This window comes from Sarcophilus harrisii, chromosome 2 (assembly GCF_902635505.1).
Source record: "Sarcophilus harrisii chromosome 2, mSarHar1.11, whole genome shotgun sequence".
NCBI lineage: Eukaryota > Metazoa > Chordata > Mammalia > Dasyuromorphia > Dasyuridae > Sarcophilus > Sarcophilus harrisii.
Genome location: NC_045427.1, coordinates 112,448,700 through 112,520,788, shown reverse-complemented (window position 1 = coordinate 112,520,788; position 72,089 = coordinate 112,448,700). Strand labels below are relative to the sequence as shown.

Below are 72,089 nucleotides of genomic sequence, written 5' to 3'. Positions count from 1 at the left end.
TATTGGGTCCAAGGGTGTACGTATGGGTGTGCTTATATGAGTTTCTGCGTGTGATTTCTTCTCATATAAACCCAGACAGGAGTACTGAAGGTGTTTTCCTGCAGAGCTTCTGATAGTTATCTTTTTTCCTTTTCCATCCAGAGGAAAATACATTTAATTTTGTTAATTATCATCATCATTACTATTATTATTACTTGTACTACAATCTTTGTGATATTTCCTCAAATCTACTAGAACCAAAAAATATTTACCCTTTCTAACCTGAATTTCACTAGTTAGAAATTTAGATAGGAGACCTGAGCTAACTCAGATAAAATGGCTGTAGGAAACAATTTATGGTTTACAAAAGTCCCTCTTCCCAACCGTGTAAATAATGCAGTGGAAAGTCACCGCTCTGTATTACAGATAAGGAAATCAGAATTTCAGAGACCCTAAGTTTTACTCTTCCCTTCAATTCAATAAGTGCCCACTGTATGCCAAGGGTCTAACCAAGGAAATTCAAGGAAATTAAGGCTGCCCTCAAAGATTTCTCATTTTCATTGTTGTAAGGATCAAATAAGACATGTAAAGGATATTGTAAACCTTAAATTTTAGCATAGAAATGCTAACTATGAACACAGATAAGTAAATAAAGAATAGAGGGGGAAAGGCAGGGATATTGCTAATAATGGGATAATTAGGAAAGGTCTTATGCAGCAGGTGACCAAAGGCCAAGACAAAGTATAACATACCTCAATAGAGTTCATTCTTTCCCATTTTACCTAGGAAATTTAGAAGTTTAAGGCATTCTCTCCATTAAATATTCCTCACAGAAAGTAAGTGATTTGTCCAAGTTCACTTTGCACGTCAAGGGTGGAACCAGGACTAGAATTGTATTGTTAAAAAATGAAATCAAGGATTCTGGGAAGATGGCAGAATGAGACTGGAAATTATCTGCAACCTTATTCCTCCTAATTCACCCACAAATAATTTAAATTATTTATCTAAATAATTTAAATTATTTTAATATTTAATAAATAAATAAAAACAATAATTTAAAATAATGTTTCAAAGTGAACTTTAGAGTAGCAGAAGTAATTAAAAGTCAGGGCAAAGCAATTGTTTAGCCTGAGACGACTTGGGAAGATGTTAGGAAAGGCTTGACCTCTGGGTGGGGCAGGGGTTTGGCCTGACTGAAGAGGAGCTATCTCTGGGTAGATAACCACTGATTCAACAAACAGTACGCCCTGAGGAAAGCTTCAGCTTCAGGATCTTTCACCCCATAAACACTACAATAGTCAGGCAGCTGATCAGGGAAGATTGCCAGGCCCTCTGCTGACACTGGATTCCGGGTCTAGGTCTGTTAACCAGATGGTCCTAAACTGTGGTGGTGAGTGAGGAGGAATAAGAACATGCTGGTGCGCAATCAAAAAGGGGCAGTGTCCCTACTAGCTGTGGTCACTTGCAAGAGAATACAGTCCCTAATTTTGGTTCCAGGTCAGAAGGGTGAGGAAACTTGCAACTTAGGAGAGACCATAGGATCCTAAGAGAAGAAAAAGAAACTGAAGAAATTAGAATGGGTAATGAGAATCTCTTTTTGCAGTTGATAAAATGATATATTTGGGAAAACCTAGAGATTCAACTAAAAGCTAATTGAACAATGAATAATTTTAGCAAAATAGAAGGATATAAAATAAACCCACATAAATCATCAGCATTTCTACATATCTCCAACAAACCCCAGCAAGAATAGGCAGTAAAAGATACCTTAAAATACTCTGAGAGTGTATCTGTTAAGATAAACACAAGGACCATGTAAACATAATTATAAAACACTTTCCATATACAAATGAAGTCAGATTAAAATAATTGGAGAAATACTAATCGTTCATGGGTGGGCAGAACCAATATAATAAAAATGAAAATTCTACCTAAGCCAATTTACTTATTCAATGTCATCTCAGTTAAATATATAGAGAACTTTGGCAAATTTATAAGAATAGGAGTTATTTCCCAACAAATAAATGGTCAAAGGATATAAACAAGCAGGATTTTTTAGAAGAAAAAATAAAAGCTATATTTAATCATATAAAATGCTTCAAATAATTATTGATTGGAGAAATTCAAATTACAACAGTTTTGATATGCCATTTCATATCTTCCAGATGGCTAAATGCTAGAAGGGGTAAGGGATGTGGAAAAACTGGGGCACTAATACCATTGATGGAACTATGGACTCATCGAATCATTTTGCAGAGTAATTTGGAATTATGTCCAAAGAATTATAAAACTGTATATACCCTTTGACCAACAATTAGGACTATTTCCCAAAGAAAAAGCATCTATATATTAGAAAATATTTCTAGCAGCTCTCTTTGTGATTGCAAACTTGAAACCAAGGGGATGTCAATCAATTGGTGAGTGGCTTGTAGTATATGATTGTTATAAAATGCTATTGAGTATAAGAAATAATTAGCAGGTTAATTTTAGAAAAATATGGAAAGACACATGAATTAATGAAGAGTGAAATGAGCAGAACCAAGAAAACATTGTATATAGTAACAGCAAAATTGTTCTAAGAATAAATGTGAATGACTAAATTATTTTGAGAATTATAAATACTCAAATAAATCACAAAAAATCTGTGAAGAGAAATGCTATCCACTTCCAGAGAAAGAACTGATATATAGAAAGTACATAGTATGATATTTTAAATATATATATATATACATATGCATATATAGTTACATTTATATTTGTGAATATATATGTATATATTGTGTGTGTCAAATGATGGACCTTGTTAAAAAAAAGAAATAAAATTAAATGTTTTTTTTTAAAAGAAGTCAACATGGTTTAGAGGCAGGAGATTGGATTTACTATTAGATGCTGCAAGTTCAGTTTGTATATTCAAAATACAATTGTTATTGTTTGTAATGTTCTTTTCTAAAATATATTGTTCTCTGGGAGCAGGTTTCTTGGGGGGCTTCTGGGAGCAGCCTTCATTTCAGTTCAGAGTAATCACCTCAAATGCAGCCAGGGATTAAAGTCCAAATCCTTTATTGTCTTTAAAGTCTTATCTTCTTCACTTGGAGCTCAGCTAGTTTTTCTTAGAGGCCTTCTGTAGTCTTGGTTCTTCTGTGGCTTGTAAATATCCTGACTGAATCCTGGCTTGTGAATCTCCCAGAATCCATCCTGGTTGAGGCTCTTAGTTTATATATGCTATCTTAAAGATGTGAATTTTGTGGAACTATAGTAAGTACTAAGTACATCTAGAGAATTGTTAAGCACCCTGCTAAACAACCATTGTCTCTATCAATTCCACTGACTTAGCACCTTGTTAGAATTCTAACAATTGTTCAGTTGTTTAGTTGTGTTCAACTTTTTGTAATGCCATAGACCATAGCACATTAGGCTCTTCTATTTTCCATTATCTCCCAAAGTCTATCCAAATTCATGTTCTTTGTTTCTATTATACCATCCATATAATCTTCTGCTATCCCCTTTTCCTTTTGCTTGTCTTTCTTTTCTAATGACTCCCATCTTTTTATTATGTAGCCAAAATATTTAGACTTCAGTTTTAATAGTTGACATTTCAGTGAATAGTTTGAATTAATTTCTTTAAATATTGACTGATTTGATGTCCAAAAGACTCTCCAAAGTCTTTTCCATCACCACAATTCAAAAGCATTAATTCTGCAGTACTCAACTTCCTTTTAGTCCAACAGTTACAGCCATACATTGCTAGTGGAAAAACCTTAGCTTTCACTCTATAGACCTTTGTTGGCTAGGTGATGTCTCTACTTTTCAGTCTGCTGTCCAGATTTGCCATAGTTTCCCTTCCAAGGAACAAACATCTTTTAATTTCATGGTTGTACTCACCATCTGCACTGATCTTTGAGACCAAGAATATAAAATAAGATACTACTTTCATTTGTTTTCCCTCTATTGCTAGGAAATGATGGAACCAGTTGCCAAGATTTCAGTGTTGTTTTTAAAAAACTATATTAAATTTCAAGCTAGCTTTTACATTCTCTTCTTTTATCCTCATCAAGAGACTTTTAAATTCCTCTTTATTTTCTGGCATCAGAATGGTATCATCTGCATATCTTAGATTGTTGGTATTTTTCCTAGCAATCTTAATTCTATCTTTTGTTTCATCCAATCTGACATTTCATATATTGTATTTTGCATATCAATTAAATAAATAAAGTGACAATATTTAGCCTTTTCATATTGTTTTTCAAATCCTAAACCAATCAATTGTTCCATGTTTGTGTCTGCTGCTTATTGGCCCATATACAAGTTTCTCAGGAGATAAGTAAGATGATCTGGTACTCCCATTTTTTGAGAATTTGTCACATTTTGTTGTGATCCACACTGTCAAAAGATTTAGTGTAGTCAATGAAGCAGAAATACTTGTTTTTCTGGAACTCTGGCTTTCTCCATTATCCAGAGAATTCTGGCAATTTGGTTTCTAGTTTCCTTGCCTCCTCAAAAAACCAGTCTGTTCTTCTGGCAGTTCTTGGTTCACATATTGCTGAAACCTAGCTTGCAGAATCTTAAGCATAACCTTACTGAAATATGAATTGAGTACAACTGTTTGGTAATTTGAACATTCCTTACCAGTGTTCTTTAGATTTGGAATAAAACTGATTTTTTTCCAATCCGGTGGCTACTTTTGAATTTTCCAAATTTGCTGGAATATTGGGTGCAGTACTTTAAAAGCTTCATCTTTTAAGTTTCAAATAGCTGAGCTGAAATTTCATCATTAGTCTTATTGTTAGCAAAGATTCTTAAGGTCCATTTGATTTCATTCACCAGGATGTCTGGCTTTAGATCAGCAACCATACCTTCATGGTTTTTGGTGATGTTAGGAGCTTTCTTGTACAGTTCTTTTGCATATTCTTTCCACTTCTTCTTTTTTTTTTTTATTTAATAGCCTTTTATTTACAGGATATATGCATGGGTAACTTTACAGCATTAACAATTGCCAAACCTCTTGTTCCAATTTTTCACCTCTTACCCCCCCCCTCCCCTAGATGGCAGCATGACCAGCAGATGTTAAATACATTAAAATATAAATTAGATACACAATAAGTATACATGACCAAAACGTTATTTTGCTGTACAAAAAGAATCAGACTCTGAAATATTGTACAATTAGCTTGTGAAGGAAATCAAAAATGCATGTGGGCATAAATATAGGGATTGGGAATTCAATGTAATGGTTTTTAGTCATCTCCCAGAGTTCTTTTTCTGGGTATAGCTAGTTCAGTTCATTACTGCTACATTGGAAATGATTTGGTTGATCTCGTTGCTGAGGATGGCCTGGTCCATCAGAACTGGTCATCATATAGTATTGTTGTTGAAGTATATAATGATCTCCTGGTCCTGCTCATTTCACTCAGCATCAGTTCGTGTAAGTCTCTCCAGGCCTTTCTGAAATCATCCTGTTGGTTATTTCTTACAGAACAGTAATATTCCATAATATTCATATACCACAATTTATTCAGCCATTCTCCAACTAATGGACATCCATTCAGTTTCCAGTTTTTAGCCACTTCTTCTTAATCTCTTCTACTTCTGTTAAGTTTCTACCAGTTTTATTTTTTGTCATATTCATTTTTTTGCATGAAACATTCCACTGATAGCTCTAATTTCTTGAAGATATCTCTGTCTTCATCATTCTACTGTTTTCTATTTCTTTGCATTGGTCATTTAAGAAAACCTTATCTTTCTTTGCCATTCTCTGGAATTCTGTGTTAAGTTGGGTACATCTTTCCCTTTCTCTTCTTCCTTTTCCTTTCCTTATTTTCTCTGCTATTTGTAAAGCCTCATCACACAGCCATTTTGCTTTCTTAATCTTTTTCTCTGAAATGGTTTTTGTGGCTGCCTTCTATACAATATTGTGAACTTAATATTCACAGTTCTTCAGTCACTTTATCTTCTAGATTTAATTCCTTAAATTTATTCATCACCTCCACTTTATATTCATAAGAATGTTATTTAGATCATACCATATGGTCGGATGATTTACCTTACTTTCTTCAATTTAAGTCTAAATTTTGCAATAAGAAGCTCACAATTGGAGTCACAATTAGCTCTTTTAACCCTTCAGCATCAGTGGTTGGAGAATAAACTTGTATTACTATGATGTTGAACAGTTTGCCTTGGATTCAAATAGATATTAACAGAGACTAGTCCACTACTGCTTTTCTCACCCCTTTATTGACTATGAGGGCTATTCTACTTCTTCTAAGGGATTCTTGCCTACAGCAGTATGTGCAATGATCATCTGAATTAAATTCACCCATTCCTGTACACTTAAATTCACTGATACCCAAGATGTTGACGTTTAATCTTTCCATCTTCTGTTTGACCACATTAATCTTACCTTAGTTTATAGATCTTATGGTCCATGTTACTATGCAATAATGATCTTTATAGCACTGGACTATGCTTTAATCACCAGACACATCCATAGCTGAGCTTCCTTTGGCCTAGCCATTTCACTAGTTCTGGAATTACTTGCAATTATCCTCCACTCTTTCCCAGTAGTGTGATGGACACCTTTCAAACTGAGAGGCTCATCTTTTGAAGCTATCTCTGTTATCATTTTAGTACTGTCCATGGGGTTTTCTTGGAAAAGATACTGGAGTGGTTTGCCATTTCCTTCTTCAATGGTTCACCTTGTATAAGGACTTTCCAGTATGACTTGCCTGTCTTGAGTGATCCTGCACAGCACAGTTCATAGTTTTAATGAGCTACTCAAGCCTCTCTGACAGGACAAGGCAGTGATCCAAGAGAAGGGGACAAAATACATTACTACTTATAATATATACACATACATATTCGTCACATTTATATATATATATATATATATATATATATACAAATACATGTGTGTGTATATCATACACATATAAATGGAAGGTGGAACATCACCTTATAGATTGTCAGCTACTTGAAGGCAGCCCCTATTTTAGTTGTCTTTGTATTTTCAGCACCTGGCACCTAGGAGAAAAAAACAAAGAGACAGAGAGAGATGAAGAGAACAGACATGCAAACAGACATACAGATAGATAGAGAAAGCTTTTAAATATAGAAAGTGTAGGTATTCTTAAATATATTGCAAAAAGTATTGCCCATTGCTTCAAGAGAACAAATATGCATACAAAATCTATTATTCTGTATGTTTCTCCCTTTTCCCATCACCTTTTTTCATAAACCATGGAAAAAAATTTATTTGTGTAATTGAAGTGCCAACTTAAAGAAATTCCATAATCCTATTTTTCACAGTACTTTCATCATCATTTCAAAGTGGGGATTCAGTTGTCAATAATATCATTATATGACAGTAAAGTTTACAAATTTAAAAGATAACAAAAAGTAAAATTGAATTTAGTCAAAGATAGAATCATTCATCTGGGGCAGCTATGGGGTGCATTGGATGGAGTATTGGACCTGTTAGGAAGATCTGAGTTCAAACTTGTAGCCAAACTTGCTATGTGAGTCTGGGCAAATCACTCAACCCCTATTTCCTTCAATCCCCCAACTGTAAAATGGGGACACAATAGGGAAGGAAATGGCAAACCACTCTAGTATGTTTGCCAAGAAAACCTTGGAGAGATTTGGGTCACATTGAGTCAAATATGAGTGAACAACAACAATGACAACAATGAAGAGGGATGAAAAAGAAGAGCGTTAAAGGGGGTCAAGAGAGAATAAGACAGAGAGAGAAAAACAGAGACAGAGAGAGAGAGAGAGAGTGAGAGAGAGACACAGAGAGAGACACAGAGAGAGAGAGAGACACACACACACACACACACAGAGACAGCGAGAGAGAGAAAGAGAGACAGAGAGAGAGAGAGACAGAGACAGAGACAGACAGAGACAGAGACAGAGAGAGAGACAGAAAGAGAGAGAGAGAGACAGAGAGAGAGAGACAGACAGAGAGAGACAGACAGACAGAGAGAGACAGAGAGAGACAGAGAGAGAGAGAGAGAGAGAGAGAGAGAGAGAGAGAGAGAGATAAGGAGGGAGACAAAAATAGAAAGAGAGAGAGAAATAAAGACATGGAGAGAGATACACACAGAGCTAAAGAGGAGTGGAGGGAATTAAGTTATCCACATGTCTATTGAAGGGTTTTAGAGCTAGAAGCAATGAGGGGAATAAAATCATAAAAGGAAAAGAGAAGGGCAGTGGATGGTGTTCATGTGAATCTTTAGTCATCAGAAGACAGATTTCCTGTAGAGTCCTATTTCTCAGTTTCCCCCAGTGCCATAACAGGTGTTGGAGATAAGCCTTGGGAACAAAATACTCCCAAGAGACTTTGGAGAGCTTGAGGATGTCTGATGCACTATTCTGCTAAGTTCATTTTGGAACCTACTTTTTTTTTTTTTTACTTTTGAAAGCAATTAGAGTATATTTCTTTTGAATATCAACAATTTGATTATTTAAAAAGAAAGATGGGGAGAAACTTTTATTTTCAAATAAAAAATGTGAATAAGAATAATCACCATTAGCAGTGGCAAAAACTGAACAATTAGACTTTTTCAAGATTCTGGGATAGATAAAGCTGCAGGATGTTTTGGTCTCTTACCTCATATGTTTTAAGGCATAAAGACCAAAAACTCATTATAAACTTCATGACTGTTCCTTTTTTTTTTTTTAATAGCCTTTTATTTACAGGTTATATGCATGGGTAACTTTACAGCATTAACAATTGCCAAACCTCTTGTTCCAATTTTTCACCTCTTACCCCCCACCCCCTCCCCCAGATGGCAGGATGACCAGTAGATGTTAACTACATTAAAATATAAATTAGATACACAATAAGTATACATGACCAAACCGTTATTTTGCTGTACAAAAAGAATCAGACTCTGAAATATTGTACAATTAGCTTGTGAAGGAAATAAAAAATGCAGGTGGGCATAAATATAGGGATTGGGAATTCAATGTAATGGTTTTTAGCCATCACCCAGAGTTCTTTCTCTGGGCGTAGCTGGTTCAGTTCATTACTGCTCCATTGGAAATGATTTGGTTGATCTCCTTGCTGAGGATGGCCAGGTCCATCAGAACTGATCATCATATAGTATTGTTGTTGAAGTATATAATGATCTCCTGGTCCTGCTCATTTCACTCAGCATCAGTTCGCGTAAGTCTTTCCAGGCCTTTCTGAAATCATCCTGTTGGTCATTTCTTACAGAACAGTAATATTCCATAATATTCATATACCACAATTTATTCAGCCATTCTCCAACTGATGGGCATCCATTCAGCTTCCAGTTTCTAGCCACTACAAAGAGGGCTGCCACAAACATTCGTGCACATACAGGTCCCTTTCCCTTCTTTATAATCTCTTTGGGATATAATCCCAGTAGTAACACTGCTGGATCAAAGGAAATGCACAGTTTGATAACTTTTTGAGCATAGTTCCAAACCACTCTCCAAAATGGTTGGATTCGTTCACAACTCCACCAACAATGCATCAATGGGGGACCTACTTTCTAGCAAAGGACCTGTAGTGTGGCATCCTGGATAAAGAGTATCAAGAGCCATCCTCCAGAGCAGAGATTTTCTGAGGAAATTAATGACATGTGTACTTGTACACTATGACCTTTGCAACTGGTTGGATTCATTTTAAAAGTGAAGAAGACAAATCCTTCCCCTTTGTCAGCCCTTAAGGATAACCAATGCAGGAAACTGTCAAATGTATATATTCCTATGTGAGGGGTATTAGAAAATTCTTGGCCCCTGAAAACTATCACAAGTGAATAAGAAACAGAATTATAATATGATTGGGTATGAGGTTTTGAAGTGTCCCACAAAGAGATCTTAAAAGTACCATTTCAAAGCTGTCATCTTGAGAGATTAAGATTTGGAAGAGTGTTTCTTTTTTTCCATTTTCTTTTCCCAGGCTCTATCTCAGTCATTCGATCTCTCTTCACACAGTTTACACAGGGAGGTTTGAAATACTCCACATTTAAAGACTTGAGGAAAATTCAGTAAATTCAATATGACTAACTTTATATTCACTGGCCCCACATGGGGAGAAAAAAGCATGTCAGGGAGATATATTGCCACAGGAGGAACATAACAGTCTCAAATATAATTGCTCATTTTTACACATCCCCTGTGTCCTACTGGAGTAGATTACTTAGGGAGCAGCCCATTTAGCACAAACCCACCTCAGACACAGATGGCCTGCATATGCTTCTCCTGGTTAGAACAGGCTTCCTCCAATCCATAATATATATCACACTCCCAATAATGCCAACCCCCTGCAGGCAAATTGGGCTACTGACCCCAGCTGTTTGAGCTGCTCATGATTCTTGGGCTCCTGAACTCTTGGCAACATAAACAAAACAAAAAAGAAATCATTTCTAAGATTGATAGCATGAAGTTCTCTAATAAATGTCAAGAAAAATCCATGTGGTAGGGGGCCAAATTAGTCTATTTTCAATTACCTTAATGTCAGAATATCCAAATCCAATCCCCAGGACTATTTAGTTATAGAAAAAAAATGAGCCTGAATTGTAGAATAGGAAAGGAATGATAGACTCAGTCTCAGAATTGTAATCAGAAATTCTGGAACTCACAGAAAATTTGATGGGAGTGGATGGGAAAAGGAGAAAAAGAGAAGACTATATTTCATTCTGACCATCCAGGAATTCCAGAAGAATGAACATTTTGTCCCCCAGAAATTCTGACCCCAACCTTCAAGGTATAATGCGGGTAACAGGTAGAGTAGAGTCATGACAAGAAAAAGTTATTAGAAAGGTCTGGAACTCTTGGGGAGATGCTTTTTTTTTTTTTTTAAATAAAATCAGTGGAGGACCATGAGGCACGGATTCAATAGGCTGAAGGACCACTATGAAGAAGAAGCATGTTCTTCTAAATATTGGTACCCTAGGGAAAAGCTCCAGCTACCCTACCCTAGTTATGACTCTATTCAATGGACAAGAATAAAAAGGGTTTGGGATCAAAGGCTATCTGGGAACAGAAGGATATAGGAGAGGGGATCTGTGTATTGTTTCCATGGGCAAATAATTTGGAGCATGATTTGAGAGGTATATACCCCCCAAAAAGACTCACTTCCCTTCTTACCACAGGATTTGAAATTCTATCCATTATTTCTCAAGGGCATTCTAAAGATATGAATTTTAGCAGAGCGAAAACAACATGTTGCCTAGGAAGAATAACACATTAGCTGAATAATACATTAACAAAATTTAATTTATTTGATTAATTTTTTCTCTTTTTGTCACCCAATAGATCACAAGGACTTGAAGCAATAGGCCACCTATAGGTAAGCTTATAGAAAAGCTTAAGGGTTAGGGCAAGGCCTAGATCACAGAGAAGAGGAATTATAGGGGATATTTTGCAGCCAGAACTCTGTTAAACCAGGGCTAAGTATGAAGGGATGAATTTGGGAAGTGATAAAAAAAGAAGGGAGATTCAAAATGAAGAGCTAAGGCAGCAGATAATGTCAGAACAGAAAGCGGGGGGGGGGGGTGCGGGTAAATGTTTAACAACTAACTAGCTCTCTGAGAAAATACAGCATATACATGACACAATTTTAAATGTAGTTTGCATTATTAATATTTTCTCCATCACTTCCTCCAGACAATAAACAAAACAAGAAATCAATTCCTGATTTGCAGCATTTGCCAACTTCAGGGGTGTAAATGCTTGGGCTGAAAATTTAACAATCAACTCTCATGAGCTTATTGATGCTGTTTCTAGTACACCTCTTCTTAGAAGGTACTTAGCCATCATATCATCTCCAGGGGTCCTCAAACTACCCGCAGCCAGATGCAGCAGTTGAGGACGATTATCCCCCTCACCCAGGGCTATAAAGTTTCTCTATTTAAAGGCCCACAAAACAAAGTTTTTGTTTTTACTATAGTCCGGCCCTCTAACAGTCTGAGGGACAGTGAACTGGCCCCCTATTTAAAAAGTTTGAGGACCCCTGAAGTTGAACAAGAATCCTCTCTGTAATGTATTAGTTAATCTTTTAAGTGACATCTTGTCTTTGGTTGAAGATCTTTAGTAAAGGAGGTTCCTCTACTTCTCAGGACAACTCTTTCCATCTCATTTTTTAATAGCTCTTAGTGTTCCATCAAGCCTATTTTTTACCATTTTGTAACTTCCAACATTTGTTCCTGATTCTGTTCTCTGGAGTCAAGAGGAATAAATCTATTTGTTCCACCAATACTTGTTCTATCCAAAGTCTTATTAAAGATAAATATCTTGAGTTCTTCCAATTCACCAAATTCTTCATTAAATCCGCATATGGCAGAGTCTTGAGACCCTTTACTATGTTATTTGTTTTCTGCTGGATGTGCTCTGGATTACCGACATTCTTCTTAAAATTTAAACACAATGCTTTACAAAAGAGCTTTTGTATCATAATTTAAGTTTAGTAGATTCCTGAGACATTAGTAAGAACACAAACAAAATCATAATCTAGTTTCTGAGTCACTTAATGTAAATAGACTTAGTGGGATCCCATGTTCTCAGAGTAGATGATGAAAAATACAAATATTATGTGAAAGGTATTGCCTATTTTTGAAGTGAAACTGACCTCCAGGGAAGCAAAACATGGTCTGGATGTTAATAAATCTCACAAGCCTTGGTTTACCATTTGAAAGAGGAGCTATAGCCATAGGAATTCTTTGTGTTTGGGAAGTTATCAACCTACCTTTTCAGTCTGTGATCAAAATGTCAGCTATTAAACAGCTTTACCTCTGAGATGGAATTTACTCTACTGAGATTAGGGACTTGACCTCTGAAGGCTCAGGCATGCAAACATAATTACCATTGCTCCAATCTAATTATAAAGAGTATACATGATATGTACAGCAGAATCTTACAGGGCTAGTAAGTGATGGTAATCAACTGTTTCCTATTTTCACTGAAGATACAATAGGAAAAAATGGCAGTGACCTATAGCAAAAAGCATTAAGTTTAGAAAGAAACATTAATTTCCTGACAGAAAGGGTATTAAATTTTAGAATGGATTTTAAAAGCGGTCATGGAATCAATCTTCTCTGAAAGTCTTTAAAATAAAAGATGCATGGCTTCTTTGGTGGCTTGGTTATGGGCCAGTGAAGGTACGAGAATGACCATAAGGAATGGGAAAGACTAAATGATCCCTCTGAAGTTCCCTTCTAACTGGAAGATTCTATGCTTTAGGGAATCCTTTGAGCTGAGAAAGGAATCCCCATGCAAATCTATAGAAAACTTATTTATATGACTTTATGCAATTCTGGCCTCCATCATATTAAATCATAATTATTCAAAAGACTGGCATGATGAAGCAATTCTAGGAAGTTAGCTTTAGCTTTGTTTTATTTGTTTTTTTTGGGGGGGGGGTTTGGTATCTTACAAAGAATTCCTTCTTGCTCCCTTGCTACTGTACAATTTTACCAGTGATTTGGATAAAGGTATAGCAAAGCATATATAGCATACACTGATGTTCCTGGGCAGTGGACGTCATTTTATTTAGCAAATTAAGGCATATTCCTTCTATGGTATCCTTCCCTTACAATATTCTTTCAACATCTTGGGTTAGTCTTTTCAGAAAGTAAACAATGGCCAATCAATTAATAAATAAGTATTTATTAGCATTTGTTAAGAATTGTGCTAGGTACTGGGTATACACATAAGAAGATGCTCCTTATTTCTGCCTTCATTTATCTTACAATTTGCTAGAATATAAGCTAAATGAGGAATTTATTTCTTTACTCGGAATTTCTGTAAATGAAATCTATAAAACTATAGAATTTAAGGGTCAAGTGAGGAATTTCTTTTTTTCTAAATCTTCCTTCACTCAAATGGATTTTAAAATGGATTTGGGAAATGCCAGGTTACTAAATGTATTTACCTGAAGTATCAAGTACTTATAACACATTGCTGATACCCAGAAAAAAGCAAGTTAAAAGTTTTTTTGTATAATTTATTATCCTAGACAAGACTAGAAGACAGTTATAAAAAAATTATAGTGGTATGCTAATTAGAAGAAATGTAATATTGGATCCATATCAGAACAAACACTCTAACTATTATAGATTGCTTTCCATTAATTCCATAGTTTCCATATATGAGTGCATAAGCTATTAGAGTACCTACATTCAGCAGATTGTGCATAAAGTAACTGGATATGATACTCACCACTTCCCCCCACATCCTGTCATTTAATCCAACTGACATGTATACAAGCTCTTTTGATCTATGTTAAGAATTTTTATCTAAATGCAGATCTCAGCTTCTTATCTCTTATTTCAAAAAAATGCTTTAATCAGAGGGTAGGGACAAGTCAAGTTGAATTATAGGGTTTAGATATAGGAGTGGTATTTTTCCCATTCTTCTTGTCCCCCAGGAAACACAGCAGTGTTCAGCATGGATCTTTCTTCAGAGCCATTTAGACATCATTATTTTGATTATTTGTTAATTTTCCAAGAAAAAAAGGAAAGGAAGATGAGTGGCCAATGAAAACTAATTGATCCTATCCCAGGTATAAATGATGGAATGCTATACAGTTTAGTAGGTTCATGACCTTTTAAATGTAGGAAATGGAAAAGTATTTTTCACAAACAAATCTGGTACAATAAAAATTAGAAGAGAAATAGATAACTTTGAAATAATCTTTGCAGTGAATTTCTCAGATCTCATATGCAAAGATCTCATATCCAAGGAATAGTTTGAAGTTTATAAAAGTCACATTCCAATAGATAAATGGTCAAAAGACATGAACAGTTTTCAAAGAAAGAAAGCCAAACTATCAATAATCATATATTTATAATGCTCTAAATCACTAATATCTGAGAAAAATGCAATTAAGGCAAATTTTAGGTTCTACATTTCTTATCAGATAAATGAGAAAAAAGGCAAGTATTAGAGGGACTACAGAAAAACAGACATAGAAATGTCCTCTTGGTGGAGCTATGAATTGGCTGAGTCATTCTGGAAAGCCATTTGGAACTTAGACTCAGTAAGTTACCAAATTTTTTTGACCCAGTTGTACCATTACCAGGCTTATCCTCACAATGAAATCAAAGAAAAAGGAAAAGGACCTATATGTACAAAAATATTTATAGAAACTCTTTCCTTGACAGTCAAAAAGAATAAACTAAGTGGTATCCAATTAAAAAATGGTTAAAACACTATGGTATATGACTAGAATGGAATATGTTATTATGCCATAAGAAATTATGAAATTAACTGTTTTTAGAGAAAATTGAGAGCACTTTATGAACTGAATTAAGTGAGCAGAATAAAGACAATCTATACTATGATATGTCACAAATAAAATTCAACAAAAGCAGATTGAGGCACATTCTCTATCAGCAAGATAAGGATTTATTAGAAGGGTGTGATCCTATTAATAAAGTACCCAACAGCTTGCCTCAATTTATACGAAAGATCCTGAAAGGAAGACAATGTATATTAAGGTTAAAACAAAGAATCAAAGAGAATAGGTGGGGGATCAAGGTCAATATGATTGATTACATAGCTGAGATGTGGGGTACAATATGGTTAGAAGCTGGGAATGAGGGCTAGCATCACTCCCCCTCCTTTTCTTCCATGACTAAGAAGTTCAATCATTATTGTTAAAGCTAATGGGCCAGGCTCCTTTGACTAGAAAAGCATGCAGGATAGCTTTCTGGTGTAAAGATTCTAGACTAGACTCCCTGGTCTCCATCACATCCCCCAATTACAGCAGAATTCTCAAGACAAGAATAGAACAGCGATTAATAAGAGAACTGGATCTCAAAACTTAAATCATTGAAGGGCACATGAATTTTTAAACTAGTTTCAGAAATAACAGTTACAAGAAAAAATCAATTTATTTCTAAATAGGATCAATAAAAATGATACAGAATCAATTTAATCTTCTCAGATAACATTATAGAGAAAAAAAAGACTTGTTTTTCTTCATATAGGAAAGAATTTTCCTACGTAAGAAAGAATTTAGAACTCGATCAATGCAGGAATATGAATGACGATGAAACATGTCACTCACTGTTTTAAAAAGAAATGATCAATTTAAAATGAAGAAGGAGGTATACCTGGCTAACTTAGGTATTTATTTTACCATATTATACATCTTTGTGCATTGAGAATTTTATTTTTGGAGGGCATATTATTTGTTCATTGAGGGAGGTCACAGGAAGGACAGATTGATTTTTGAAATCCTCATTAATGGAAAAATGACATTATAAACTTTTAAAAAATTAAAAGAAAGTTTATGGATTATGGAAGAGTTACCTTTGTAGTTGATGATTAAGAAAGGCAACATGCCCTAAGGAAAAGAGGATTGAATAAGAGGATGGGAGACTTGTGTTATACCACAGTTTTGTTAAAAAGAGAATGGAATCAGTAAACTCTATTTCAAGTGAGCTTGATCTAATTTTCCATCAATATTCTAGAATTATTATTAAATTATTCAAGAGACAGTATATATCTTGAAAAGTAATGATCACATTCAACATTTCACTAAAAATATATCATATCAAACTAACTTTACTTTTATTTTTATCGGATTACTAGATTGATGTCAGTGGAAATATACATACATACATAGACTTGTGTATATGTAAAACAAATATAAATAGATACATATACACATAAAATATATAGACACATATGCATCCATGTAAATTTATCAACATTTTAGAAAGGCATTTAACAAATTCATTCTATGCTTGTGGACAATAAAGAGATATGAAAACCAGATGATATATTCAGAATTGCATGAATGGCTAAACCCAAAGTGTAGTCATTAATAATTGGACTAGCAGATTTCTCTAGGCAGAAATGTTATGAGGCTCAAATGGGATGATGGATGTAAAGCACTTTGCAAACCTTAAAGCACTATACAAATGTCAGTTATTGTTATTATTATTATTAGCCTACAGTTAGCAGGCCTTCAGTCTACTGATGATTTCATTCTCTGACATTTCTACTGCCTTCCTGCTGAGCTCAAGCAACTTTGTTAAAGCAATACAGAGGGGTGCTGGGAAATGTGTAACAACCAAGCTCTCTGGGATAAAAATGTATGAACACATTAAAGTTTATTCTGTATTATTAACAACTTCTTAATTCTAGGAAATAAAAACAATAAATTAAGCTCAATGTGTATCAAGTTTCTGAGCTGTAAATGCTCATGCTGAAAATTTAACAATTGACTCTTACAAACTGGTTAGACCTGGCTCCAGCACATCCCTGCCTCTTTAGGAATGTCCCAGGGATATGTCTTTTGCCCTGTTCTGTTTAATATTGTTTTCAATTATTTGGATGATGCATAAATAATACCTTTATTAAATCTGCCAATGGCCATGGTGAAAGATATAAAATATAATAGAAGTATCATAATCCAAATCTAAAAATGTCTCAGTAGGTTATAATGTTGGACCATATTTAATAACATGAAATTTAGTAGGGATAAATGTGAGTTCAGAAATGCAATTTCACAAGTATAAAATGAGAAAGACATGGCTACAAAGCATTTTGTCTGGAAAAGATCTGGGTAATTGAGTGGACTGCAAGCTTATGAAGTCAACAATATGATTATAGCTGATGTGATCTTAGATTGTGTTGAGAGTTCTAGAAAACCGAGAGTAATTCTGTCCTCTGCCCTTGTCGGATCATACTATATATAGTATTGTATTCAGTTCTACACAACACATTATGGGAAGGAGTTGGATACACTAAAAAGCATTATACAAAGAAAGCAATCAGGATACCAAAGAACTTTGGGAACCTTGCTTGAATGACCTACGGTGTTTAGTATAAAGGAGAGGAAATTTCAATAACTGTCTGCAAGTATTTTAAGGGGAATCTTGTGGAAAAGAGATTAGACTTGTCCTTCTTGGCCCCAGAAACTAGAGCTAGGAACAGTGGGTAGAAGCTGAAAAGGATCAGATTTAAACTCAATGTTAGGAAAAAAATTCTAACAATTGGAAACAGCTAAAACTGGAATGTCTAGAGTCAACTAGATGACTCAATGGATAAAACACTGGATGTGGGGTCAGGAAGACCTGAATTTAAATATGGTTTCAGATTACTAACTATGTGACTTTATGTGTCCTGATCTAGATCTGGCCACTGGACCCAGATGGCTCTGGAGGGGAAGTAAAGCAGATGACTGTACACAGCCTTTCCTCACTTAAATTCAATTCATTTACATGTAATGGCATCATCTCCTTGATATCATGGTCCTCTTTGAGAACAAATTACAACCTCTGAGAGTAAAGCTGACATGAAATTGGTCATTTGGAAGACTGCCTCTTTCCCTCCTTCCTTCCTTTCCTTCCTTCCTCCCTTCCTTCCTCTTTCTCTTTTTCCCTCTCTCCCTTCCTCCTTCCCTCCCTCATTCTGTTCATTTGTTCCTTCCTTCCTTCCCTTCCTTCTCTGTTTCCCTCCTTCCCTCCCTCTGTCCATAAAAGGTATCATGCTCTTACCTACAGATGCTCTTAAAATCATTTTTTTTTCTCTTTTGCACTTCTAAACCCTTCAAAGATATCTTGGGATTTACTGGCTAGAATTCTTTCTTGATGACAAGGATATATGCCTTAATCCAGCGGAGAAGGGAATGGCAAGCCACTCCAGTATCTTTGCTAAGAAAACCCCATGGACAGTATGATTCCAGGAGTCACAAAGAGACAGACATGACCGAATAACAGCAAAAAGTGGAATGAGTTATCTCAGAAGGCAATGGTTCCCTCCTTTCTTTTCTCTTCCCCCATGAGAGTAAGGTGAATGATCACTGGTTTCAGATACTATAGATACAAGCTGGAATAGATGGCTTCTGTGCTCACTTCCCCTTCTCAGATTGAGAATAAAACCCAACTACATAAGAAAGGAAGGGAGAAAAGAATAAATATTTAATCAAGTTTCTACTATGTGGTAGACTTCTACTAAATGCTTCATAACTCCTGTGATTGAAAAAGCTCAAAGCACTCTGAGACTAAGCCCAGAGAAAATTAGAGGGAAAATGGGAAAATACTAGTTAAAAATAATGGCCAAAAGGGCAACACTTGTAATAATAACAGTAACAACTGGCATTTGTATGGTATCTTAAGGAATGATTGTTAGTATAATTATGCTTGTCACCATTTTATAGGTAAGCTATTCAAAGCTCAGGGAAAACCAATGTACATAGCTAGTTTCTATTTGAAGTCTAGCTCCCTTCTCACTATGCATTCTGCCTCAATGTGTACCACAAAAAAGGCCATGAGATTCCAGAAAAATCTTCTCTAAAAAGAATAAGTTCATTAGCCAAAGGCCACAGTGTGCTATGAATCTACCTAACATAACCTGATTCCTAAATACCTGCTCTTTTACCTCACTCTCACTTCCTAATGAGATAGCCTAAGCATCAGTGCATTCAGTTTGATGGTAATTATCACTAGATGAAAACTCTACTCTCCTTGTTTCTTATTAACACGGAATTAGTATTCTTTCCCATACCTAGCTTCTGTTTCAGTGATCTCATTTCAATGATCTCACTGTTCCCATTCAATATGACTGGGTACATAAAACTTAATTTCATGGTATAGATACTGTTAGATAAGGGGAAAAGTGATACTATCACAAGGCTGATAAAATGAGGGAAAAAAAACCTACCACTGCATTCCCACTGAGCATACTAATCATTTCAGCTGGAAAAATTACCCAGAAACACACAGAGAACCTGCTGGACTTAATTCTGAATTCACTCATTTTTATTGTTTATAATAAATTACTTTTAGCATTCTATCATATTTCTAACATTTGATCTACAGATTTTAGCAAGTCCTATGAAAGAAAAATATTTGGGAACATTTGAACAAATAGAGGGGCTGTGGGCAAAAACAAAAGAAAGAAAGAAATGAATAGGAACAATGAAAGAAATACATGGAGAGGGGAAAAGAAATGAGGAATAAAGAACATAACCCCTTTTCTACATCTTAGATCTCAATAATGCTATCTATTTCAAACTCTCTTTTTGCTCATATAACTAAGTAGCTCAAGAATGCTTATTTCAGAAGAGGGAAAGATGGTGGGTTAGGATAATATTCTAAAATCCTTATTTCTATAGAGTGGCCAATTGTACTGATCCAAATGTATCCCAATAGTACATTGATTTTCAAGCCTTTCAAAGGCTTCAAAAATTCTAACAGGCAGGAAAGTGCTTCTCCATAGATTTATCCCAGATATATTTCTAGAAGCAGCAAAGAATAGTGGATAGAATGAATGAATGATTGGATGGATGAATGAATGGAAACAATTATTAAATATTTTTACATGTAAAGCACTATGCTGAATTATAAAGGTACAACAAGTAAAACAAAACAAGCAAGAGACAGAAAAATTCCGTTTAAAATAACTGTAGACAACATAAAATACTTGGGAGTCTATCTGCCAAGACAAACTTGGGAACTATAAAACAAAATTACAAAACATTTCATGCAAATAAAATCAGATCTAAATAACTAGAAAAATATCAATTGTGTATGCATAGGCTGAGCTAATGTAATAAAATGACAATTCTACCTAAATAAATTCACTTAGTATCATGCCAATTAAACTACCAAAAATTATTCTATAAGAGCTAGCAAAACATAATAAATTTCATCTGGAAAAACAGGTTAAGCATATCAAGGAAATTAATGAAAAAAAATGCAAAGGACGATCACCTAGCCATACCAGATCTAAAACTATCTTATAAAATGGCAATGGTACTGGCTAAGAAATAGAATAGTAGATTGGTGGAATAGATTAGATATGCAAGGCACAGTAATAAAAACTATAATAATTTACTATTTGACAAACCCAAACACTCTAGCTTTTGAGATAAGAACTCACTATTTCATAAAAACTTCTGGAAAAACTGAAAATAGTCTGGCAAAAACTATGTAGAGAACAGCATTTCACATCATATGTTAAGTAAAGTCAAAATGATTATACAATTTAGAGATAAAGGGTGAAAGTAATAGTTTATCTGTCAGAACTATGAAAAAAGAAAAAGTTAATACTGAACAATACTCCATTATTTTTGGTTGATCACCTATCTCTTATTGAGAGAGTATTCTTTTATATAAAATTTTTGTCCCTTCAGACCATTTAGCCCTTAGTGGTTTTTATCCTCACCCTTAAAAATCTGAAAAATTAGGATTTTTCTTTTGTACCCTTTCTCTTTAAAACAGATTTCAGTTATTGAAAGTCAGTAACATATTTGGATGTAAATCTCTGGACACTTCATTTTGGTAGAGTGTATTAGAGTCCTTTCTCTCTCTCTCTTTTTTAGATTTTTAAAATTTATTTTTATTTATTTCATTAAATATATCCTGCAATGGGCCAGAATTCTGAAACAAGAATTCTTACAAGGTGTTAACTCAGTGGAATTGATAAGACAATGGTTATCTAGTTTAGCATGGTGATTAATAGTTCGCTAGTTCAGTACGATTGAATTAATCTTACAACAAATAATGGTTCCCTAGTGATATGATGATTGGCTTACTCAGTTTGATGAATGGATTTAATTGTAATAGAGTATTTAAGAGGTCAGAGTCAGACCTAGAGGGGGGATCGAACAGACTCAGAGACAGACTCAAAGAAGACAGAGGACTGGAGGCTTGAGCTGGCTGGACTGTTCTGCTTTCCCCACTGAGACCAAAGCCCATCTGAAGGGCCTCCAGAAAGCTAGCTGAGCCCCAGGCAAGGAGACAGACTGTGAAGGAGACAATAAAGACTTTTGGACTTTATCACCTGGCTATTCTCATGGTGATTACTCTGCTGAAACAAAGGCTAGTCCCAAGACCTCCAGAAAGCTAACCAGAACATTACATTTTGGCACCAAATGTGGGACTAAGGATTTACACTCAGCAGTCCTGACTGACATGATCCTGAATTCAGTGGAAAAGTCTCCATCTTGAGTTCAGTGGAAAAGGCTCTGTGACCCAAAAATTAGGGTGAGTACCAAAACAGACAAGAAAAAAACTTTGTTAAGGGCTAAACTAGTGTTTCAGCTGAAATGGGACAAATGTTTAGAAAAGTGCCTTTTCCATCCCGAGGAAAATATGCAGAAAGCTTAGTTAAACTAATAAAAAAAACCAAGGTTTGATTGTAACATGGGAGCAGATAGTTGGACTTTTAGAAACATTAGAATGCCTGTCCCCTTGGTTTTCCAAGAAAGAAGAATCAGAGGCAGATAAATGTAAATTAGTAGGAGAACAACTAATAGACTATTACAATGATAATGGTCCTAATTCAGTTCCTAAAGAAACATTTTATATATATAAACTTAATACAATTGGCTTTAAGGAATTACATACATTTTAGAATTAGGAAAAAGGAGAAAAAGCAGAAGGGGGATATTGACAAACTACGTGAAAAGCATAAAGAATTAGACCAAAAAAAAAGGGTTAAGTACAATGCTGATGAAATTAAGGAAGTGGTGTGCTTCATAGCAGAAGCCATTAGGACATTCCCCATCCCTGACCTACCCCTCTCAATTAACCCTTCATGGGTGGAAGGAGAAGGAGGAGGGGGGGGGAGCAGTAATACAATCAGCACCATAAAGCAGCTTTGTCTATCCCCTATGACAAGATTATCAAAGGCACTAGTTAAGGCTAAAAAAGAAGGACAAGATATATCTGATTTAAGAATAAAAGCATACCCTGTTATTCAAGAGTTTGATTCTTCATGTCAACATGTCCTTTTGATCTGGAAATTATCAAAGATCTGAAAAAGGGTTGCACTCTTTATGGGGGCTACATCATCTTATATTAAGATGATATTAGAGAAGTTGGCTTATGAAATTTTAACCCCTAGTGATTGGAAATCTATTGAAAGGAAAAATTTAGAACCTGGACAAAACTTGTTATGACTTTTGGAGTATAGTGAACTATATAGAATACAAGCCCAACAAAATAGGCAAACTGGAGTTAACATACAAATTACCTTTGATCAACTAGCAGGTAAAGCTCAATATGCAGATGCTTTAGCACAGATTAATTACCCTTTGATAGCATATGAGCAAATTGCTGCTGCTGCTATCAAAGCATGGGGCGCCCTTCCAGGAAGACAAGATAGAGTGGAAGCCTTCATGAAAATAGAGCAAAGTCCAAATGACCCCTTTGCTGATTTTGTGGGACGCCTGCAGATGACTGTCATATGAACTATTGGTGAAAATGCAGCAACAGGAACAATGATAAAACAACTGGCTAGAGAACATGCTAATGAGATTTGTAGAAGAATTAATAGTAGGACTACACAAAGATGCTCCTTTAGAGGAGATAATAAGATGCTGTGCCACAGTGGGCACAAATGCCTTTTATACCCAGGCTATGATGCAGAACATGGGAAGACAGTTCCTTTTGGCAAGGGACTTCCAGAGAGACTTGAGGATGCTTTCAATGTAGTAAAGTAGGGTATCTGAAAGCCCAATGTAGGCATAGAGATAGAGTGAGAAAACAGGGTGAGAGAAAAACAAAAACCCTGTGTCCAAAATACAACTGAAGTTTCCACTGGGCCTCAGAATGTAGATTGACCCAGGGAAATGAGAGGCAGGGCTCAGCTCCAGGGCCCCAGGTGGGTCATGATGGCAGCCGAGGTTATACCCAGAAAGTCTTTAGAAGTTCAATATTAAGACATGATCAACCAGCCAAAAAGCAATATGATAGAAGAAAGGGATTACATGATCTATCAGCCAAGAAGCAATTAGATGGAAAAAAGGATTGCAATTGGGGAGAATAGAGTTGTATGCAGCTGGGACTACTAAGATATCCCCTGGAGAAGTGAAATCTGTCCCTGTCCAGCCCATGGATCCTTTGCCTCCAGGCACAGTGGGCTTGACCATTTCACCTCCTGAGAGTACTTACAAAACAATGTCCATCCACACACTGATGTGGGAAACTGGGGAATGTGTAGCTAATATCCCAGTCATTAACACAGGTAGACAATGTGTGACTTATCACCCAGGAGAAGTAGTAGCATCAGGTTTACTGTTTACATACTCCTAATAGGCAATCTGGTGATAGTTGCCCAGATTCTGACTCCAAGTAGTAGATCTACATAGTTTCCTATTCCTATTTGAATCTTTTAATATGGGTGGTCACTACTGTTTCTGGGAAATGTATTTTAATACCTTCCCCACCTTATTTGCCTTTGCCCTTACAAGTCTTCAAGTGGTCCTGTTAGTTTGAAGGAGTCATCATGTTCCTGAGGATGAGTATGGAGGAAAAAGAGAGAAGGCTGAAATCAGTGGTTTATTGGAACTGCCTTTATAACCTATTGTTAAATTTTCAGTATGAGAATTTATACCTCAAGCAGCCCTTTTTGTAGTGGCAAGGAACTAGAAACTAAGTGGATGCTCATTAACTAGAGAATGGCTGAATAAGTTATGGTATGTGCATGTTATGGAATATTATTATTTTATAAGAAATGATCAACAGGATGATTTCGGAGAGACCTAGAGAGACTTACATGAACTGATGCTAAGTGAAGTGAGTAGAACCAAGAAAACATTGTACATGTCAACAACAAAATTATGTAATAACAAATTCCGATGGGCATGGCTCTTTTCAACAATGAGGTTATTTAAGCCACTTCTAATGGTTTTGTGATGGAGAGAGCCATTTATACCCAGAGAGAGATTATGGGAACTGAGGAGCACAACATAGTATTTTCACTTTTTTGTTGTTGTTGTTTGCTTGTATTTTGTTTTCTTTCTCATTTTTTTTCCTTTTTGATCTGATTTTTCTTGTGCAACATGATAACTGTGGAAATATGTATAAAAGAATTACACATTTTTTTAACATATATATTGGATTACTTGTTATCTAGGGGAGGAGAGAGGGGGAAAGGAGGGAGAAAAAAATTTGGAATATAAGATTTTTCAAGGGTAAGTGTTGAAAATTATCTAAAAAGGTTAAAAGAGAGAGAGAGAAAGAGAGAGAGAGAGAGAGAATTTATACTTCAGAAACCACCAAACTACAAATCAAGGTTTGAATTTATTGTTTTGTTGACTTTGTTGTCTTAAGATAATGATGGAGATAATGTTAATAATGAAAAGTAAACTTAAAAGTATATCATATACAATTTTCCTCCTTGGAGAACCTGTTATTGAACGTTTATTAACACACCCCTTGCTGAAGCTGATTCTGATCCTTTTTGAAAATGCAGCCAATAGAAAAAGATTCCTCTTAAATGTGTGGGCAGCCAAATGGAACCAGTTACAAAATGTCCATATAAATTTCACAGTGTCTCTGAGCCACTTCCTTCATCTGTTATGATGATTCTCCAAGGAGTCATCTTCCCAGCATGCTCCATGTAAAAAGAGCTGGTGGAGATCTGTGAATGTGTCAGATTAAGCACCTAGTACATTCATTTTAGGAGGGTTATATTTTTCCTTCTTTTTCCCCCCAATGGTGTGGGGTGTAGGTGTGTGGAGAGAAAAAGAAAGGTTAATTTGAGGAGCTTACAAAAGAAGAGAGTCAGAAGTAAGCAGAGATCAAATTTCCCTACTACTGATTTTATTCCAGTTTTGCCAGCCACAAAAAGTGTATTATAGTCTGATACTCTTATTTCTGTTTCTTATTCACTAATTAAACAACTACAGCTGGAGTCAAGAAAACTGATGAAAGAAAAGCCAAAGGAAAACAATAGAGATTGTGTCAGCCACAAGAAATTCCCCTGAGGCCTGGCATGTATTAACTGTTACAAGGGACTGGCAAACTCATGTGCTTCTGAGACTTTTCCAAAATTAATGATGCTTGAGGGATTAATAATGTGAAAATAACATATATATGTTTTTTATATGCATGTATATGTACACATATAAACACAGGGGGAAAAGTTCTTATTAGCTAATAGAAAGGGAATAGAGAGAATTCTATACTGCAAGCAGGAAATGTAGGTGGCCCCAGTAGGATCTAAATAAATATTCACTATTTTTTTTAGTGATAATAAACAGAAAAAGTCTTCCTTGTGGTAAATATCTCAGTTGGTGTTTGGAGAGTCATTATTATGGTGGAATAGAATGTAGATGACCAAATTGAATAATTAAAACTTTTATTTCCAATATCCTCCACCTTCAGTTTAATTCAAATATGTTCAATCAGTTCAATTAAGTAAATTAAGTAAAAAAAAATTGTAAAGACATATGAGATACACAGGTTTGAATATTACCCTGAGAAGTTTTTACTTTGTAGTGGAGCTACCACAGCAAAAAGTCTCTCTCTAATGAAATAGTCAAGCTATTTATTTGCAATTAACCACAAGTGAGAGGTAACCCCACAAGTAGGATGTATAGAGGTGCTGAAAGAGTACTAGAGCCTGTGGTGTGAGGACTTGCTATCCTTGGTGTCCATCTGTCACCCAATTCTTATTTGTGGTTCCAAGAAGCTGTAGCTTGTGCGCTGGCCACATCTAGGTAAAACTGCCTTTACAGATGGGCTAAGACAGATTGAGGGTAACCAACAGGTCATGAATCTGTCAGTCAATTAGTAGGGTGTCTACCCAAGTACATGAAGACTTCCTCTGGAATATAATGTCCTGGCTAGCTCTCTGGAGGGCTTCAGGAGCAATCAGAGTCAGGATCAATCAAAGTCCTTGTTCTTTAGGAGGAGAAGTGAAGGAGGCAGGCAAGTTGTCACTCTGCTCAGTAAAGATGAATTTTGGACTCTGGAGTCCGGAGCCTGAAGTCTCTCCTCTGATCATGCTGTGTAGAGCGACTCTGACCCTCTCCCTTCACCCTCCAATCCTTGCCTTCAATTATCTCATCACAACTCATTCAGCAAGCCAATCCTGAGGAGAGCCATCACATCACCATATCACCTAAATATATGTATATAGAATCATTATCTCACATTGAGTAGGTAATTAACCTTAAGTGCTCTGCTGTCTTAGATTCAAGTACACCTTTTCAGAGTTTCAGCCCTCTACACTGGAGGAAAGGGCAGGTGAGAGCAATTTGTTCCCACTGCCATAAAGGTTGCCAAAGCAGGGGCTGTGGAGTACTTAGAACTTGGTCAGACATCAAAGATGTCAATGCATTCTGGGATATTCACCATTATTTTCACCTTTGTTTTGACTTAGGACTCTGGAAGAAAGAGTGAGGCTGATGACTTTGTACATCTCTGATTCACTTAAATCCAATGCAACTACAAATTAATACATCACATCATGATATCATTGGTCCTCTTCCAAAAAGGACAAATAACAACCACAAGTGAGAGAAGTAAGGAGAGTTTCTGACTCTTGCCCTGAAGGCAAAGATTTCTGTTCTGGAATTTTTTTTTTTTTTTTTTTTTTTTTTTTTTTTTTTTTGCTTGGTTCTGGTTATAAAGAGCTTGGAAAGGGGAAAGGAGAAATTACTACAATTTTATCTTCAGAACCCCAGCCTTGAGCAAGACATTTAATTTTACTGGTCTCAGTTTTTTTTTTTTTAATCTATAAAGTGAAGGAGTTAGACTAGATGATCTTAAAGGAAATGCCATTTCTACATCTTACCCTTCTCTTGTTTTTATAAATTCAAAACAAAACAAAACAACGACAATAACAATAACAACAACAACAAAAACCCAAAACAAAACAGAGACTAAAATGACTTGTTTTCTTTTTGTTTGCAGGAAACTAAACTTACTTTGGGAGAATGCTGAAAATTTCAAGTGACCTATTCAAATACCCATGAATGATTTATGACTCTAATAAACCAATTTGCCTGATAAGGGATATCATGCTTAATTCCCAGCATTGACCCATGGGAGTTCCTATTTTTCTGGGAACACTAGTGTTGACTTACAATCCTCAAACTGATTAGTCCCCAGTACTGAACTATAAAGTATCTGAAATTTGCTTCCCTTGAGGCTCTCTTTTGAATTCATCACTTTTGTGAAAACTGTCAGAAAGCCCAAAAACTCTCATCTTAATTAGCTTAGCTATTGAGCCAGGATCATAATTAGCTGAATGCCCATTGTTCCTTTTATTTAGGGAACTGAGAGTACTTTCTAACCATGAGTTAATTAATTAGGCAAGGTCATGCTCGGTCACATTTATCTCTGTGATAATCACCCAACTCAACTAAGGATAGAAAGCTTCAGAATGCCTTCACTTGGTATGGGTCTTGGAAAATGGAACAGTTCTATACTTTTTGTTTTGTTTTGTTTTTTTTTTTTTTTTGTCTATTTGTTTTTCAAACTAGAATTTATCTTTTATTTCTCAATAGAAGGATAGAATGTTCCCTCTGTACAAGAAAGTTCTGTTAACACAATGATTCAAATATCTTCTGGCTCATTTTCAAGGTAATTCTCCCTTCATGGTCATTTTTAAAAGGCTTCCAGATCCTGCTGAAGCACAATGAGCAGTCTGGTAGGCAGACTGTGACAGGCTATCCTATTGAAGGGATTATTGCATCCAGCCCATGTTTTAATACTTGCCATCTACTTGGACTGTTTCCTAGCTAAGCATGGAAAAAAGTCCAAGTGATTATTTACTACCTTTTTCAAGCAAGGCTGAGGACTGTGGAAGCTAGAGGTAAAAAGTGCCAGACACTTTTTTGAATTGTTGATTAGATTGAGTCACATTGCTAGAAAATAACCCAGGATTATGAAACTTTTGTGCTGGAAAGTACTCTAAAGCTCATTCTTCTAATTAAACTCTTTCATTTTATAGATGAAGCAACAGAGAGGTGGGGAGTCAGTATACCTCATAGATACATAGCCAGTTCATGGTAGAATTGGGTCTGGAATTCACATTTGGTTCCCAATGCAAGTTGCCACCTGAATTGTACCTTGTCATCTTAGATTGTAGCCTAAAGCAGATGTTCTTAAATTTTTTCCACTCATGACTCCTTGTTACCTCCAAAATTATTATGACCCTGAGTACATTGGTATGTAAAATAGGTAAACAAATCAAATATTTACTGATAATAAATCATAATTTCGCTACTCCTACATTCAGTTACAGGATCCCATTATAGGATCACAAACCACAATTTAAGAAACTGGGGTCTAAAGTACTTAGGTATAAAATGATTTTTGCCCTAGGTCACACAGTCAGCATGTGTGAGACAAGATCTTTTTGGCTTTCCTCTCTATTGATGCTTACCTTTAATTCAGGATCAGTGCCAAAATTTCTTCTTTGTTCATCAAGACAATGAAATGAGATGGATAAGAGAGGAAAAGAAAATAAATTTGGAAAAAATCTTCTAAAGTGCTTGAGGGCTGAAAGACCTCCAAAGGATCAACACATAAAAAAGTTTTAAAACTTCTCATAAATTTATAGTGGAGAAAGAGACAATTCTCTTTTTAAGGTCTGTTTAATTGAACCATTTATACTCATGGTGAGCTGGTGAAAGCACTTGCTTTTCAACTTTATTGCTTATACAGTATCCTGAGCATGTCATAACTGTCCCATAAAATACATTCAGTTGTTTCTTCCTATTTAATTAACCTCTTAACACATTGACAATAGAAGGATGACTAAATTGAATCAGAAACAAATAACTGCTCACAACTTTTAGATACATATTTACCCATCCTCTAAGGATCTTGACAGTGTCTTTAGGGTAATGAAGGGGGAGAGATGTTTTCTGGGTTCATGAAGAAGAATGAAATGGTAATTATGGAGCATATTTAAACTTTTTAAGAAGAAAAGAGGAGTTGGAACCAAGATTGCAGAATGCAGTGAGTGTTTCTGCTGAATTCTCTCAACTCAAGCCTATATACAACTTTAAATAAGCCCAGTAAGCTGAATTTTGAGTGGGATAGCCAGAAAAAACAGAGGTCACAGTGAGTCATTTCCCACCAATGTACAGCTTAAGAGGACAGAAAAAGAAATCTGTGGCTACTAGAATAGAAACTGGGCAGGAGGATAGTGCAGAAGAGGAGGCACTAGCCTTTTCCAGTGTGAAGGTGGATATGGCAGTAACAAACATGTTTGGAATAATAGTAGCAGAGCAGACAGTGCCTATGGAGAATAAGGGGATTGAGCAGCTGGTCAGAAGAAGATTATAAGAAACTGTGCTAGCACTGGGTGCAGGACCAGAAATCTTTTGGCAGTTCCTTTGCCCATTATCCTTTTCTAAAACATAGTTCCCAGGGAAGAGAAATGCAGGTATGAGGAAGCAGGGTCCTAACTTGGATAAGAACAATGCTTATAGTAAGAGGATAGTGACCAGAACTCTCCTTGCATCACACACCTTGGAAGCACTGAAAACCTACAGGACCCCCAAAAGAGTTACAGAAGCTTAGGCTAATCACCTCCCTGAGGTGAGCACAGCCTGACTAACATCAAGTAAAAAGTCAAGAAATAGGCTGGAAAAGTGGTCAAACAACAAAAACAACATTAAAAAAAGAACTTTATTATAAAATGCTACTATGATGATAGGGAAGATTAATACACAAACTCTGAAGACAATGACTTAAAGACATTTAAAAGCAAAGCCTCAGAGAAAAATGCATATTGGGATTAAATCCAACAAGAATTACTAAAAGAGTTTAAAAAGAGAGCAAAAAAATTAAAAAATTAAATAATAGTGATAGAGGAAACATAAAAAAGGCAGTATTTACAATGGAGGGGAAAATGGGTAAGAAGGAACAGGCAAAGTTTAAACCTCACTCTTATCTGAACTGTTTTGAAAAGGGAAGGATACACTCATACACACCCCCTCTCCCTCTCCCCCCCCCACCAGAGTTGGGCAAGAGGAGGAAAAGAAGCTAAGAGAAAGGGAGGTGGTATTAACAAGGAGGTTAGAATAAGGGAGACAGCAATCAAAAAGTAAACAGATTTTTTTTTTTCAGGAAGAGAGTGGGTAAAAAAAAAAAGGATAAAAAGAAGAGAAAAAGATAAAGAGAAATATACAGTTTGTAATCATAACTCTGAATATAGATGGGATAAATTCATCCATGAAACAGAAGTGTATAGAAGAATGAATCAGAAACCAGAATCAAACAATATGTTGTTCACTTGAACAAAAAGACATACCCAGAGTTAAAACAAGGAGCTAAAATAGAATCTATTATGCTTCAGCTGAGGTAAAAGAGGCAAGGAGTAGCAATCGTGATCTCAGACAAAACTAAAAAGAGACATAACCAGAAATGCTGATTGGCTAATTAAGGAAGCTTCATTTTGCTGAAAAGTATTTTAGACAATGAAGCTATATATATATATATATATATACTAAACATATATTCACTAGATGGCAAAACATCTAAATTCCTAAAGGAAAAATTAAAAGAACTACAGGAGAAAATAGAAAATAAAACTATATTAGTGGAGGACCTCAATTTACCATTCTTAGACTTAGATAAATTGAACCATAAAATAAACAATACAAAACAATTTCAAGAGGGTGAAAGTGTTAATGAATGGAGTTGGGGACTAGGGGGAGGGATCAAGAAGGCCCCTTCTAGGAAATGGCAGCAGATTTGTGTATGCCTTAAAGGAAGTTGGGTTATCCTTTAAGTCAAAAGTGGGCTAGGAGTACATTCTAAGCATAAAGAAAAGAGAAGAGGCAGACAATAGAATATTGTATGTAGAATGCCTAACAGCTCAGTTTGACTGGAATTGAAAAAATGTGAAAAAGATTAATATGAAATGAAAATGGAAACGTAAGTGAGAATCAGATTGTAGCTGACCTTTAAATGCCAGGCTGAAGATTTTTTAGAGACACCAGAAAATCATTCAAGATTTTTGAGAGTGCAGGTGACATGATCAAATCTGTTTCAGAAATATCAGTTTGGTATTTTGCAAAGGATGGACTGAAATGGGGAGAGACTGGAAGCAGGGAGACCATTTAGGATATTATTGTAATAAATCAAATGAGAAGTGTTGAAGGTTTGAACTATTGTTTACATTTATTCCAACCTTCTAATCAATTTTTCTTATTGCCTAATATTTGTGGCTGCCTTGCTATTTCTTCTTTTCTCCAACTGGTACCATATAGGCCAATGGATAAGGTAACTAATTATACCTTTAAATTTTGGGAGAGGGGTTCTTTGTGTAAATAGGATAAAAATGTTTGTCTGGAGTCTATATAATCAATGGAACCCTGTGTAATCTGCATATGTTCTCTGTGGTCTAAATCAAATAAATGAATACATGCAAAGTACTTCTAAAATCCTTTAAAAACCCCTTGACAGTAGCCCATTGTCCAAGGACAGTCACATCCTGTAGTATGGCTATACCTATGAATAGTGAGGAAACCTTATAATAAGAAAAACAAAAAGAGTCTGTTCATTGGTTTAGTGAATGGTATCAGGAATGGCTCTGATTTCCTTAGTCAAAGAAACTCAATGAATTTTATCAAAATGAAATGATCCAAGAGTTGATGTTAGTAAAAATTGGCAGGTACATTTACAAAGAGCCATTGTAGAGGTTTTTACCATATTAAAAAATGAGAGACAATAGTGCTTTTAACCTGAAAAAGAAGTTTATTATTAAAGTTTGTGACAGTGGTAGGATTTTCACTATTTTAAGGCTACTTTGATATATTAATAAGAGCATAGACTTATACCTTTTTGATAAAGGAAAACTAAGCCTAAAATTGTTTAGTTCCCTTAATAGAGTTTTTCTTTTTCTCTCTTTTTTAAAAAATAATTTTGGTTTTTCTTTCTCAATATGAAAATACTGAATGGAAAAATTTTTCATGTAGTATTTATAGAAACTATTTAACATTCATGTAAATGTTTATTCTTCTTAAAACTTCAACAGAACAAAATCAAATTCATTCTTTGGAGAATTCCTTTCATTTGATAAATGGAACAGAATTATTTTGAAAAGACTAGACCTAATATCATTCTTAGGATGTGACAGAATGAATCCTTATTTCTTTTTTTCAGCTTTTTATTTTCAAAATATATGCATAGTTTTCAACATTCACTCTTGCAAAACCTTGTGTTTCAAATTTTTTTCTCCCTTTCTTCTCTCCATCCCCTCCCTTTGACAGCAAGTAATACAATATACGTTAAACATGTGCAATTCTTTTTAAAAATTAATTAAAGCTTTTTACTTACAAAGCATATGCATGAGTAATTTTTCCAACATTGACCCTTGCATAATCTTTTGTTGCAAATTTCCCCCTTCTTCCTCCCACCTCCTCTCCCACCTGGCAGATAGTCCAATACATGTTAAATATGTTGAAATACATGTTAGATTCAATATGTGTATACATATTTATAAAGTTCTCTGGTGTGGAATTCTCTTTTATGTCTTGCCATTGGATACAGATGGAGACCTTGCACAACTCTCCTTCAAATCCAATTCACTTACATGAAATGGTATCACCTCCCTGATGTCAAGGATCTAGTAAAAATAGATCCAATATAGAGAACAGATAGAGGTCTGGACTTGGAACCATGTTTGGCATGCTGCACAAGAAAAATCAGATCAAAAAAGGAAAAAAGTGAGAAAAAAAACAAAAAGCAAGCAAACAACAACAAAAAAGATGAAAATACTATTTCGTGATCCACATTCAGTCTCCATAGTCCTCTCTCTGGATGCAGATGGCTTTCTCTATCAGAAGTCTATTGGAATTGGCCTGAAACACCACATTGTTAAAAAGAGCTCTGTTCATCAGAATTGATCATATTCTTACTGTTGCTGTATACAATGTTCTCTTGGTTCTACTCATATCACTTAGCATCAGTTCATGTAAGTCTCTCCAAGCCTTTCTGAAATCATCCTGCTGTGAATCCTTATCTCTTAAGGAATTCTACTACAACTATGTCCACTGTATTTTAGTCTATGACCAACTGTATTTTAATGCATTTAACTCAATGATATTTTGTTTTTCTATCAAAGCAAGCTACTTCTAAAAATGCCATATGCCAAAGGCCATATCTTTTGTCTCCCCCTTCCTCCTCCTATCCCATTTTAACTGATCAACTACTCTTTAAGATTCACCAGAGTCAAGTGAGTGAATGAATAGGTTGAGAGTCAGGAAGAGCTAAATTCAAATTCTGCTTCACACACTTGTTTAGTTGTGTGACCCTCCCAGCATAAGTCATTTAATCTCTACCTCAGTTTCTTCCACTGTAAAATGGGGATAATAACAGCACCTATTACATAATAATAGCAAACTATGGTTGTTATAAAGCTCAAATAAGATATTTGCAGAGTGCTTTGCAAAGATACTGGAATGGTTTTCCATTTCCTTCTCTAGCTTATTTTACAGATGAAGAAACTGAGGCAAATAGAATTAAATGACTTGCCTAGATTCACACAACTAGTCCATGGTCAAATTTGAACTTCTGACTCCACACTGGCACTCTGTGCCATTTACAATTTTTTCTCCAATGAAAATATCTTAGTTTTTCAATGGCTATGTTATTTTCTGAATCTGAGCATCTACTCCATATATCACATTACATCTACATCTCATCCTATGCAAATAACGATGATGATGTTGCTTTATAGTTTGCATGTTACATGTTACGCATATTAGCTCATTTGATGCTCACAGGTAGTATTATTATGCTATATCTACACATAAGGAGAATGAGCCTGGGAGGTTAATGTGATCTGCTCAGGATTACACAGCTGTTAAGAGTCTGGGGCAGCATATGAGCTCAGTCAGGTCTTCCTGGCTCCAAGTCCAGTCCTCTATCTGTTCTCTATATTGGATCTATTTTTATTAGATCCTTGACATCAGAGAGGTGATACCATTTCATGTAAGTGAATTGGATTTGAAGGAGAGTTGTGCAAGGTCTCCATTTGGATCCAATGGCAAGACATAAAACAAGATAACTGGATACTGAAGGAGCAGAAGTATTGAGGGACTTTCTCATAACCCCAAGATGATTCCATCTTGGCAACTGATTGCCAAGTGAGGCAATTGCTTAATGAAATTGACAGGAATTTTAGAATTTTGGCTATTGGATAAAGGCAATTGACATCATAGAGTAAAACTATTGTGATTGGCTGGGAGAATCAGCCTCCCCACCTGAGCGAAGGCCTAGAGAAAGGCACAGCTGAAAGAGTTAAGGTGTGCAGTGGAGGAAGATGGTGCTGGAAGAGGACCCCGTGCAGTTACCGAAAGGCAACAAAAGAGGATTTTCTCTACCCCTAGTTCCCCGTTTTCATCCCCACACCAGCCAACATAACTTTGAACGGGAACTCCTGGACTCTGCATCCAGCAGACATACAGCCCAGACAGACTGTCAGACACACATACACAGACACTTATGCGCAGAAAGAAATAGTTTCAAGGACTACAAGTCAGAGGCAGAGAGGCTGGAAAACACCAGGGGACACAGTTTGGGGTGGGCTAGCTGTGGATGAGGAGCATGCTCTGGGAGTCCCGCTGAATACAGTATCTGCCTGCGGAGACCCTGAGCATCTGGGGAGGTAGATTGAATAGCTAGGGCAAGCACTCCGGAAAGAATGAAGGGCTTTTTAGAAATCACTAGTTCTTTCCTTATATCAGACTAAAATGAGCACCTTTGCTCCTAGTTCGGGGCCCAGGTAAAGTCATTTAATCCCCTTTCTAAAACAGCCTTTCAAATGTTTGCAGATAACTGTCATCAAATTAACGAACTGCCAACTTCTTACAATTAGTCTTGTGTATTCTTCCCTGAGACGAAAATTATTTTGTATTTACAACCTCACCCCACACTAAAATTACTTTACATTTACTTTGTATATATTTTGTAATTACTTTCTTTTTTTTCCGGCTAAATATAATGTAATCTTCTTGAGGACAAGTACTATTTCTTTACTTTGTCTTAGTATCCCAGTGCCTAACAGAGTATTTATATTTGACATTTTGTTAGGGTCGAGGGAGTGGGGGTAGGGGTGGAGAGTATGGACTTGTGATTTCATGGGGGGGGGGGAGTGTTGGCAATTCCCATTAATAAAATTCACTCTACACTGATCTACAACTTCTCAGTCCAGTAGGTGCTAAATAGAAGCTTACTGAAAATCTTCTTCAAAAATGTATAGAGTTGCCTTGGGGGATACAATACATATAAAATGCTATTTCCTTCACACTGATGACTGAGTCTGCAGAATACAGGTATTTTGTCTCAGCTCCAGGTGGCTGGAAGTTATTTTTTTTTCCTTTGTGGGTTATTCAAGAAATTTGCGTTTAGGCATTTTTTAGCATTTTTGCTAGGTAGGTTGTGGACTCCTGAATCTACCAAATGAGTCTGTTGTTGGCTACTGAAGCAGATATTGCCACTAGTTGTCGTGTGGAATGCTGTTGGGGCAGATAGAAAGGCCTAAATTCTCTGCACCTTTCAAAACTCACAAGATTTTCCTTCATTCCAAGCTTGAGCTGCCACTTTCCTACTTTTCCCTCCTTCCTCCTCCTTCTCACTTAAGGTGGTATTGTGGATAGAACTCTGGGTCTAGGGTCAGTAAGACTTGAATTTAAATCCTATCTCATACCTTTATTGGATGAGTGACTCTGGGCAAGTCACTTAATTCCAATTCCTCACTTGTAAAATGGGAATAATAATAGCACCTACTTTGCAGGTTGTTGTAAGAATCAAATGAGATATTTGTAAAATATATGGGCATATAGTAAATGCTATGGAAATGCCTATCTTCTTCCTTGCTAACTATACTTCCTAATCTCCTTCCTTGCTACCACACTCTCTCCTAGTTCTTCCTTAATCTAATTCCTTTGTACTGAATTGTTTTGACATTTTATAGATGATCCTTAGGACATAATCAGTTTCATCAGTCAATCAGAATAATTTTCTGCGCAACTCCAGTAGATGCACATGATGTAAAATTTTTGAGTTATTGACTGAAACAGTCTTCCTTAAAGTGTCCTTTAAATGAGAGGATAAAGTTATTTGAATGATTTGATCATTCCAGATCCATCCTAACACATGCAATTAGGAAGTACTAGAAGCTTATCCAGTAAAAATAAAACTTAAACAAAGATGCCCCATTCCCTCATTATTTAAATTAGGTCTAGAAATTCTAGCAATTCCAATAAGTAAAAATAAAATAAAATAAAGATAAGCAAAAAAAAAAAAAGGTAAAATGATCCCTTTTACTGATGAAATGATCATTTACTTCTAAGGAATTGGCAAGCAAAGTAATCATGACAATTAATAATTTCAGTATAATTTCAGGTTAAAAAATAACAACCCGGATTTCCATATAATTTTAACAAGGTCCAGGAGGCCAGAATTGAAGGGAAGTCCCATTCAAAACAACTACAAAATGTATAAAATATCTGAAATCCAATCTACCAATCTACCAAAGCACATGTATACAAGCAAATAGAAGAAAAACCTTAAATAATACTTCTTATGGTTGGGCCTTACCAGTATAATGAAAATTGCAATACTACCAAAATTAATTTTAAATTTAACAATAGATTTAATGCTATACCAATCAAACTACTTATAGGAAAACTTTAGAAAGACAAATAAAAAATAGTAACATTTTATTTGAAGGATTTTAAAAATACACTCGACACTGAAAATCAGATATTGGGGAAAATTTATTAAAGAAGGATCTTAAGGAATCGTCTTAAGGTTTCTGGCCAGAAATAGGACCCACTCTTCTTCAGGAAGAGGGAGTCCCAAGCACAGAAGTAGGAAAAACTTTATACTTTCTAGTTTGGTACAGTACCTTCCTTCAGAGAATGGACTGGTCCTTTTCTTCCGGGTTACAATCTTTCTGATATGTCCAGTACATGTTTCCATCTCCCCCCCCCCCCCCCCCCCCCTCTATATATACACACACACCACATTCCTCCTCCCTCAACATACATCCCATGTTCAAAAATGGCAGAAAACTCCTTCTATGGGGTGTGTTGTTTAATATTCAAATAACCTATTAAGCAGGTGCAGTAGTGATTTGGTCAAGTCATTGATCCTAACTAGTTTGGGCTGATTGGGTTATTATCTTAAGTTTGTAGTTTTCTCAAAATCACAAAATTCTTTCTGACTGGCTGAATCCACCTGTGTCTTCCTAGTTCCCCAATTCCTTGTTTGTTCAAGGTTTCTATTGATTACTTTATTGTTCTGATCACTTACCTCTCATTCTGAAAACCTCTTGGTCAGTAGTACCCACTATCCCACACTACCTCAAAACTTGCAACACTTTTCAGCATTTGTCACAGACAGTAAAATGATTGCCTGAGAAAAGAAATATTTGCATCAAGTTTTCTGAGAAGGGTTTGATATACAAACCATATTTCAGCCAAGAAAAATTTAAGAACAAAAGCCATTCTTCAATAAGTGATTAGTTAAGGATATAAACAAAGTGATTAAAGGAAATATTGCAAACTAACTGCATAAATGAATATTCTAAAACATTTATATATATATATGAGAGACCAACACTTTTTGGAAAAGCAAATAACTGGAAACAAAGCAGATTTCTGTTGATGAGGGAATGGGTAGCAAAATTGTGATACATGAATGTGATATGACTATAAACAATTATGACAATTTTGATTATTGAGGAGCAAAAAAGGGAAATATAAGCCATATAGAAGCAAAATACTCCAATCAAAATTTATATTAAAAAATAAGAAATTGTCCTTTTACCCTATAATTCAATTTTCTTCAACTGATCTTCATATAGCATGAACTTGAGAGTTTTCATCATCCTGATTGTTTTCCTTTATGTTCTCTACCTTATCAATATGGTCCCTAAAATATGATTCCCAGAACAAATACAATGTTAGATGTGGTTGGTCATACATAAAGTAGCCAAAAAAATTTTTTTTTGGCCTTTGTGTACATGAACATGCACTTTTACATAACATGTTATTGGTTCAGATGGTTTTACAATACATTGTCATATTAATCCTTGCTAAATGAGTGTAGCCAGGCAGTTATTATTAACCTCATCCTATCAATGAGAGGGGGAGGTAGGTGGCACAATGGCTAGAGCCTGGAGTCAAGTAGATTCATTCTTCCTTCCTTCAAATCTGGCCTCAGACTCTTACTAGTTGTATGATCCTGGACAAGTCATTTTACCCTATTTGCCTTAGTTTCCTCATGTGTAAAATGAGCTGGATAAGGAAATGGTAAATCACTTCAGTTATCTTTGCCAAGAAAACTCCAAGTAGGGTCATGAGGAGTTGGACACAATTGAAAAAAAAAATCTGCCAATTAAAAAAAAAGTTCAGAGATTAAGTGACTTGTTCATAGTATTGATAAAAGGAACAGGACTCTATATTAATCATTTTCTCTACTGCAACATAAGGATTATGGAGGAATGAAGCTATTCTTTAATGGGAAGATGATAATACATATGTATGCATGCATGCATGTGCATCTCTATATCATCTGGAATCTATTGCTATTCAGAGTATGGATTTATAGAAGCTTGACCCCACTCCCCACCTCCAATGAAACTCATAGAAAGTGTTGAATATGAGTAATAAAAATGTATTTATTTGCACTATCCTGGTAAACATTGATTTTTTTTTTTTTGAAAGATGTCTTGGTACAGTAAGTTTTCAGAGAATTCTGGGAGAACTAGTGACATCAATCAATTTCTTAAACTTCATCATCTTATTATAAAGGATCAAAAACAGTTCATTCTGGGAAGATTTTCAAATTCTGTCTTGATGCTTTCCTCCTTTTAAACACATAAAACACAAGACCAAAGGGATTTTAGGGTAGGTTAAGGGAACCATCTACTGTAATCTGAAAGTAAGAAGCAGATGTAAGTCTTAAACTATCTCTACCCAAAATAATCTATATATCCCTCAAGCCTGAGATAATTTTTGGAGCTTAATTTTGTGCCTGTGATTTTGAATGGTAAATTTTAAAGTACATTAACATGATTTTGTTGTATATGGGATCTTTATTTTATTTTATTTTAATTTAATAGCCTTTTATTTACAGGTTATATGTATGGGTAACTTTACAGCATTAACAATTGCCAAACCTCTTGTTCCAATTTTTCCCCTTTTTCCCCCACCCCTCCCCCAGATGGCAGGATGACCAGTAGATGTTAAATATATTAAAATATAAATTAGATACACAATAAGTATACATGACTAAACTGTTATTTTGCTGTACAAAAAGAATCAGACTCTGAATATTGTACAATTAGCTTGTGAAGGAAATCAAAAATGCAGGTGGGCATAAATATAGGGATTGGGAATTCTATGTAATGGTTCTTAGTCGACTATCTCCCAGAGTTCTTTCTCTGGGCGTAGCTGGTTCAGTTCATTACTGCTCCATTGGAAATGATTTGGTTGATCTCCTTGCTGAGGATGGCCAGGTCCATCAGAACTGGTCATCATATAGTATTGTTGAAGTATATAATGTCTCTTTATTTTTGTTACTGATTTCCTTAGTTTATGTGTCTAGCAGTAGAATCTTTAGATCAAAGGATATACACATTGTAGCTATCGTGCAAAACGATAAATTATTTTCCAGAATGGTTGCTCAATTTACAACTCCAACGGTTCTTTTTGTGCTATTATTCCCATTTTACAGATGAGCATTGAGGTCTGAAAGAGATTAAACGACTAATCTAGGATCTAGATTATCATAAAATTATAGATTTTAGCCCTCGTAAAATCCTGAGTCAGGGTTTGAATTCGGATATTCCTCGGTGAAGTCCGTTACCCTTAATCATTGGCTCACTAGATACTTCCTGGTATTTCAGCGAGAGAGGGTGAATGATCAGAACAGTGCCGGATCTGGGGGAAACTTTTGCATAGAGAATATCATTTTCATCTCAGTGGTGCCGGATTCTGATGCAATCGATTTCCTCATTTTACAGTTGAGTAAATTGAGACTCCCGGAAATCGAATTGTGACCAAGATCGCAAAGCTTTTGCAAGACAGTCCTGTGCCTCAATTTCTTTATCTGAAAATTCTAGATTCAAAGATCTCTTTCAGCTTTAGCGTGTTAAGAGGAGATCCGAGAGGGGTGGATTCTGTCAGCCGCGAGGGGAGAGCGGATGGCCAGGGATGGGACTGGGGACAGCGAATGACCAGGGATGGGACTGAGGAGAAGGCCTGGGGGCGGGGCGAAGCCGGGGAACCAGGAATCGAAATCTCGGCGCTTGGCTGGTCGTGCCTGCTCTCCGGCCCGGTTGTCGTCAATAAGCCTGCGCGACGTGGAACCGACGTCATCGCGGGCTCGCCGTCGCCGTCGTCCGGAGGAGCGAATGCCAGACGAGGTAAGCTTTCGTCCGAGTGGTATGCTGTTTTCGTCCCGGATGCGGGCAGCCCTGATGGGCTCTTCCTTCTTACCTTCGTTAACCCCAGGCATAGCCCTATTCTCCAGGACGCCCTTTTCCGGGCTCCTCCTTCTGGGGAGTTCGGGAACTTAATCTGCTTGGAAGCGCTTCGGGCCCTGGGCTCGTCAATTTTTTTTAATTCTCGCTTCGCGTTTCGTGGCAGCGCCGCCTTCCGAGCGGGAGGGAAATGCCGCGGCGCCCAGGCTGCTTCCGTCCCTCTCTCCCTTTCCCCTCTCCCCAACGTGTGGAGCGGGTGTAACGAGGTCCAGCTCCGCCACTTACCTGTACCAGGGTTCTCTTTGGCGACGCCGCGCGTCTGCGTAACCCGATAGGGGGCCTCGAGGGCCTGCGTGAGTGCCCAGGGAGCGAGACCTGGGTTCCAGGGATGCCCCTGGCGTCCGCCTGGATTGGGAGCCTGGCCAAGTTGGTGCACCTCTCCGTCCTCCGGGCATTAACGTGGGGTCCTCGAACCTGGAGAGGGAAAATACCCTCTTTCAAAAGTGTTGTCATTTCTGAATTAAATTAGGGTTCGTTAAGTTAAATGACGCGTTAAATACGGTTCGGAGGACGGAAGGGAGCAAGCCCGTGTTAAGTGCCTCCTGAATGCGGAAAACGGCTAAAAAGAATGTCATTTGCTTTGGGAAGAGGCGTCACCAGCCTTGCAAAGGGATCTATGATACACAAGAAGAGGGACTTTTGTCCTAAGATTAGAATAATAAAAGTAATAGTAACAATAACGATGATAATCTGGTATTTAGGGAGCGCCAACATGATTGATTGCATGTATTGTCCCATTTTTTTTTTTTCTTCACAACCACTTTATAAGATAATTGTGCTATTAGTATGATCACCTCCATTTTGCAAATGAAGATATTGAGGGCTGAGAGAGGTTAAGGAACTTAAATTAATTCAGGGTTCCACAACTGAATAAGTGTCTTGAGGAAGCATTCGAACTCGGGTCGTCTTCAATCACCTTAACCATTGCACCACCTAGAGTCTTCTTGTAAATGTTACAGAACAGTGTCTAGTCTGTTGTAGAAAAAAGGAATTTCCTTTCCCCTTATTCGTCATAGGTCCTTCCCAGTCTGATTTGAGATTGTCCTTTATTTAAAAATTTAGAAAACAAGTCTTTTAAATTCTTCCTGTTTAATGATTTCAAATATTTTTGTAACTTTGTATTATTGGCTGAATGATTTCCTCTGTATGAGACTTGTGCTTTTTTTTTTTTTTTTTTGAAATATGCTATGAAAAAATCTGATTAATTTTTCCAATTCAGTATTTTTAAAGTGCAGACTTTTTGCTGTTCATTTTGCTCTAAGTGATCATATCACTTTCCAGATTAGTACCAAATATGGGGTATTATTGAAACAGTTCTTTATATGTTTAGGATTTTATATATTTGATTACATACTTAGCACTTTATTGAAACCTGAGAAAACTGGCTCTAGTTCTAGTTTGAGTGTTCATATAATTTGATAATGGAAAGTCACTTTTAGTTTCTCTGAGCCTGTCTCTCATTTATAATTAAAAACGAATTTTTACATGGTATTTCTGAGATTTACAAAGCACTTTTTATAAAATATTTGGTTTACACTGTGTCACCTCTTTAGATTCTTTCCAGATCTGTGATTCAGTTATTTGGTTTACTCTATCACAGTTCAGAACTTGATCATTAGTCCTTGAATTGGCACTCATAGGTACCCACAACTTTCCAAAGTATTTTTATTTATTTTATCTCAACTTTAATTTTATATTTTTCTAATAACAAGCATTTTCCTCCTCATCCTATTTGAACAATAACTATTTTCAGTGGACAGATTTCTGAAAATGAAAGGAACCTGTGATTAGTTTGGTATGGGGAATTCCCAGGTGAGGGTACTCCTTTTGCCACTAGGAGAGTTGTGGTTCAGCCAACTTTTTGTGACCCCATTTGGGGTTTGGCAAAGGTTAGTAGAGTGTTTTGTTTTTTCTTCTTCAGCTCGTTTTACAGATGAGAAAACTGGAAGTTGTCCAGAGTCACACAGCTAGTAAGTATCTGAGGCCAGGCCTGGTGCACTATCCACTCTTTAACACTTAGCTGCCCTATCCATTGCACTACACAGCCATCCTTGAGGGATAATACATTAATATACTCTACAGCTTAGAATCTTAGATCAGTTTTGTCATCTTAAAAGAGATGGTTGGGGATGAGGAACTAATCTATCCATGTTGACTTAATTTTACAATGTAGTATTATGTTTTATTGTATTTGCATTTATTTTGTTGATTTATTTTTGTTGATTTTTTGTTTAATTTCCCAATTAACATTTTAATCTAGTTGAGGCAGCACTTGTGTTTGACACTATGGCCTAGACCACTGAAAGGTTAAATGATTTGACCAGAGGGTCATAAATGGAACTTAATTCCAGGTCTTTCTAGTTCTGAGGCTAGTTACTCTATCCATGTCATCCAAGGACTACATAGTAGTTGGGAGGATTTTGCCAATTTGGTGATTTTAGAAACATTTCAGTTTAAAAGTGGAATGGAATTTACTGATTCCTTAGTTATTTTAGTACTACCAGCAGCTTGGTTTTTTGAGTAGACAAGTTGGTTTGGGTTCCGTTTCTGGGGCAATCTGACTTGTGAACTTGGGAAACAGTGCCCCTTGCTCTATCTTGCACAACAGTACTTGGTAGAATGAATTTACTCTTTGGGAGCTCCTGCCTTGAGAAACAAATAAAAACCCTCAATCTCAAATTATAGGTATTGTTGCATAACTGTTTATACATTTAGGAGTGGAATGATTTAGAAAGATCTCTTGAGGATATCAAACAATCCTTAGAGGCTGCTTTCTCTATCAAGGATTACAAAGAGCAGCTGATATGTATTAAGTCTTAGAAAGTGGTGAGACTATTCTTCAGCTAACAGTATTTAAGAGTATTTGCAAAATGGAAAGACTATTGACTGATTGAGGGTCAGAGGACCTAGATCAGATTCCATTTCTGACACTACTTGTGGGAGGTTGGCCAAGCCAAGCACCATGAAACCTAGTTTCTTCCAAGGGCATGCTGCAGTTGGCTCCAACCGTTGAACTGATTATTAAATTTTCAGCGTAGACATTTATACCTTACGAATCAATGGCCTGATTGTTTTGTTGATTATCTAGACTTTAAAAAGTAAAAGAGAAAATGATAATAATGAAGGCTAAACTTAAAAGTGTGCCCATTGTACTTAGGAGCAGCAAGTGCTCTAGGCCTGGAGTCAGGAAGACCTGCATTCAAATTTGGCTTCAGACATACCTTTATGACCATGAGATTTACTTACTCTGTTTGCCTCAATTTTCTCAACTGTAAAATGGGAGTAATAGCTCTAACCTTGAAGGCTTGTTGTGAGAATCAAATGACATAATATTTGTACAGTTCTTAGCACAGTTCCTGGCACACAGCAGGCACTTAAAATTTTTCTTTCTCTCCTCTGCCCTTTTCTCTTCTCCCCCTAACCCCCCCCCCCCCCCCCCCCCCCCCCCCCCCCCCCCCCCCCCCCCCCCCCCCCCCCCGGCAGTTAAGCATTTACCTGTGCACTCCTGGTTTCTTCATTTCTTCATTATGAAACAAAGGAGTTGGATAAACTAGCTTTAGGTCCTTTTCTATTCTAGAGTTAGCATATCATTTCCTAGTTTTCTATAGATAGAATAAACACCTATTCTTGGAGAACTAGAACCCTGATATTGAACTCAGAGCTCTTGAGAGCTATCTTCATGACCTTGTGGAAGACATTTCATCTTTTTGGGCTTAGATTTTCTTATAAGACATGGAGTATTGAACACGGTGATCTTTTAATATTAGGATCTACTGGTATCTGTAATTCCAGAAAAAGATCAATCTAAAAAAGCTTTATCTCTGATTGTACAGAATATTGTATTAGCTGCTAGGGAGGAGTCTTTCTAGGGTATTTTTCACCTCTCCTTGTTCAAGTTCCCTTGAGGTTTAAAAGTTCAAATTCTTAAAAAAAACCCTTCAAGGTTTTTTTAGTCCCTTCAAGGGACTGATCCCTTCTAACTTTCCAGCTTTGTAATTGGTCCTCTGGACACTTTGGTGATTGCCTTGATGGAGATTTTTTTAAAAATTTATTTCTTTTCAGAGTTTAAACTATTCTGTTAATTCTGTTCATTTTACTCTTCATCATTTCGTACTAACCCAATATTTTTAAAATCTGTCTGATACATTCTCATGATACAATAATATTCTATTATGTTCATACACACAAATTGTCCATTACCCAGTTTTCTCAGAGGCATTCTAAGTCTTCTCCCTCCTTCCCTTAGGTTCAAATAATTAAAAAAAAAAAAAAAACTCTTTTTAATTTCCCTTTCAGAATAAAACATTTTGTTTTGATTGTGATTTCTTCCCCTAGTATCCATTCTCCCTCTTACCTCTACTCATCCTTGCTTATTTCCCTATTGACTTTGATTTTTATTGATACCACACTGTGTGTGTATTTCCTTCAACTTGAGGAGGTGAATTTTGAGCCATGTTAGATTTGTGGAGAAGAATAGACATTGTTAAGTGGGGTTAAGGGATATAGGGTGGTATGCAAAGTCACGGAGGAGAGAATCTTGCAAGATTTGTGGGAAATGACAAAATAACTTGAGTTGCTCAGGAATTTAGTTTTGGAGAGAAGTTTCTCTTGGAAAGGGAATGGGCTTAATACAGAAACTAAATAATTAAGGAATTTTGATTAGGAGAGGCATTAGGGAACTCTTAAGCAGAGAAACAAGATGTTAAAATGGTATTTGAGGAATAAATTTTTCTGGTTACTGTGTGTGGAACATATTGGAATATGGAAATAGAGTATAAATAATAAACAAATAGTACATAAAAACTTATGAAGCATAATCAAGCAACAAAGTATTCCAGATAACTTGATGTTGCAAAATACTTTTAATATTATTATGTGAGAAATTGTGGAAGGTCTTTGAGTGTTCCAGATAACTTGATGTTGCAAAATACTTTTAATATTATTATGTGAGAAATTGTGGAAGGTCTCTGATATCTCTCTCTCTATATATAGATAGATATGTTTATCTATCTATCTATCTATATACACACACATTCACCTATACATATATATACACCTATACATACATATACTTACATTGGTGACATACATGCAGTCACACACACATACACACACACGTTAAGAACTCTTTGCCAAGAACTTTCTTTAAGCTTTTAAAATAAGGTGTTTCAGTAGCAATAATACTTAGTAATTTGTGATGAATTACTTTATATGATATATAATTACTTTTGTAATTGAGTGCTAATTAGAATAACTGACATTTTACATAGTGTTTGATGGTTATAAAACACTTTAATCTTGTGGTACTTGTTACAAGTCAAATGAATATCCCCATTTTACAGATTAGAAGATTTAGACTTGGGGATTGAGCAGTTAGCCTAAAGTTAAACAGCTGATAAGTGGAATTCCAGTAGGATTTTGGGACTTCTCCTCCCAATATCACCTTCAGCATTTTTTTGGTATTAGAAATTTATTTTAAGAGGTTTTGTTTAATGATACTTCATTTGAAATTAGAATTGCCTATCCAACTCAGCAAGAATTTGAGAACTAAAGTAATTTATATACAAATTGTCTATTTCTTGGTTTATCCATTGCAGATTTTTAGGTCTTGGCTGAGTTTCCTTCTAACGTCTTATGAGCATTTAATTTACCTTCTTTTGCTATTGATAGGTGTATGTTTGAAAATCCGAACTAATTTTTAACATTTTGTTAAAAACCACAAATTAGGAAGATATATCTTTTTAGGCCAACCAAAACCAAATGAAAATAATATTTGGATTCTGTATATATCAGAGATTGACAAAATAGGGCTTGAGGTCCAAATACATTTTTAGCTCATAGGACTTACAAATACAGGTGATGGGTTGGACTTTGAATACCACCATGCCCTTCTGTTAGGGTACTTCAGAATTAAATGTGTAGTTAAAGAATTTTAGGGCAAGATGAGGTTTTGGAAATCATCCAGACTAGGGTTCTTAATATTTTTTGTGTCATGGCCCCTTTTTTTGAAATCTGGTGAAGCCCATGGATCCTTCCTCAGAATAATGTTTTTAAATAAATAAAATGAAATAAACAGGATTACAAAATAAACAGTTCATATTTGACATATTAAAACAAACATTCATAGGACTTAACCCATGGGCTAATGAGATCAAATAGTTACATACAAATAATCATTGTAAACTTAATAACTATGGACAAAGAAAAATAATTCACTAAATATACAATAAAGAATAAAACTTTGCAAAAATTGCTTCGTGTTTAACACTGAAGAACCATATTTTTTTTAATTGGATCTGTGATTTTATTGATATTGAGCAGAAGTGTTCCTCACTCCTGAAACTATATTGAAACAATTGAAAAGTATTTAACAAAATAAATAAAAAATGCTATACAATATAGATAATGCTAATTTGGGGTTTTTAAAAAAACTCACTATGCCATCAGCAATTTGCGAGAACTAATGGGAACTTCTGCCCAAAGAGGAAATTGTTAACAGGAATCTCTTCTGCACCTACCTTGGAATTTATCTCTTTTTTGAGATAACCGTGTTCATTACTATTATGCAGTGTTCTGTTTTATTTTTGTATTTATTTTTTGTTCTTTCCACTTAACCTTGTTGTAGTCATTTATCATGCTGTTTTTAAAATTTTTCTTATTTTCATTCATGGCTTCCTATCTTTTGTCTCTTTTTATATTTAAAATTTCTTGAGGAACAATATAATTGCATCCATGTAGCACTTTTTTTTTTGGCTGAGGCAATTAGGGTTAAGTGATTTGTCCAGGGTCATACCGCCAGGATGTGTTAAGTGTCTGAGGTTGAATTTGAACTCATATCCTCCTGACTTCAAGGCTGGTGCTTTATCCACTGTGCCACCTAGCTGCCCCTAGCATGTAGCACTTTTTAAAAACCATTCACAATGGATGGGCATTTACTTTGTACCAGAGGTTCAGAATGTTCAGAATTGAACTGTATATATTTCCAAAACCACCACTTCCCCAAACTACTTCTTCTTTTTTTTAATCATAGCTTTTTATTTGCAAGATATATGCATGGGTAATTTTTCAGCATTGACAATTGTAAAACCCTTTGTTCCAATTTTTCCCTTCCTTCCCCCCACCCCTTCCCCCAGATGGCAGGTTGACCAATACATGTTTTTTTTTTTTTTTTTTTTTAATATTTTATTTTATTTTTTTTAATTTAATAGCCTTTTATTTACAGGTCATATGTGTGGGTAACTTTACAGCATTAACAATTGCCAAACCTCTTGTTCCAATTTTTTACCTCTTACCCCCCACCCCCTCTCCCAGATGGCAGGATGACCAGTAGATGTTAAATATATTAAAATATAAATTAAATACACAATAAGTAAACATGACCAAACCGTTATTTTGCTGTACAAAAAGAATCAGACTCTGAAATATTGTACAATTAACTTGTGAAGGAAATCAAAAATGCAGGTGGGCATGAATATAGGGATTGGGAATTCAATGTAATGGTTTTTAGTCATCTCCCAGAGTTCTTTCTCTGGACGTAGCTAGTTCAGTTCATTACTGCTCCATTGGAAATGATTTGGTTGATCTCATTGCTGAGGATGGCCAGGTCCATCAGAACTGGTCATCATATAGTATTGTTGTTGAAGTATATAATGATCTCCAGGTCCTGCTCATTTCACTCAGCATCAGTTCGTGTAAGTCTCTCCCGGCCTTTCTGAAATCATCCTGTTGGTCATTTCTTACAGAACAATAATATTCCATAATATTCATATACCACAATTTATTCAGCCATTCTCCAACTGATGGGCATCCACTCAGTTTCCAGTTTCTAGCCACTACAAAGAGGGCTGCCACAAATATTCGTGCACATACAGATCCCTTTCCCTTCTTTAGTATCTCTTTGAGATATAAGCCCAGTAGTAACACTGCTGGATCAAAGGTTATGCACAGTTTGATAACTTTTTGAGCATAGTTCCAAACTACTCTCCAGAATGGTTGGATTTGTTCACAACTCCACCAACAGTGCATTAATGTCCCAGTTTTCCCGCATCCCCTCCAACAATCATCATTATTTTTTCCTGTCATCTTAGCCAATCTGACAGGTGTGTAGTGGTATCTTAAGAATTGTCTTAATTTGCATTTCTCTGATTAATAATGACTTGGAGCATCTTTTCATATGACTAGAAATAGTTTCAATTTTTTCATCTGAGAATTGTCTGTTCATATCCTTTGACCATTTTTCAATTGGAGAATGGCTTGATTTTTTATAAATTAGAGTTAATTCTCTATATATTTTGGAAATGAGGCCTTTATCAGAACCTTTGACTGTAAAAATATTTTCTCAGTTTATTGCTTCCCTTCTAATCTTGTCTGCATTAGTTTTGTTTGTACAAAAACTTTTCAGTTTGGTATAGTCGAAATTTTCAATTTTGTGATCAGTAATGATCTCTAGTTCTTCTTTTTTGACCAATACATGTTAAATATGTTAAAGCATAAGTTAAATACAATATATATATGTATACATGTTCATACAGTTATTTTGTGGTACAAAAAGAATTGGACTTTGAAATACTGAACAATTAACCTGTGAAGAAAATAAAAAATGTAGGCGGACAAAAATAGAGGGATTTCCCAAACTTCTGTCAAGGGTACCACTATCACAATTACTCTTGTTCACTCTTTACTCTCACTTAGTCCCTGTATGTAGTTATTTTTTCAGATCTCTCTCTCACTACAGTATCTCTCCCATGTGCTCTCTCTTTATCATTCACACAGTCACTATTTTATTCTAGGCTTGGACAATTGGAATAACCCTCCACTTAGCCTCCTTGCTTCAAGCTTTTCTCCAGTGGAATTCATCCTTAATAGTGATTTTTCTAAAGAACAGGTCAGATCATGTTGCTCGCTCCACTCAACAAACCCCAGTAGCCCTTCCATTGCCTCTTCTGTTGGACATTTGATGCTTTTTACAGCCAGTCCTCTTGCTGTCTTCCTAGACTTCTCCTTTACTCTGTCCTGTGAACTCTTCAATTTGGCCATAAGGACTTCTTATTTTGTATATGTGATGCTTTCTCTCCAGGGTCCAAATTTGGAATGTATTCCCCCCTCCCCTCTTAGAATCTCTTATTTCCTTTAAGACTCAGCTCAGTTGCCATTTTCATGAAGCCATACTTGACTTTAAATTTTGGCCCAGACACTTCCTGGCTATATGAACTCTGGGCAATTCACTTAATCTGTCTGCTTCAGTTTCTTCATCTGTAAAATGAGGGTAATAATAGCACCTATTTCCTAGAGTTGTAATGAAGATAAAATTAGATAATTTTTGTAAAGTTCTCTCTATACTAGCTGTTATTATTATTTGTTTATCTTCCTCCCCAGACTACCTTATATTCAAATTTGTATTTTGTTTCTATTTGTATATATGCAATTTCTCTTTCATTAGAAAGTGAGGTCCCTGAGGACAGGGATTATTTCACTTTTGCCTTTGTATCCCCAGCATTCAGTATTACAAGGCATATATTAAACACTTAATAAATGGTTGTTGATCAACTTAAAATTTTTAGCTATTTGAAAAGGTACTGCTAGAAATATTTTGCTGTTAGTGGGACATTTTTTCTATCTTTGACATCCTTAGGTTTTATATTCCTATTAGTCCTACCTCTCATCAAAAAAAAAAAAAAAAGTATTGATATATTGTTTTTACATCACTTTAATTTTTGAATCTCTCACTTAAGAATGTTGTCTTTTGTAACGGAATTAAAAAAAAAAAAGCAGCTCAATTAAATTAACAAAAGTGTATCAGTGAAATTTGACAATATATAGCAATGCTCCATTTCTTTAATAGCCTTTTTCTGAAAAGAGAGGGAGGTTCTTTTCTTCAACTTATGTTATGATGATTATCCAGTGTTTAGTTTTGTTCTTTTCAGTTTTTTTACTTATACTATTGGAGTATATATGTTTTTTGTTTTGTACTCTGCATTAGTTTATATCTTCCCATGCTTCTCTGAATTCTTCATATTCTCTCTTTTTTACTTTTTTTTTTTTAATTATGTACTTCAACATCAATAGTCTTGAACATTTCAATATACAAAAAGTGGAAAAAGACAATTGTATGTGAAAATGAACTTCTATTACAATGGCAACTCAAAAAGATAAGTTCAGGGGGACCCCCTAATAACCTTTAACAATTGTGTAGTTATTTTTTCAAAGGTATTGATTCAGTTTAACACTATAGTAACAAAAGTTCCCTGCTCCTCTGTGTTCCCTTTTGATTTCCTTCTGTTCTCTTCTATATATTGTTATATTTCATTGATATTTTCCTTTTTTGTGTGTGCATCATTATCACTATCCATAAATTCCCCCTTTCCCCCAAATAGTGGAAAGCAAGGAAATCCACACATTTCTTGTGTGAAATATTTTAAATTGTATATCTCGTTCTCTTCTACTTCTTCACCTCTTTGCAAAGAGGCATAGGATACATGCTTGCTTCATCCTCAGTCTTCCAATATTTATCATTTTTTGAGATGTGGGAATGTCCCATTTCATTTCTGTTCCACAATTTATTTAGGCATTGATGCAAAGCTAGAAGATTAAGTTACTTTTTCAATGTCACCAGTGAGCAGTAGAAGTGAGATTTGAATTCAGATCATCTGACTTCAAATGTAATTCTCTTTTTCAATTTACCAGCATCAAGAAAATCTGGGTTCAGATGCTATCTTTGATCCTTATTATGTGACTTACTGATGAAGTAATTTTATCTATCTGAGCCTTAATTCCCTTATTTGTAAAATGGGATTGGTAATATCTGTAGGACTTAACCTATATGAGGTTGTGATGTTCAAATGAAATAATGTATGTAAAATATTTTTATCATGTATCTAAAGGCAAATAAGCATTCCATGAGACCCTGGTCACTTCATAGTGCAGACAGGCATCTTGTAAAAAAGACCATCATGAGAATATTTACAGTTTATGTGTTGGTTGAGAAAGAGACAAGTTCTTTAAAAAACCCTCCAATTAAATAGCCACCATAATTTTGAAGGTCCTAGACACTATAGTCATCTGAACTTTTTTGCCTAGGTTTCCTTTCCCATTCTCCCCTCTGTCTTGTGGGAGGGAAAATTAACAATCTTGTCAGAACTTAGGGCAGAATTATCTGTAGCACAAATAAATAAATAAAAGAATTTTGTTACTTTCTTTGTTAGATATTATATATGAATTTTAATACGTACATTTTAAAAAACCAAACTAAATGCATATGGTACATTGTTTAATTTTTATATTGCAATTTTTCTGTCGATGTTCATAATTTAAAAAAAAAAAAGAAATTATCAGCCTTATTACAAACAAGATCATCAGGAAAACATCAGTAATTTATAATCCATGTGTCTACTTAATTGACATGTATACTGAGGCTTCTTTTATTTGATTATTTATAGCATTCATTTAAAAAAAAAAATCAGTTCCAAATTCTCTTCCATCCTTCTTCTACCCATTAAAAAAACAAGCCATATATCAGTTATACATGTCAAGTCATGTAAAAGATTTCTATATTACCTATGTTGTAAAAACAAAAAACCCCAACCCAATATAAAGCAAGATACAAAGAAAGTGAAACAAAATCTGCTTTAATCTGCACTCTACTGTGGGTTTCCTGATGTGGGCAGATGAATAGAACAGGAGCATTTTTCTACAGGTATCTCCTGTGCACAAGTCAAAATTATCAGTCAAAAGATTCCTGGAAATTTGTAACAACAGAGATAATCTTGTTTAACTTTATACAATTAATATCAAGTAAGAGAGAAAAAGGAGAAATAGATGTTTGTCGTACTTATTTGCTACTGTCTTAGAGGTGATTGCATCCAGAGTCAAGTAAGCGGTCACTATATAGAGATCCTCTAGGGAGGTGGTCCTATTTGTGGATGCTAATTGTATCAAGCCATATAACAGTGTGCTCCTAAATGAGATATGTAATTACTCTAAAGAGTTTGGTTCATCTGTCCACAAGTAGAATATCTATTGTCTAGACTATGATATGCTCTATTTTATCTGTTCTGTAAGGGTGGTAAGGTGACCTCTCAGGACCCTGAGATTCTTTCAGGATACCTACGAAGTCAAAGCTGTTTTTAATAATAATATAAAGATGTTTTAATTTTGAACACAGTAATTACTCATCAGTAATAATCCATCTGAACAAAAGCTCTTTGGGGAGATTCCTCAATAATTTTTAAGTTCACAAAGAGGTCAAAAATTTGAGAATCATTCATCTATTCACATATAAAACCCATTTTTCACTTAAAGTCTTTTATAATTTGTTCCCTTTCCCCCCAGTTTTCCAGTGACTCCTTTCTATTCTTTACACACTTCTTTTCTGAACTTTATATTTTCACTTTCCATTTTCTACTTTCCATTTTACTTTCCATTTTTGTTTTCCCCATGCCTGGAATTGTCTCTCTCATTTGTTTCCTTCTTTTCCTGACTCCTTTAAAGTTCCAACTAAAATCTTACCTACAAGAAGCTTTTCCTGAATCTCTTAATGACTTCTCTCTTTTGCATATCTTCTTTTTATGTCACACATAGGTTGTTCCTGTGTAGTTGGTCTGCATATTATTTTGTGAGGTTTTTGAAAAGGAACTTGGGTGAGGGGAGGGGAGGAAATGCTTTTGTTGTGTCCAGCAAATTTTAAGTGTCTATAATAAATGTATCAGATTTCAAATCAGATTTCGGGTTTTTTCTCATCAGTTTAATTCTGAATTTTTATGGATTTTCACCTAAAGACATTAAAGCTTATTTTTTTATGTTTGCATTTGAAGGACTTGTGATCCAGTTACTAATTCAAGTTATTGTTTGCTGCTTTGAGACTGTGATTGACTTAGTCTTTTGCTTCTGTATAGTTAGTTTTAAGAGTTCCAGAATTTTTAGCATTATTTTTCTGTTTTTTCTAATCAAATATTTTGTGCTTCAGCATTGTACTAGTGGAATGTACATTGGGGAAATTGAACTTTAACCTTTGTTTTTAAAATATTATGTGCTTTTCTCTAGGATTATATTGTAAAAAGACACTCCTGGTTTTTAAATTAATTGCTTTTCAATTGGTTTTAATTCTCTTAACTGTATCGAATTCTTGATGCAAGACTGATAAAATCATTTTTAGACAGGGGAATCAATACCTATGATCTCATAAAGTAACATATGCAAATAATTTTTATGTATCTTTCCAGTTAGCATGGCAGAAGAAGAAATTAGTGGAGAAGACTATCCAACAGAAATTCATGACTATCTGTCAACATTTGATAATTCCCTTCGTTCTGTGGATGAAATGCTAAAGACTATGATGTCAGTTTCTAGAAATGAGTTATTACAAAAGGTAAAAAATAAACATCTCTTACTAATTGATAAATTTATTAGCAGATATTAAAACTTCAATCCTTCATCTTCTGAACAAATTTCTATATGAGAAAAAAATAGCTCAATGACATATTCTCATATGTGAATTCTATATAGTTTGTAGGAGAGAAAATTCCCAAAGTTTAATAAATATATATATCTTAGCTGTAAACATTTTTTTGTTGGTGTGGTTAGGTTATGAGAAGGAAGGAGTGTTCACAACATTCTTTTTGACAGAATCCATCTTTGAGCTTTTAAGTAGTGGAATGATGTTATCAGAGTTTCTGGAAATCCTATAGGACAAAAACAGTAAATTGATTTTGACAGCCCCAAACAAATTTCATTATGTTTCTCTGTCTTTGGTACAGCCTAAGTATTTCAGCTGCTACTCATACATAAATACATCATGTACAGTGTTTATATTGATGAATTACTTTTGACATACAGAGCCCAGATCATAACTTTGAAAATTAAAATAATTTAAAATCTTTTTCTTGCCTTGTTCACATTTTCTTTGTCCAAATAAAAATGGCACTTTGAAATGAAAATTTGTTGTCAAAATTAGATGAATTAAATGTCTTTTTTTCAGATAGTTTCTAGACTGTTTAGTTTTTGGATTATAGGACATTTTATTGATAGTTTATAACATTTAAAAGGCTATCTGATTGACCTAAAATTTTATTTTTTTAATAGTTGGACCCACTTGAACAGGCCAAGTTGGATTTAGTTTCTGCTTATACGTTGAATTCAATGTTTTGGGGTAAGTAGATTAAAATATTTGAGTTGGTCAAAAGGGAAACTTTCAGGTTAATTTTAACAAAGAGTTACAATTTAGTTAAGCTTTTAAGATTTTTAAAAAAATAAATAACTGCTTTTGTCTTTTTTAAATTCAGGATAAGCCAAAAATTAATTTATTATTGCATGTGTTCTAAATAATTTAAGATATGTTTATATGATTTTTATTTTGTTTAAATTACTTGATTGTAGTACTTTCAATTTATGTACAGATTATTTTTACAGATTGCAGAAGTTAAATTGGAAGGGCTTTCTGTATTCTAAGCTAACCCTGATATAGTGTTATCCATTATCCAATATAATATCTAATCAGTGGTTATCTTATTTTTAAATTGTACTTTTTAAAAATTATCACTAAATCTCATTTTTTCTTACAGTTTACTTGGCCACTCAAGGAGTTAATCCCAAGGAACATCCAGTAAAGCAAGAAATAGTAAGCTTCTGCTTCACATGTTTTTGCTTAATTTACTACATTGTACATTTGTGCATGGGATGCTTATCTGTATGGGTATGACTTGATTCTTTTAGATTTTAAAAAGTCATAGCACCTTTGTTGTCACGCTATCATTTATGAAAAGCAGAATTGTATTAAGTCTTCTGAAATTATATAAACAAAAGAAGTAATTGTAATTTTATCTTTAGTTTTCCTTATTTAACTTTTAAAACTAAAAACTAGATTGAGAGCTATTGTGATTTCCATATTTAAATGGGTGGGGACAATGTTTCAATTTTAGTAATTATTCATAATGTATATGGTGTTTTTCCCACAGAATTTTGAAATCTTTATCTTCTCTCTAAAGTAGTTTTTTTTTTTTTTTTTTTTTTTTTTTTTTTTTTTAAAGCCCCAAACTCTTACACAATTCTAAAAAGTATATTCCAGTTGATTTACTAGCGAAGCCGGGAAAGTTCCTCCCCCACCCACCTTTTCAATTCCTCCATTAATTCATTTTCTCAGCAGTAAAGAATCCAGTTCAGCAACAAAGCTAAAAGCTTTTTTGGCACCAGTTGTATGTGTACTGTCCAGTAATTCTGCATTAGTGACATATTTACAACCTATAATAAATCTTTTAGGTTTGTCTTTGTATTCCATTTAGATGCATAAGTACAGTATATAAGGTCTAGTATCTTAGAATTTCTGCTGACTTCAAAAATCAAATCAAATCATTCATTTTGAAGAAAAAAATTAGAAATCAAACTTTGTTTGCCTTTTTGACTTCCTTTTATAAATAAGAATATCAGTATAATCAATATATATTAATCTATTATTTCTTTATGCTTATATATACATATGTATGTGTATACACACACAAAATGAAAGTATATAAAACAAACCAACTTTAACTTCAAGAAATGTACAGTCACCTGTATTAATTTCAGCTGAATAGGATATTTTTATCATCAATTTTCAAAAACTGAATAAACCAGATTGTTTCTATTTTAATGGATGAAGCTGAACCTTTTTCCAGTTTCAAGGTTCTTGGTGGAGAATTTTTTAATTTTAAATTTAGCAATTGTGAGAAATCATGAAACTAAGTACAGAGGAGTGACTTTCAAACTGAACCATATGACTTTATCCTGTCTAGTTCTCTAAAGAAAGGATCATATTTCTTTGTGCTCTGTACTTTACATGTATCCAAATAAATGACTGAATTTCTCTCTTCCTTCTTTGTTTTTTGGGTCATTTAATGTTTTGTACCTTTAATGAGGAAAAAGCAATCAAAAAACTCGATCTTTCAGTTTTACAGGCCTGTATTTCCCAGGCATGTTGTGGTTTCTTTGATAAGTTTGATGAGATGTACATTTAGATGTCGTCATTCATTTACTGTCATCTTGGGGGTTTTTGCTCATCATTGCCATTTTTTTCAGACTGTTATATATAGTAATCCTTTATTTTGATTAGCAGTCATATAAGTTTGTATCTTATAGGGGAAAAATAGTGTGTTTTTCACCTTGTAAAATCTACCTTGGGGTGTATATTTCACTGGAGAATTTTATCTTCATTTATTTAACAAATCTAACAGAGCACTTTGATAGGCACTGAGAAGATAAAAGTTGAATAAAATGGTCTTAGGCCCCAAGATGCTTATAGTACCATAGGAAAAGAGAAATGTTCAGACAGATGTAGTACAGAATATAGTATGCTAAATATATGAAATATAAGACAAGTGCTGTGAGGATTTGTTAATCACATTTCATATGTTAAATCATTTATAAAACAACATTGAAAATCAAACATTTGCATATGTTTGGGAATTGGGGAGTGGGAAGGAACATGTGTTCATTTTATGTAAGCAGTCTGCCATTACACCCAAAATTTTTTATTTGCATAATATCCACTTTAATTGTGATTATAGGAGGAAATATATACAGAGATAATTGAGGGTTCTAGCAGAAGCAGTGTATTATAATGGAAAGGATCAGAAACCGGCTGATCTTGGTTTAGCTGCTGACTTGTCATGTGATCTGGAAGGTTACTTATTGTTTATCTGAGCTTTAGATTCTATCTATAAAATAGGGAGATGTCAGGAAGTAGAATAGATGATCTTGAAAGATTTTTTTCTAATTCTAAGATTCTATAATTCTTGTACTTCATTTGGAGAGAGACATTGATGTTTAGTGGAAAGAGTCTAGATTTGGAGTAAGAAGAGCGGAGTTCATAGCTGTGAGAACTTAAATAAATCAATTTTCAGTCTTTGTTACTACCTAAATCCAAAAAAATGGTGATGATGATATTTACACTACCTCATTTACAGGATTATTTTGAGGAAAGGATTTTATAAATCTTAAAATACTTTATAAAATGTTAAGTTATTATTTGGGGAAAATCTAGATAGGAATAATTTCATAGGGTTATGGCTATACCAGAACTCTGATTTGAGGTTATTGAGATAATTTTCAAAGGCATCCTATACTTGGATCTTAACTTAATGTAATTTTGCAGTATGCTCTGGTCGAGGATATTGCAATAAAACTAGTAATGATAAATATTTTAGTGATATCAATTGTTATTATTTTATAGGATAGAATAAGAATATATATGAACAGAGTCAAAGAAATTACAGACAAGAAAATGGCTGCCAAATTGGATAAAGGAGCTGCTTCAAGATTTGTAAGGAATGCCCTTTGGGAAGCCAAAACAGAAAAAGGATCAAAGTCTTCAAATAAAGGAAAAAGGAAAAAGTGAATTTTTGTTTTTGTTTGGTGATTATTTAGAAGTATTCCATATTAACTGTTGGCCTATCCCTTCAAAAACAGGCAGAAAATGGAAGATTTTATTGAATTTCAACTAGATTTAAATATTTGTTGGTATGACATTTTTCTTGGATTTGTTTCATAATGTGTTCCCTTCAATATTTTAATTGATTTTTCTAGTTCTTAAAAATTTTAAATTTCATATCCATATTTTGCTAAGTACTAACCTGTAAATTATTATGTTTCAGCTGAGTCTTTTTTGTAAACATGTTTGTTATACTGCCCTTATGAATTAGAGGAATTCTGCAAGTGAAATTCAGTGTTATTAGTATATCTGTTTACAATATATTGTGTTAAAAAAAAGGATAAAGTGACTAAATATTTCTTTATAGCACAAATATTATCTTTTTTGTTTCTAAAAATCATTGATAATTTAAAAATTAATAATTGAAATATATTAAAGCTTAAAGGGTCATATTTGGCTTACAATTATTTGTCTACAATGTCCATTTAAAAGTAAATGAAAATGTTATTTAAGAATTGAGATTGCATCCTGAAGGACTAGGTTTTGAGTAAAGAATCAGAAATTCTTTTACCGAAAGAATCCCAGATATCATCTATTTTCATCACCCTCCTTTTACTAGTGAAAACTGTAGCCCAGAAGTGTCTTGTTCTCATTCCCTCATTCTAAAAGCTAAGGTTGTTATCTTTATTGTTTCAATGACTCTTTTGAATAGGTTTTTTTCAGTTGATTCATAAGATAGTCATCCTGTTCATAGAAATTGCATTGTAGATGTTCCTGTGAATCATTAACCATAATTATTTGTTCTTGATTCAGAATATTTAGGCAGCTATTTAAGCTTTCTCTTTTTAAAGTGCTTTGTCTATTCTTTCAGTTGTGTTTTCTTAGATTACATTATGATAATACTTGCAAGTATCTGTGTCAAGTAGAATCTAAACCAGAGAGGTGAAAGCAGCCTTATAATTTGTCTCATTTTGGTGGAACATTTATTAGTGATAGTTCTGTATTGAACTTTTCAATATTTCATGAACTTTAAGCCCATGAACTTTGACTGTATATTTCCAATTAATGCAAATGTAAAAAAACCCATGCCATCATATAAAGATATGCCAAGAACAGTAAAATACTTTAATTTTTGAGAAAGAAGATGATATGATTTCTGTGTGATTAATTCTCCATATGTAACCTTGAATAAATGGATTTCTTGATTTATAGAAACAGGTATTGGAAATGGTCTTAAAATGTAATGGATTTTGTAAAGCATTTTGGGCTCTTTCTATGACACGTGATGAGGAAAGCATTGATGGAGGCACAAATTCTGTTCTGGCTATAATGTCAGATAATTTGAAGACTGGAAGAACATTTATAACTACTGCATACTCCACTTGCAGCCTCTAAAATAAAATTATTTTCTTTAATTTTGTGATAATTGTTATTATCAAATTAAATGTAGTCTGTGTTTTTATGTTGTCTATAGCTATTATGTAATGGTTATTTCTGAATATTTCCTACTTTTTAAAATAAAAATAAAGGAAATTATTTGTCATATATGAAGTTGATTCAGATATTTATATAAACTCTTGCTTAAAGTTTTTTTGACCCCAATCCCCTTTTTACTTGATAGTTATTTTCTGATTTACCCCTAACTTCATTTCAACTCATTGTTACAAAGAAATACACTTAAGCAAAACTGATATAGCGACCACATCTGACAGTATGTGAAGAACATTTCATTTCTTTTGCTGTCTACCTCTGAAAGAAAAAAATGTATTTTTTACCTTTTTCTCTAAAACCAAGATTATTCATTCCAGTTAATCTGAATTCAGCCACCTTTTAGTGTCATTTTCATTTACTAATATTGTAGTCATTGTCTATGTTATCTTTTATGATGTAATATTATTCCATTGTATTCATATATTATATAGTTCCCCAGGCAAGGGATACTCATTTTGTTTTCAGTTTTTGCTACCATAACGAGGACTGCTTTAATAGTTAATATGTGGGACCATTTTTTCACTAATAGTTGACCTTCAGATATATGCCTTTTGTAGGAATTGCTGGTTCAAAGGGTCACTTTTTCCCATTTTTTTTTTAAATTTGGAAATTAATTACATTTTCTTTTGCAAGGCAGTAGGGTTTAAGTGACTTGCCATGGGTCACACAGCTAGTAACTGTCAAGTGTCTGAGACTGGATTTGAATTCAGGTCCTCCTGACTCCAGGACCAGTGTTCTTCCATCATACCTCATTATATGTTTTCAAATTTTTTTGGAAAACATTTGGGCCAATTCACTGTTCCACCAAGTGCATTAGTATTCTTGTAATTTCATAATCCTGTTTATATTGAATTTCTGTCTTTGCCAATTGGATTGTTGTGAAATGAAACCTGAGTTTTAATTTCTAGTGATTTAGAACATTTTTCATATGGTTGTTGGATCATTTGCATTTTGTTTTGAGAATAATTTGTTCCTTTCCTTTAACCACTTACATGTTGAAACAAACTTGTTTAAAAATGGAAACATCATAGCACTGGTAGTTTGGAAAACAGACAATACTTAGATGAATTATCAGTATTTTTAATAATAATAAAGTATTCTACATATTTTCCATTTGTTTTTATAGCTAATGATGCTTTTTTTGGAGTGTGTACACATGTATACATATATTTACACATCCTTTCTCTATATAATGTGTATATATATATATATGTATACACATGTATATACATACATATATATATATACACACACACACATACTATACACATATCAATATGCCAACAATCTGATTCATTTGATGAAAGAAATTGTTCATTAGCTAGATTATCTATAATTTAATAGATAAGTTTTAGAAAAGTTTTCTGAAATTCAGAGAAATTAAATGACTTATTTACCCATAGTCACACAGACAGTGTTAGATGTAGGATTTGAATCTGTCTTTCAGAATCCAAATTCAGTATTTCCAGCATGACATACCACCTCATATATTTATTTATAATATATGTATAGATATATAAAAAATATATATATGAAAATATTAACTGCACATGCCAGCTATTTTAGTATAAATGTTTGCTATATAAATTAAGAAAATTTCTACATTTATCACTATTTAACTACCTTTTGGAAGTTACCAATTAAGTGTCCCAGAGATATCAAACCTAGCTTGTCTAAAGTGGAATTTATTGTGTTTTTCCCCAAATATACATCACTTCTGACTTTTCCTTTTATTGTTGAGTGTTCCTTATGCTCTTAGCATATATCTGTTAAATGCCAGATGTTGTCATTTTTATTTTGTAAGATTTTTCACATACATCTCCTGCTCTTCACAGAGCCAGCTCCCAGAACAAGTAGGTGGTACAATAATGAACTTGGAGTAAAGAAGTTGTGTAGTTTTCAGTTGTTTCCAACTCTTCGAGATGCCTTTTTGGAGTTTTCTTGGCAGATACTGGAGGGGTTTTACAGTTCCTTTCTCAGCTCAGTTTACAGATGAGGAACTGAGGTAAACAGGATTAAGTTACATGCTTTGAGTCACACAACTAGTAAGTGCCTGAAACTGGTCATACTGATGAAACATCCTCATTCCAAGCCGAATGCTCTAACCACTGTTCCACCCAGCTGAATCCAAGTTTATGTGTAGCCTCAGACTCTTATTTAGCTGTGTGATCCTGATCAGATCTCTTAATCTCTCATCACTTCAGTTTCCTTATCTATAAAATGGGGAGAATAATAGCACTGATCCAACTAGGTTGTTATGAAAATCAAATGAGAAACCATATAAAAATTGTGTAAATCTCAAAGTGCTACCTAAAAGCTATTACTATTTTTAATACTATTTTAAAATTTCAGGTACTTGTCACTTTTTAACCTAAACTTTTTTTCCTTCTTCATTTTTCTCTATTACATCCTCCAAAAAACCGCTAGTGGTCTGACCTCTCACCGTGTCCCTTGCTACCAAACTGCAGCACCCTCTTATTATTATCTTTAGATAACTTCCAGTATTAGTATCTGATTGTATATACCTACATGCATACGTTTTATATACATATATACATACTTAAGACACAAATGTTTATTTTGTTTCCTGTAGAATGCAAGCTCTTTTAGGGCAGAGACTTTAATTTTTCCTTGCATTTTTACTTCCTAAGTAGTGTTTGGTAGCTGCTTAATAATGTTGCTAATATTGGGGAAAAACAATTTTTTTTTGAGTATAAATAGATTTTCAGTCTTTAATCATGTGAACCTGATATTTTTTACATATTTATAAACTATAACAACAATAACAATTTTATATGATATTTTAAAGTTTGCAAAGCACTTTAAAATTATCTCTATATTTTTTAAAATGGAAATTTTGATATAATATAGCAAGTCTACCTAAATTAATTTACTTATTCAGTGCCATACCAATCAAACTCCTAAGAAATTATTTTACAGAGCTAGAAAAAGTAATAACAAAGTTCATCTGGAAGAACAAAAGGTCAAGAATTTCAAGGGAATTAATGAAAAAAAATGCAAGTGAAGGTAACCTAGCTGTACTAGACCTAAAACTATATTATAAAGCAATGGTCATGAAAACTACTTGATACTGGCTAGACTAGTCGATCAGTGGAATAGGTTAGGTTCACAAGATGCAGCAGTTATTTACTTAAAGACCCCAGCTTCTGGAATAAGAACTCACTATTTGACAAAAATTGTTGGGAAAATTGGGAATTAGTATGGCAGAAACGAGGCATTGACCCATACCTAACATCTTATACCAAGATTTAAAGTCAAAATGGGTTTATGATTTAGACATAAAGAGTTATACCATAAGCAAATTAGAAAAACAAAGGATAGTCTATCTCCTAAGATCTATGGGAAAGGAAGGATTTGTGGCCAAAAAAGAGCTAGAGTGTATTATGGAATACAAAATGGGTAATTTTGATTATATTAAAGTTAAAATGTTTTTGTACAAACAAAACCAATGCAGACAAGATTAGAAGGGAAGCAATAAGTTGGGAAAAAAATTTTTACATCCAAAGGTTTTGATAAAGGTCTAATTTCTAAAATATATAGAGAATTGACTCTATATGACTATAAATTTATAAGAATACACACCCTTCTCCAATTGATAAATGGTCAAAGGATATGGACAGAAAATTTTCAGATGAAATTAAAACCATTTCTAGTCATGAAGAAAATACTCTAAATTGCTAAATGCAAATTAAGACAGCTCTGAGGTACTCCTACACACCATGTTGGAGGGGATGTGGGAAAATTGCGACACTTAATATGTTGTTTGTGGAGTTGTGAACTAATACAACCAATCTGGAGAGTCATCTGGAATTATGCCCAAAGGGCTATTATTAAACTGCATACCCTTTGATCCAGCGATGTCTCTACTGGGTTTATATTCCAAAGAGATTTTAAAGGAAAGAAAGGGACCCAGGTGCAAACATATTTGTAATAATCCTTTTTGTAGTGGCAAGGAACTGGAAACTGAGGGGATGCCCATCACTTGGGGAATGAATGGCTGAGTAAGTTATGATATGTGAATGTTATGGAATATTATTCTATAAGAAATGATCAGCAGGATGATTTCAGAGAGGCCTGGAGAGACCTGCATGAACTGATGCTAAATGAAGTGAGCAGAACCAGGAGATCATTGTACACAGAAACAAGAAGATAATATGATGATCAATTCTGATGAATGTGGCTCTTTTCAATACTGAGGTGCTTTAGGGCAGTTCCAATGATCTTGTAATGAAGAACCATCTGCATCTAGAGAGAAGACTGTGGGAACTAGTGTGGATTACAACGTATTTTGACTTTTTTGTGTTGTTTGTATTTTACTTTCTCATTTTTTTTTCCTTTTTGATCTGATTTTTCTTATGCAGCATGATAATTGTGGAAATGTATAGAAGAATTGTACATGTGTAACATATTTGATTACTTGTCTAGGGGATGGAGTGGGAAGAGGGAAGGGAGAAAAAAATTTGGAGCACAAGGTTTTGAAAAGGTGAATGTTGAAAACAATCTGTGTTTTGAAAATAAAAAGATTTTTATGAAATTTTTTTTCATGAAGCTTTTTTTCTGTGTGTAGAATTCACTATTATTTCTTGGAAACTTCAGAACAAATTGTATTCATAGACTTTAGATAGATCAATTAGAGGTAATGGTTCATCTATTTTGATTATAGGGCAGTTACTTTTAACATAAATTTGTCTCAAATGGAGGTCTACTTTAATAAGTTTAGATGTTAATTCATTGTTGCTTTAGTCTCTCTGGGAATTAGGAAATTAAGAAGATTGCAGATATATTATCTGTGCCATAATGAGTTTTTAGTCTTTAATGTTATTTTAAATTCTCCTTTATTCTTGTTCTTGCCTGCAAGGAGATTCATTTTGAGTGAAGTGGAATATTAGGGGCAGAATTGGAAATAAATGAATTTAGGATTTTGAAGATTTTAAGATTAGATCAAGAACTTCTTACATTGAAATATTTGGAATGAGAATACAAATTTGATCAAACATTTTGAATGAAAATATATAATTTTTTTGAAGGACAAAATTTTATTGTCTTTAAGGTGGGCTGTTGGATAAAGCAAACCTGACAGCCAATGCAATTTGTGCATTGGTAAAGCCCTAAGTTATGTGTAATATTTTAATAGAATATTAGCATTGCAAAGTTGAATGCAGTTGGTAAAATTTTTAAACTTTTATAATTCAAAATTTTTATTTATTTAGTCATTAATAACAAAGATATATAGGTAATAAAGTGTCATTCAAAGGACAAATTATCACTTGCCACTTTCCCAGAAAAATTCTTCGTATGGTATTTTCTCATATGCTTGTTGTCTCTGTTGGTAGAAGAATTTCAATCTAGGAGTTATCCACAGTTATGGAATCACAGATCCAGATCCCTATTCTTGTCTGATATTGGGCAGTTTGGAAACTCAAACCATCTCACTTCTTTAAGTTCTGTCATTTGAAAGTTATTAGTTATTTAAAATTTACATGATATCTTTTTTGTATATTTAAAAGTTGAAGTTAGTAGATTTACAGTTTCATGTGCAATCTTTTTTTTTTTTTTTTTTTTAATCATACTGTCATGGAAATACTTGTTTTGTCCATAAATTAAAGAGAAAATAGAGGAGAAAAAAATTAATTTCTTCACAAGAAGAATTTTTTTTCCCTAAAAAAGAAAGGTGTTAGTAATAGCTATGTTAGATAAAAAAAGAAAAATGCTTGGAATAGAATGTCACTGAGTGAACTTTATGTTTAGTTGTGGTGCATGACAATAGTAGTGTTAACTACAAGAATGTTATTTAAACTGTTTAAAGGCCTTTCTTTTAAGCCTTTTCTTTTTAAAGCCAGAGCAAGCCAATTGTTGTGTCCACTCTTGCATGGAACACTCTCTTTGATGCTTTAGTCCTTGGTAACCAGGAAACTTATACCATTAAAATGTATCCAAAAGGCAAAGCTGTGACAGTTCCTGAGGGTTACAGTTAAGTTCTCATTTTTTTTTTTTTTTAATCAGAAAGTCACTTTTTAATCAGTTTGCCCAAGAATGGCTGATGATAAATATATACATACACATATACATATATACACATTTTTAACAGCATCTTTGAGTCATCTATGTAATGGAGAAGTAGGTGCACCTGATAGAACGATATCAGTTTTGTAAAGTGATATATTTTAGAGGAGATACTAAATTTGATGTTGGAAAAAATAAGCTTTATAAGTGGAACATTTAAGAGACTACCTTTTTATAGTTGCTTTTCAGTTTAGGGTTGCCTTTACGTGCAGCATTTCAGTTTGGCAGAAACGATAAATGGCTGAAGGAAATTGAAGATGATAATTCAACATTTTAAGATGCTTCTGCTAAAACTAATGTCACCCCATCCAGAGTTTGAATTTAAAGCTTACACTAAACAGTATTCATAGTATTTTGGAGCTATATACCTCATAAAATCATGGTGACATGATTTGAATAATGTTATTAAAATGAATAGGGAATAATATGTTCATTTCCTAAGGAATTGCACATGTATAATAGAGGGAAAGATTGTGTAAAAATAATGTTAAAAGGTGCATATGAGAGCTTTTTTATAAATGATCTGTTGTATTTCATAGTTCTGGAAGTTTAATTATAGCAATACCAGAAAGACCTTGATATGATGTTTTTATGGATCCCATAGGTCATATTAAGATGGAACTTGCATATTTTCAATTGTATGTATTTAGCAACTTTCACTGTAGTTTTTATTCTAAAAATCACAACTCTTATTTTACTTTAAGAATGAAACTCAGATACCTGGAGAGTTGCCTGCAGCATTCAGAGGTTGTAACTTGCCCAGCTTGTATAGTAAGTTATTTATAACATTTCTTTTTGTAGTAGTAAAGGACTGGAAACTAAGGAAATGTCTGTCAATCAATGAATGACTGAACAAATTATGATCTCTGAATGTAATGGAATATAATTATGTTGTAAGAAATAATGAACAATTTCAGAGAAGCCTGGGAAGACAAATTAACTATTGCATATTAAAATGAGCAGAGCCAAGAGAAAATTTTATAAAACAACATTGTAGAAATAAACAACTTTAAAAGATCTAAGAACTCTTATCAGTACAATGACCAGCTGTTATTATCTTATGAGGATGTGATGATGATAAAGCATGCAGTCCAACTTCCAGAAAGAGGCAATAAGTGCAAAATTAGACATATTTTTTGAACATGGCCAATGCAAGAATTGGTTTTGCTTCACTATGCATATTTGTTACAAGGATTTTTTTCTTTTTTCCCCATTGATGAGAAGGTGGGAGAGAAGGAGAGAACTAAAACTTTTTTTGTTGTTAATTGAAAACAATTTGCCAAATTGAATTTTAAAATGAAATTAGTCATTTCTTGAATCTGCATAATACTATTTGTAAGTTAAAGGATATTAAAAACCTCTACATGAACACTGTAAACAGTTTATACTATATTTTAAATTTGTCTTTGAAATAGGCTCATGAGACCTATTTCCCTAAGAAGAAAATTGTGAGATTTTCACAGGATTTTCACCATCTTCATGTTAGAACATTCAAAGTAGTCTTTTCATTGTATGATGTTACTGCTGACTCCTGTAAATGATTTGAACTAATTCACTTAATATAGCCCATCAATAAACATTGTGTTCTTGCTATGTGCCCTGCATTTGCTAAGCCCTAGAATTCAAAAGATTAAAGTGTCCCTGTTCTTACTGAGCTAATCATCTAATGAGGGAGACAAGCAAATATGTACAAAGGATAAATAAGAAATAATGAAGAGAGTGAAGTCACTAGAATCAAGAAGGGTTGAGAAAGGTTTTCTGTAGAAGACAGGATTTTAGTTGGGTCTTTAAGGAAGTCAATAGGCAGAGATGAGAAGGAAGAACATTTTTGGGAGGAACATGAAAGGGAAACTAGAGAAAATTCCTCAAGTGAGAGGTGGAGTGTTGTTTAGGGGTAAAGCTAGGAGGTCATTGTCATTAGATCAAAAAGGTAAGAGTTGGGGAGTAATGTGTAAGAAGACTAGAAAGATATGTATTTGTATGTGTGTGGGAGTGCTTATAAAAGTTTTGAAAACAAAACGGGATTTTGTATTTGATCTTGGAGGCAATAGGGAGCCACCAAATATTATTGAGTGATGGTGGGTGGTGGTGACATGATTGTATCTGTACTTTAGGAAAATCACTTTAGTGAATGATTGGAATATGGGTTGGAGTGAATAGAGATATTTGAGGTGGGCAGATTTCCCAGCAGGATATTACAAACAGATATAAGTTATGAGTATACACCAGGTTGGTGGCAGGGACAAAGGAGAAAAAGGGGAATATTTGAGAAATGTAGCAAAGGTGAAATTGATAGATCGTGGCAACAGATTGGATACTGAAACAAGAGTGAGGAATTCAGGATAATTCCTAGATTTAGATCCTGAGGTACTGGGTGGGAGGATGGTGATACTATCTACTATAATAGAGAAGGTAGGAGCAGAGGGAGTTTTAGGAGAAAAGAAAATGAGTTTGGTTATGGACATAATGAATTTAAGATGTCTACTGGATATGATTGATACAAATGTTAGGAATATGCAAGAGTATATAAATGCATTTAGTATATATACTACACATTCTCTGACATTAAAATCTTGAATTTTATTCTAGCTCAGGTATTCTTTTACCTGAAGTGTGTGAGCTCTGGCCATATTATTACCAGAAGTTCTTTAAAAAATCTAATTTTATCATGATGGGATATGGGTGAAGTTCTCTGATGGGAGATATGTTTGTGAGGTACAGGAAGATGCATGACTAACATTACTTTTACCTAAACAAGAAAATTGGAAATGTCCCTAAAATTGGAAGTTAATCCCTTAATATGTTCTTTCACACAAGCTTAAATAAATGTTTCTTAACTTAGTTAAGACTTTGTAGTTTGAAATAATTTAATTTATATGTCTTGAGGACCTTAAATTTCATTAGCAATCTTTATTTAAAAATGTCTATGAGAGTTTTGTTTTTAAGGAATCTTTTCTGAATATATATTTGTATATACAAATTATATACATAATTGTATATATTGTATTCCATAATATATAGCATATTATGTTATATTAGACCATAGATACCATTATACCATATAGCAACATATATCATGTTATTATATAATATATACATATTGCATATGTGTATATATATATATATATATAATCTTAACATATCTTATATGTTTTAATAATTTATCTATATAATACTTACATAACTGTAATACTTGGATTTTTAAAATATTGGATATAAACCTCAAACATTTAATCTATAATGACTCAACAATCAAAAATGATAGAAGAAGTATGTTTTTACTACCTCCTCCCTTCAAACTCAGAATTTTTTGGCCTTCCACATTTTTTGGCAAGGTGAAGGGAGAGCCTTACACAATTCTCTTAAAGTTTAGAAACAAGAATAAAGAGACAAGACATTATACAAAAAGAAAATCTTGATTTTCTCAAAAATCAAGTTAGAAATTGAGTTAGTTTTTTGTAAAAAACTCAAAAAAAAAAAAAGTTGTTGGAACCAGAAAATTTTACTGAGTCACTTTTACTTGGATTTATATAAAAATACTTTAAAATTCTGCTTTATGATGAAATAAGGTTTTTCAAATATTTCAAGGCAAACTAAGAAACAATATTATAAGAATGGAAAATGTATTGGGTTCAGAATCAGATCTTACATAAACCTTCAATTTCTTCATTTGTGAAATGGGAATTATTATGAAGAAAGGATATATGATAACATATTACATAATTATTATATAATGTAATTCTTTAATGAAGCACCATATAAATCTCAAGTATTATTATAATAAAATTATAAGTATTAATTTTTTAATGCAGTTGATTATACAGAATCACATTTACAGAGTCTAGAAGTTGGAAGGGATGTGTGTGTGTGTGTAACCTTGGACCATAGTTATTTTTTTCAAGAAAACCTTAAAAATATATTATGCTATTGATAAAAAACAAAGTTTATACATGTTATGAATAAAGACCAAATGAAGACAAGAACAATTAGCTAATTGGCAACTGGTATACAATTCTGATGTTAAATTTAATCACTTGTTTATTTTAAATGAGGAGTTGTTTGTTAAAGTCATTATTGCCCATGAGTAAATGATGTTTGAATTTCTACAAAGGATATTTGAGTCTTACTCTGTTTAGCATTTCACAGCACCACCACAGCTCAATCAATCTTTTTGTGTGTGTGCTGACATCAGTAATTATGGCATAGACTCTTAGAAAATTTATGAATCAGTATTCTGTTTATACTTCTCTTGTGAATCATTCCTTAATTCAACTAATTGTCCACAGTAGGGAAGAATGTCTTAATATGTACTTATTTCTATAGACATATAGATACAATTATATAGATAAACACATTCATATTTATAGACAATCATAAATGTGTATATATATGTACACATAATTTCACACACACACACATAGGTACACATACATATCTATATATCTTATCTATTTTATATTTCTTCACTCCTGCCCCCAAAGTACCCTTACCTCAAACTGCCTTCTTTTAGTTAAAGAAAACCTCATTCTTTCAATCACCTGCTTCAAAGCTTTGATATCCTTCCTGGTTATTGTCCCTCTGCTCTGATAAGAGCCTCCTATTTATTTGGTCTACCTATTTCCAGTCTCTTCTTTCTCTTATTCATTCTTATTCTTATTCTCTTATTCACATAGTTGTCAAAATACTTTTCCTTGAACACAAATATGCCATAGTATTTATTCTTTGGCTCAAACAATTTCAGTGGTTTATTATTGTTTCTAGAACAAGAATGCAGATTTTCTAGGTGGCATTTTTTGGAGGATATTTAAGATTTTCTAAGGTCTAGTTCCATCCTCCCTCAGACATTTCAGATTATTCTTTAATATACTTTTATTCACCTGTATTCATTTAATTCACATTATTTACATTTAATTCACATTTATTCTTTAATACAACCCAACTGAATTACTAGCTCCCCATTACCACATTCCATATCTATCTCCAGGCTTTTGTCCAGGCTCTTCCCCTATATTTGGAATGTACTTTCCCCTCCTTTCCACCTCTCAAAATCCTTAGCTTTCTTCAGTGCTCAATTCTGGTGCAACTTCCTACAAGAAACCTCTCCTGGCTCCCTTATTTAATGCACTCTCACTCTTGAAGTTCCTTTATATTTTACTTATCTATGCACATGATGTTTTCCTCAGTGGAGCATACTCTAAGGGAATATAAAATTAGGGGAAAGGATGTTCCTATTTTGTTTTTTATATCTCCAAATGCTTAGCATAATATCTTGCATTTTAGGGGATAGTTATAAAAAATTACTTTTGATTTCCTTAGTATAGAAACCCAAGTGTGGAAATTTCATTTACTGAGGCAGGCCAATATCTTCACTTACCTATTTAGAGAACTGTCTAGAGCACTAAAGTTGTAGATAACTTACCAGGATCATATAGCCCATATTGTGAGTCAGGTCTTGAATTCAGATTCAGATTTTCCAAGTTAACTATCTATCTACTTTGACACAATCCCTTTCTTACCTTATACCTACTTATATGTAGTTTTTAAAAGACTAGTAGCCTATATTAGCCACTAGATGGTTTAGTAGATAGAGCAGTGGGCCTGAAATAGGAAGATTTGAATGCAAATGTAGTTTTAGACTTTTACTAATTGTCTGACCCTCACAAATCACTTCATCACTTCTGTGTACTTTAATCCATTGGAGAAGGAAATGGCAAACCATTCCAGTATCTTTGCCCGGAAAATCCCATGAACAGTGTGATCCATGGGATTATGAAGAATTGAATGTGACTAAACTACAGTATCTTATATTACATGTCTGTATACACAGATATGTTTTATTATATTACATGAATATACATAGATATAAAATAGAAAATTACCCCAACAGTTTTGTTATTTCTAGTACAGT

At 34.3% G+C, this 72,089-nt stretch overlaps 1 protein-coding gene across 1 annotated transcript; it reads left to right on the top strand.

Annotated features, from left to right (window-relative positions):
• The first annotated feature begins 41,011 nt into the window (after nucleotides 1–41,011).
• Nucleotides 41,012–60,151, top strand: C1D (C1D nuclear receptor corepressor). The gene is made up of 5 exons (XM_003758219.4): nucleotides 41,012–41,094; nucleotides 54,429–54,574; nucleotides 55,288–55,354; nucleotides 55,767–55,822; nucleotides 58,409–60,151. Exons 2-5 carry the CDS (start codon nucleotides 54,434–54,436, stop codon nucleotides 58,571–58,573), a joined length of 429 nt encoding a protein of 142 aa, XP_003758267.1. The 5' UTR covers nucleotides 41,012–41,094; nucleotides 54,429–54,433; the 3' UTR covers nucleotides 58,574–60,151.
• Nucleotides 60,152–72,089: the final 11,938 nt, after the last annotated feature.

Coding starts and splice junctions, on each gene's coding strand:
- C1D (XM_003758219.4), top strand. CDS start 54,434: ATGGCAGAAGAAGAAATTAGTGGAGAAGACTATCCAACAGAAATTCAT. Junction 54,575..55,287: donor GAAATGAGTTATTACAAAAG/GTAAAAAATAAA, acceptor TTTTTTTAATAG/TTGGACCCACTTGAACAGGC. Junction 55,823..58,408: donor ATCCAGTAAAGCAAGAAATA/GTAAGCTTCTGC, acceptor ATTATTTTATAG/GATAGAATAAGAATATATAT.